This window comes from Centruroides vittatus, unplaced genomic scaffold (genome assembly GCF_030686945.1).
Source record: "Centruroides vittatus isolate TY-2023 unplaced genomic scaffold, ASM3068694v2 contig_1053, whole genome shotgun sequence".
NCBI classification, from domain to species: domain Eukaryota; kingdom Metazoa; phylum Arthropoda; class Arachnida; order Scorpiones; family Buthidae; genus Centruroides; species Centruroides vittatus.
The window spans coordinates 1-54911 of record NW_027120682.1 but is presented as its reverse complement, the minus strand read 5'-3'; the positions used below and the strand labels follow the sequence as shown (position 1 = coordinate 54911).

Genomic DNA, 54911 nt, shown 5'->3' with positions numbered 1-54911 from the left:
TTGGCTTGAATAAACTTCAGTTCCAAGGACGCCGAATCCTCAAATAAAAGGTCGGCGTTTCGATCAATTTTAACTTTGTGAAATTTTTTATAACTTACCATGTGTTCTACTGAAGTTTATTCAAGCCAATACGCTGTTACTTCTGTGGTGGAGTGAAACAGGAAGTAGAAAGACTCGAAAATTTTATATTTTTGTAAATAGTCTAAATTCAAAATTAATCAAAATTAGTTAAATATTTTTATTTTATAGTTTAATGCTAACACTTCAGAATCTACAAATGTTACACTGGGTAACAAAGAAATGAGTCTTCTTGTGGCAGATCCACAGGAATATTTTATAAAATACATTCCAATCAGTATATTTGATACCATTTCGACAGCCACAAATCGGTCATCACTTACACGAATGGGGAAGTCTCTCAATATGACCCCCCATTAAATACAAAAATTTTTTGGAGCATCTCTGGCAATGTCATACTTGAGCAATCCAAGAATAGAAATGTACTGGTCAGCAGGTACTAAAGTGTATTTGTGTTTAGTCACAAGAAGAAATTGCTTCAAAGCATATCATGCAATGTAATTTCTTGATATCTTTTTTAATGGTTTGGAGTAACTGGTGTTTAAAATCTTTCTAATAATTGTAATTTTGTAATTTTAAAATATTAGAACATTAAAAAAGTTTTTTTAATGTAAAATAGTTTTATATTATTGTATTGTATTAAGAGCATTTAAAAATATTTCAATGCGTACCCAGAGATCCAATGTGTCGTATATGACACATCCAATTTTGAAAAAACTAACTGCAATACTTTCTCAAACAGTTGATTTTTATACAGCAGAACATATCAATAAGTTATACTATAAAAAGAATTTTGAACAATAAAACTTTTTTCTGGTAGTGAAACTGAAGAGGTTATAAAGTTTTTTTATGATTTATATTTAGGTAGATGGAAGTGCAAAGAAGGAAAAGTGATAAAGCATCATAATGTGATTTACCTTGAAAATTGTATATTTACAAAATACACAATTACTAATTACTGTTCTAAGTTTTAGAATGCAACTGATTTAAAAAAATGAAAGTAACAATTTGTATTTTTTCATGTTTTTTGTCATACAATTGTTTAAAATTTAATTTTTGGTGATTTGGTTATGATGATGGAAATCTCAAAAATTATTGCAAAATAGCTTCAAATTCTTTTACATTTGATGATGATCTTTGTCAAAAGTGTGTGTGTTAATATGTTTACTCTTAATTTTAAGTTTTATGAAACTTTAAATTAGGAGTAAACATATTCATCTAAAACATAATCACTAAACATAATCATAATCAGTATTTTCCTTATTCTGCTTTTTAAATTTTGTAAACTTAGATAATATGTGTAATATATAATATAATTACAACTTTTTGTATAATCATTATTATTTTCAATATCAATCTACATTTTAAATAAAGTAAATTTGAATAACATAATTACATTTATGTTTATCGTTTCTAAATTATATTTTCTTTCATACTTTGTAGATAAATCAACAAAATTGAATAACAATTCAGAAAATTACAGTGATGAATAGTATCTATAACTTTAATTTGTACAAAAAAAACACAAAATATATATGAAAAAAATTTATTTTATTAACAATATATATATGTAATAATTCTTAATTGTTTGTACTTTAGTTCTTTACAAGGGGGTTACATAGAGTGAGGTTAGTGCAACAAAATAAGTTAATATAATAAATTAATACAAGATATTACAAAATGAAACACAAAGTGATATACACGAAACTGAAGTTAGTACAGTTTAACAAATTAATGTAATAGCCCTAGTACAAGATAATATAAAATAAAATATACAATAATAATTGTTTTCAGAAAAACAGGACACATTGATTATGTTTCCAGGATTTAAATCTTATCAAATGCTTTTTCCTACTTGCTTGAAATTTTATACAATGAAAGAATATATGTTCCCAAGTTTCACACAAATTTCCCAAGATTTATTATTAAACTACTATTTTTTGTCAAAATATAATTTTAACATATAATAGTAGTCATCCACCCAGCAAATAATCCTCACACATAAAAATTGTTTTAATATAATTAAAAATGTTTGGTCTTTGCTGGGGGAAAAAAAACAATCTTCTTGTGTGGTTTGTTCACAACCTTTGATAACTTTTGATTAAAAATGAGGATCTTGAGACAACCAGGAAAGAAAAACAGTCTCAACATAGCAATTTCTTAATGCCAATCAGTAATTGTATGTAGAATTATTCATCGTTAAATACATCTTATACAGTTTATTATATGATAATTTAGCATAACTTTTATCTAATTCCAAAAGTCTTATCCAAAATGAAACTATTAATTTTATTATTATTACTGATATTCTAGAAACACCAAATTCCAGACATATGCCATAAAATTCCAGCTTTTATATGTTAACATAAAAATTCTTCAAAGATATAAAACAAGAACAATTTCCAGTTTATCATAATAAGTAATTGCCCATACAGGAGCAGCATAAAGTAATACAGAAGAAATCATCAAACAAAATAACTTTACATAGATATAAGCAGAATTAATTCATCCCATTCTTTCTAATAGAAACCATAGAACTTTATGATTCATGGTATTGAAAGTCTACAAAAACAGCATAAAGTTTCCTTCTCTTTTTCTGCAATTTTAATTGTACCAATGCATTTAGTATAAATATTTTATCCCGACACGATTGGCCAGGTCAAAAACCTGCTTGCTCCTGACGCAAAATATTGTATTTAATAATCCAATCTTAACAATAAATAACAAAATAAATAAATAAATAATATTTTATAATTGGCTAGAATTAAATTTAATATTTTATCAAAAGATGTTTAAAATATAACTGTATTTTTAATTTTTCTTCTTGTTTATTTTCTAGTTTAAAAGAAAAAGTTTATTTTTAAATATGTATTTTTTAAAATTATTAAATGAATAAAATTTCTTTCATATAATATGTAGAATTATTTATTATTGTCTTCATCATATATATAAAATTATAAATAATTATTTTGCAGTTATGCATATATATGAATGTATGTATACAATTCTATTAATTTATAAAAAGATTTATTTAAAAAATATTCCAGAAAAAGGAAGATCATTTAATGTGACATCTGTGAAGGAGGAAGTTAGTAACAGTTTTAAAATGCTAACTTTAATAATTTTTAATAAAACGTTTTTTCCTTACTTTATAATAAATTATATAATCAACCATTTAAACGTAAATATATCAAGATTGCAAAACTGATAATGTATATCATTAAGGCACTCTGTTTACAAATGCCAAAATTATATAATTTTATAAATTTTGGCATTTTTTATGTAACTCATATATTATTATGTTATTACTTTATGTAACTCATGTTTTATGTAATTCATATAATGAAAAGACATTCACGTCACTAATCAACTATTGGAGTTGATATAAATACGTCCAAAGTTAAAAAAAAAAAAATGTGACAATTGTATAAAGTTTCTGTATATTATTAAATGTTTTTTGCTATATTATAAAATGAATGTTGTTGTTTATTGCGTATTAATATTTAAATACGAACAGAATTCTGGTAACTACTAACGAACAGAATTCTGGTTAAACTAATGATTATATTCGGGTTTTAAATTACGGTTCACTTATTATTGAATTGATAATTTGCAGTTATAAAACGACATTTTCCAAACTTTTAAAAAGCAGTTGGTTTTTCCATTATCTTCGTTTAATTGATTTAGAAGTAGCTAAAGTTTGTCGATTAGCAACAGACGAGAACAATTAGTCTATGTATTTAATATCTTTAAAAATTAATGCACAAGAAGAGATCCGAAATAATAAATACTGTATCCATAAAAATTAGAACAATAGAAACAACACATAGAAACAACACACACAAAAAGAACAATCTCGTGACTCTATCGTCTACACGTCCTCTCTCCATTCTTTCTTCCCTAAAAAAGTCCTCCTCTTCCGTTGAGCATGCGCGATCTCCTCTCTCTCTCCTTTTTTTTCCGAAAAACGCGGCCCATCCTTTCTTTACCCTGCGGCCCACCCAAGGATCACGCAATAGAACACGTGATCTTTGGACCACATATCTCCCCTTCTCCCATTAACTTTTACAACAGGAAGCTTTTATGCTATGAGGGCCTGTCCCTCCTTTACACCGTGAACCACCCAAGGGGTTGGTTACGAACCGGTTAGGCAACAGAACACGTGGTCTTCAGACCCCAGTATGTTTTATACAGCATAACCTTTTTTTTCCGAATCCATCAGTAGTGTGTAACCGTTTTTCCAATTTATGCCAGATTCATCTAGTAAGGCACTTGAAATTCCATACGATTGACGTGTGTTGTTAAATTTATATTGCCAAGTATCTTTGATGGGGTTTAGGACATTTCTTTGATACATATTTTGGTGTAAAAATTTTATATTTTCATCATCTGTATTTATAAGTCGTTAGTAACATCTTATTAATCTCTTTAAAAACCAAGGAAATATTTGAATTCTATTTGTTTCAGCTCTGATAGAGTAACCCCATTACTCTATCAGAGCAGACCCGGCACCGTTCTCTCGAGCTTGAATATTTTACGCAAATAATTAATGTGAAACTTTTCAAACTTATAAAAAAGATCAAGAGCCCACACCAGGCTGGCGTAAAAAAGCGAAGGAAGAATAATAGCGTTGAAAATTTTAATTTGAAGTTTTAAATCAGAAATTTTTAACGTTGAGCATAAATATATAGTATTATCAATGAGTGTATTAATTTTTGCAGTATGTACTTTCAAATGCTGTTGGTATAAACCATTCCAGTTAAAAGTTATTCCCAAGTATTTTATACTGCTGACAATTTCGAGAGGTCTGCGGTCTAAGTAGAAAGAAACCTGTTTCTTGATTAGCTAATTTAGGATTTTTTCTGAATATAATTATTTTTGTTTTGGAAGCATTAATCGATAAATATAACGATAATAAGTATTTATTTACTTTATCGATTTTATGTTGTAGTGTTATGCGAGTAGGTGCTAATAATACCAGATCATCTGTATACATGATATGGTGGAAGATACGGCCGTTGATATGTATTCCTTCATTGTCTTTATCAAATAAATTATTTATGTCATTTATGTAAAAATTGAAGAGATACGGAGATAGAGGTTCACCTTGAAGCCGTCCACGATTTGTAATTATTTCTGGATTATTTAAGTTGTCATTTACGATATAAAGTTTATAGGAAGAAAACAGATACATAATCGAGCCTGAGAAGCAGTTAAGAGCTAAAGAATTAAATCATTGTAATGATTTAATTCTTTAGCTACTTGCCACTGCAATATGCATAATTTTCATTTTTTAGTAGCTTTTAAAATGACAAGCATTGATGAAGCTACATTTGTGGATAAGATTTGGTTTTGGATTTTGGATAAGACTTTTGAAATTAGATGATAAAAGTTATGTTAAATTAGCATATAAAAGATGGTATGAAATGTATTTAACGAGAGATAATTCTATATACAATTAATCACATAATAATTCTACATACAATTAAGATGTAATTTTTACTATTAATGTTATTTTCATTACAATCTGCAAAGTGAGGAAATAAATTGGAATTATGTAACAGAGAACATAGTGATTGTCAAAGTTTATTAAATCCAAATAATAATTTTAAAAAATGTTAAAATAATTGTTAAATTCAAAAGACTTTATACTTTAAATAAATGATATTTATGTATGAAGTAATGTTACAAAGTTAATTTAGAAACCTACTTCTATAAGTAACACATATATATGTAATATATCAATGGCGTGGCTTCTTTATAATGTTTAAAAATCAATTTCTTTAAAAGAAGAACTTTCTTTCTTTAAAAAATAATTGATAAAACCTTCACAGTTAAGAACGAATAAGTTCAACCGTTGTTATGTTATCTGGACCGCATTTCATCAGAGACAAAAAATTACTACTGGTTGTAATCTTTGTTGTTGTTTATTTTACTATGTATTTCGGGTGCAAGGTTTTTCCTGTTATTCCTGTTATGGTACTTTACATTTTAATTTGTATTTAATCTATAGCAATGTCTAGATAAAATGTGAGTTAATTACACTTTATAAGATTTATTGTATTAAATTTGATTTTAAAAATATATATATGTTTAGAAGATAACCATAATACAAAATATGCTTTATCTATTTTTCAAAAATAACTAGTATTATATAATTGTATGGTCTGTAAAGTTAAACATTTAAACTAAAAGTTTGTCTTTAAATGTTATATAGTAATTGTAAAATTATTTAATGCTTTTACACTGCATTAAATCAAATTTGTAAATAATTATAGTAATTCTAAAAGTTTAACACTGTGTTGTGATAATGTAAAATTTGTCATTAAATATAAAGTGTTTTAAAAATTGTCAACATTAATGAATTATAGCTTCTTGACCAATCAATAAAACAAGAAGGAATGGAAAAATCTTTTTAAATGTATTTTTAAATATTTCATATTGTCTTAAGCACAATAAAAAATTATTAATTATTAATAAAACGATTTTATTTTTTCTTCTCATAATATAATTTCATTACATCAACGACAATTGCGAAATCGAAAAAGCAAGGGTGCCTGTAAAACTGATTTTGTGGTTAATGCGTTTTTAGTTTACGTGATAAAATTACTTGAATATTGCTTTTCTAAAAATATAACAGAAATAAGGTAGGTTGATACAGAAGCTATTTATTGCACGTGTACTGTATATAAACTTCAAAAAACTAAAATAAATTTTATCAAACGATGAGATCGGCCGATTAATTGTATGGTGTACATTATTTTATACCCCTAAGGAAAATACTGTAGATCTACGGTAAATTAAATTTCGTTTTCCCAAATCGGAAATGAACTATATAATCGAAAAATTATATCTATGATTGATTATTATTTATAATTTACACAATTCGAACTGTCATTTTTAACATATTTTTCAATTATACCAGCACTAAGCTGGCTTTATAATTGTATAATTGAACACAAGACTAGACAAGAAGCCTATCACATAACATATTTTTTGGGAGAAATTTTTTATGCTAGCGAAACTTGACTACTGTAAAAAACGAAAAGTAACGTATACACGTGAATTTTTTCGTATGTGTATGATGATACACATACGAAATCCCCCCTCCCGCACTTACTCAGGAAGGGACAAAGAGTAAATCGTAAACAAGGCAGTAACTTTACGCCCTGAGGCCCCGCAGAGGTGAACTTTGTAAGAAAAGAAAGAAAACATTACTCTGTTTTAAAGTCAGGAAATATTCACGATCATTTTAATTCTTTTTATAACGCTTTTTCTTGAAAATGAAATATTTAAATATTGCTTTTAAAAAAAGCTTTTCTAAAACTGTAAAACAAATTTAATTCTTGTAAATTTATAATTGAAAAACATTCAAAATAAGACAATGAATGCAGGGTGTGACTAGCTAACAGTATATTTCTAAATGTTTTACAAAATTTCCAATTTTTATTGCTATTTCTGTCCCTTATATTTTATTAAACGTATATGTAATAAAATCTGTTAATTAAATTAATTTGATAATAATATCCCATAAAAAATAATCAAGTAATCCTCCTCTATGAAAGGTTGACGCTCGTCTTCGGATAGAAGCTTCCACCTGCAACCCAACCATTTACTGATCTCCTAATTGTGCATGTCTGGCCGTTGCTTGCAGAAATTTCTTCGATGGATCTTACTCCAGACCATAAAAGCATTAATCGGTCTTTTGATATGGTTTGTAATAGGTTACGTCAACAGAATATACACTAAAAAGGGATTTTTCGATATTCCCCGCGGGGGAGAGGGACAGGATTAAGGCTTACTGTGAAGAACTCGGCTTTTATTATACTATTTTAGATGCGTTTTTGATTGCGTTTTAATAGGGTACGTCAACAGAATGTACACTAAGAAGGGATTTTTTAAAATTCTTCCCACGGGGGAAGTGTTATACATTTATAATAGATACATTTTGAGCCACAACAACGCGTGGCCGGGTCAGCTAGTTTAGTACATAATCACATTGCACTAATTTTATACATTGAGAAAATACCGACAGTATAAAAAATTTAGTCCCAGAAGCATTGAAAACGTTAATCCCTTTCGTCATGTGTTATCTCTGTGAAAAGGGTTTTTCGTCAATAGTCCAATAAATCGGTGTCATCTTTCCTAAACAGTAACAGGATGTAATTCTCAACATTCCTCTGCAATAGTAAATCTTTCAAGTATCGAGAGAGCTATTTAATTATTACAATAACAATACAATAATACTCAAACACCAAAACACGCTTACTGCTATTTTTAATTTCAAACGTTTTCAACCTAATCTTTATAGGTCATCCTCAGGAAAAATTTTTTATTACATTTTCACATTCGAATATAAAGCTTTCGAATGCTCGCGACATTCAAAACTTTTCGAATCTTTAAAAATTTTTTAACGTTTTAAATAATAACAGATTAAACCAACTACAATTACTAATTAACAAACATAAAATAAATAAATAAATAAATATTGTATCAAAAGTAGATTAAACTAGTTACAGCTGCCATGTCCTTTCTACGGGTTTTTTTAATCCCATTTCTTTTTCTATTACGTACTTCCATGCCGTTGGAAGATTATTTGCGTCTTTTGCATTTAAACATTTGTCTTCCACCTTACTCCTATATATTTCTACTTTTTCCATCTCTAACGCAATCGTCGGGGAATGGACTGCTTTTACTATTCTCGCTTCATCCCATTTTACGTTCGCTCCTTCCTCTTGACCCATGATCGCCAAAATGGTGTTATTGTGCTCTTTTTTTACATCATATTTGTGTTCTTTTATACGTGTTGCCAAATTACGTCTAGTTACCCCAATATAATCTTTTGTTATCTCTAATTGCTCATTCTCAAAGGGAATCTTATACACTCCCGCCTTATCCTGCATTCTCATTGCGTCCTTATCATTTCTAAGTAATCTGTATATGCTTGGTGCTCTTTTATAAATCATGTTTGTGTCTTTATATCTACATAACTCTTCTATCACCCCTTCCATTTTTCTGTCGTACGTGAACTTGCTGATCCGATCCCCTCTATGAAATCCTCTGTGTCTATGCTGTTTGTAACTCTTAAGCAATCCTTCCATTACGTTCGCTTTATAACCTAACTGCTTTGCCACCTTTTTAATTCTGTTAATCTCCTTAATTTGATCTCGTATGTCGGTGCAATATACGTACGCCCTTTTAATAAGCGCTTTAAACGCTGACATCTTTTTAATCTATTTAATTATTATTCTTTCCGAAATTCACCTTTCATTCATTTTTCGTCCTGGGTTATGATAATATCAACTTAGTTTTTATAATTTCCTCGTTTAAGATATTATAATGTACTCATCATTTAGAGATGATAATTTATTACTGCTTAACACTGCCTCGCTTAACACTGATTCGATATAACGTGGTCTGCTAAAACCTAAAAAAAGCTCAGAATTTACGCTGATTTAAATTATCGCAGCATTTCATTGATTTGTATATAATACGATCATTTACGAACACGAAGCAATCAGAAAAAGGTGGCAAAAGGTGCACTTTCTTTAAACTTTATCTCTCTTGTTCTCGTTAACTAAATTGTTAGAAATGCCACATAGAAATTTTCTAATTGATGACTTCACTCATATTAATATATTTCAGTTTTTTAAATTTTTTTTTGTGTAGTTTATCTTCTGGATGAAAACTAAATTCAGTTTTGAAATATTGAAGATGTGTGTTAAATTCGATATTCAATTTAACAAAATTGTAACACGTGTGTTTATGTTACGTAGTGTTGATGTACAGTCCACAGCTATGTCACACATGTCAGGTGTGTTGTGTAACTATAGACTTCAGAATGCGGGAGAGATCTTCCTGCCTAGAGAGGGAAAAATTGTGCTTTCCATCGTAATTGTTTTTATAATTGATGAGAACAAATTTTTTAAAATACAAAAGTTTGACGTATTTTCATTTAAAAAAATTAATTTAAAAAATTGTATATCTTGGAAATTCCTGTGGACAGCTAAAATTTCTTGTCCTAAAAAGAATTCCTTAGAAAAATAATGACAGCAAGTGATACACTAGTAATTCGAACAAAAGAGGTATTCACATAAACACCATTATCACCGACCCCTAAATATATAGAATATGCCTACAGCTAAGAACACTAAAAGAGATAGTAGGTTCATAGCAACTTTTAAAATGTCAAGCGTTAATGAAGTCACAAGCCTCACGGGAGCCCTACTGTACTGCTTCACCTAAATATCGGCATACATAAAGGCAATACTCAGAAACACACATACACACGTTACACATACCCCTTATTATTGAGAATCTTCTAATGCAATCGAACGTTTTCAATTTGATCAATTTTCTAGAACGTTTGCAATCGTTCTATAATCGAACAAATATGTAGTAACACATTTCGTTCATTCGTTTATTTTATTGAAATTTCGTATTTTTTTGATAGGATTAAAACAAAAAATTCAATTCGGTTTAACCATTTTTTTAAAGAAATTGTAGCAAATATCAATCAATCAATTCTTTATTGTACTAAGGAAAAAATCCTTGTTAAGGGGGGTTATTTAAACGTGAAATAGACTCATAATAAGTTATTGTACATCATATGTTAGTTCAGTTATTACACATAAATCGAATAAAAAAAGATAAGTTTATTTATACATATAATAAGTTATTGTTGACTATCATTCTCTGAGTCATGATTACTAACATCGTTGTTAAATATATCAGTAATTTGGGTAAAAAAATTATTTAGTTTATATATTTTATTCTTTGATAAGTCTCCAATTCTTGATTTATAATTTAAGTTTTGGTTGATGCCAAGTATTTCTATTATTTGGTATTTTTGACGATATTTTTTAATAACTGTACAGTCTTTCAGCAGATGAAGTATAGAAAAGTTGTTTGATTTGCACCAATAGCAGTTTTGATTGGAAAAGTTTATATATGTATTATTAACCAGTAAGAAATATTTATTAAGACGGGGTTGTAAGCATAATCGTTTAACCCGATGACGACAGAATTTATTTTTAATTAACATGCCTTGAGGCTTGGATTTTTTGTAAAATAATTTAAAATTGCCATATTTTTCGTAATTTTTGCGCTAGACACGCGCTCTCTTTTTATTTTGTCTACAAACACTTCAGTCTCTCCGATTATCGTATCTTTTTACATAATTGACAAGAAAAAGTTTTTTAAAAAGTCAAAAGTTCGACGTATTTTCATTTAAAAAAATTAATTTAAAAAATTGTATTGTTTAACATACTGATTACAAACTTGAAGTGTTTTTACGTCTATCAAAACAAACCACGTCATTCTAGCTGCAGTAGAAGGCCAGATGTTTACGTTCAAAGTTGTGATCTATGACAGGGGAGTTACACACGCTGTCATGGCGGCGGCCCCCCGCTGTGACAAGCGATACTTATTTTTTATTATTTCCAAATATGTAAGATTTAATAAATGTTCGCAATAGAATTACTTGGATTGGCTTTTGTTCAGGTTGTCTGACTGTACACCAACAAATCAGTTCATCTCTAGTCAAATATTCCCGGGAAACCACCTTCCTATATTAAGTCTATGGGAGACTTTCTTGCCGTTAATTGGCTTTAAATTTCTTGTTTATGCGCCTTTTACTCTCTAATTAGTCATTTCTATCATGATTGAATCTATATTAACAAATGAGCGTTCTCTCAGAACCGTCTATTCAGGATTTTCCCTCGAAGAACCAATGTCTTCCGTAGTCACGTGATCGGAGTCAGACCTAAACAAACGTTGAGAAATAGCTATTTTTTCATATTATTGTTGTAATTTTACTAGTTTTCATGTTATTTGACTTTATTTAGACCAGAAGATTACATATCAGAAGCTTCCAGTCGAAAAATTTACTCATTACTTCCGGATGTTGCCTATTCTCTGGAAAAAATTAATTCATCGCTAATTATATTTGAATATTGTAATATTCGTTTTAAAAATATTTATAGTGTTTAACATTTACTTCTCGAAGCAAAAATACGTTTAAAACTCGTTAATGGACTTAACATGACCTAGTTATCAAACCCCACCACTCCCTCGTTGAGTCAGGAAGTAATTATAAACTATTAAGAGATTAAGAGATAAGCGATTAAGAGAATTACTTCTGCAGCATTCAAATGAAGCATCTCTCATTGTGATGACGCTTCCAATGCCTCGTAAGAGTACCTGTTCAGCACCTTTGTATATGGCATGGTTAGAAATGTTAACCAGAGATATGCCACCTTTTTTACTGATTAGAGGAAACCAAAGAAGTGTGACCAACTTTTTACTCATAGAAATTTGTCATATTGATTTCATTTTTTTTTAATTTTATTAAAGAATTTTATTAAATTTTTTATTTATTTAATTTAATTTTATTATAGAAATTTAATTATTAGTTTAATTGATGTTTTAAATCTACATATTGATGAGAGCATCAAATTGAAGAGGGAAAATAACCTCTTGTCTTGGGACCTTCTTTTTGTAAAAAAAGACATGAAATTGAGAAAAAAAAAACTGAAGTTGTTACTGTGTAACAAAGTGTCTTCCAAATACCCATTAAAATATAGATATATATATATGTGTGTGTATATTGCTTATTTTCATAAATAAAATACTAGCTGACCCGGCAAACGTTGTTTTGCCATATAAATTATTTCTAGGTAATTTCTAGTGTAGACAAAAAATAACTAACTTATTGTAAGTGTGTAAGGATGTGGTATATGCGTGAAATAGGCATGGAGCGCTGTGAACGATGAGGGAATATAAAAATAACAAATGCCAAACATTATTATTTTTAAGTTATTATAATTTATTCCTTAAAATTATATATCATTAATTAATTACGACAGCAACACTAACAAACAATATCAATTTCTTAATGCTATAGCGTGAACAATATTTTTTGTTAGCCCATCTTTAGCTAACACAAACAAACTGGATGGTTTACCCACTCGAGAGCATGCCACGTATAATTGTCCGTGTGAAAAACATGGCGTGCTCAAATCTAAGCCACAAATAGACATCGTTTGGCCTTGGGATTTGTTGATAGTCATTGCAAATGCCAATCTAATCGGAAACTGAATACAAAAAAGATGATAATTGATCAGTTATCGAGCGGGATGAAAAATGATTAAATTACTAAAATGGCTATTAAAAAATAGGGGTTGGTGATAAAAGGGTAAAAATTTAGGGTTGTATGTATTTTTTAATGCCACATTATAGAAAAATAAAAACAAAAAATTTTGTCCAAAAATTAAAAAAAAGGTTAAGGGTCAACAACCCTTATCACTTAGGGGTATGAAAAATAGATAGTAGCCGATTCTCAGACCTACTGAATATGCATATAAAATTTGGTAAAAATCGGTAAAGCCGTTTCGGAGGAGTAAGGTAACTAACATTGTGACACGAGAATTTTATATATAAGATTTAAATTAATCTGAATTGTAGATATGATCACTATAAATTATAAACTTTTTGAAAGTCTTAATTATTTTATTACCAAAACCATTTTTATATTAAAATTGGAAATTACAACAATTAAAAACCCCGGCGTAAAAAATACGCCTAGGAGAGTTTTCAAGCTTACATTAACGCCATCTGGATTTCACAATACTAACTATCTACATACAAAAGTAATATTTTATATTTAATATACAGTATTACAAAAATAAAACATTTAACTTATTAAATATTACACAAAATAATTAGAATGTATTATCTATATTTTTTATTACGATAACTTTGATAAATTTTATAATAATAATAATAGTAAATATAATTTCATTATTTTAATATATTTAAATTTAATTAATGGTAAATATCTAAACAATCAGAAATGAATTTATTTACTGAAATAATGCTTTTAAATAATGGAAAACATTTAAATTATTTCAATTTCTTAGCTAGCTTCTACGTCATAGGATCGTCACAGGAAATAGAATGGCGTCACCTTATCTGTTGCAGGTGTGTCTACGGTCACGTGACCTGTGACGTGGCCTTCAGAAACACGTGTTTTTGTTTTCAATATTATATTTTGTAAATTACTTAACAGAATTGAATAAAAATGTATAGAATTACAAGAAGCGATGTATAACAAATATATAAGAGCATAAATTAGTATAAAAACTAAGAAAATTATTATAAAAACCACAAAAGTGACTTCTATACATCGCATACATACGATTAAAAAAAAAACTTGAATCAGAAATCATGAAAACTATAACAGAAATATGTAATGAACTCAATAAATTTGTGATATCACAAAAACTAGCAAAAAAATTAAAGAAACAGAGAGAAAAACGATCATTTACCTCAGTACTATCATGACCTTGAATAGACTAAGTGGTAAGTTTATTTAAAAAATCAAAAATGACAAATTTATTTAAAAATAAAATCCAAAAAAAATATTACTATGTAAAATAAGATCAGAAGAATATAATCGCGAAAACTGCATACTTCTAAGATGCATAGTTCAAATAAAAATGGTTGTTATTGCCTTCGTCGTCAGCCCGGCAGAAAATTCTGCCGGCTGAGTGTACCAACTTGAAAACGACCCGGCAGAAAATTCTGCCGGGTAACGTGAAACGGGTTAAGCTTGTCCTATTCTAATAAAATTTTTAATGAAAATCATTCGTTCACTGTATACGCGATAAAACATCAAGAAGTTGAAACTCGAGTTTTTTGACTTTTTCTGATACTTTTTGAAATATTTTGAAAATTTACTAATCAAGGTCTATAGTTTGCTATCACCGAGTTTAGAACAACAAATTGCGTTAAACCTTACTAAGGTATTTATTTTATATACGTAAATTTTTACTGTAGACGCGATACAACATCGAAACGTTTAAAGTCGAGTTTTTCGACTTTTTTTGATACTTCTTGTGATATTTCAAAATCCTACTAATCCAACACTATAGTTTTGATGTAGCCGAGTTCAAAAACACACCTGGTGTCAAACCTTACTGAAATATTAATCTTGTATATGTAAATTTTTTACGTAGATGCGATAAAACATCGAAAAGTTGAAACACAAGTTTTTCGAAATTTTTCGATACTTCTTGTGATATTTCGAGTCAATGCAAGTCGGAGCAAGTCAGTGCAAGTCGGTGCAAGTCGGTGCAAGTCCATGCAAGTCAGTGAAAGTCGATGCAATTCGATGAAAGTTTATGCAAGTCTATTTAAGTCGGTGCAAGTCAATGCAAGTCAATGCAAGTTTATGAAAGTCAATGCCCATCAGTGCAAGTCTATGCAAGTCATTGCAAGTCAATACAAGTCGATGAAAGTCGGTGCAAGTCAGTGCAAATCAATAAAAGTGTGTGCAAGTCAGTGCAAGTTTTCGCAAGTTGATGCAAGTCAATGCAAGTCGGTGCAAGTCAGTGCGAGTTTGTGCAAGTTCATGTAAATCAATGCAAATCGGTTCAAGTCTATGCAAGTCGGTGCAAGTCAGTGCAAGTCTATGCAAGTAATTGCAAGTCGGTACAAGTCGGTGCAAGTTGGTGCAAGTCTATGCAAGTAGATGCAAGTCAGCACAAGTCAGTGCAAGTCAGTGCAAGTCCATACAAATCGGTTCAAGTCGGTGCGAGTCAGTGCAAGTCGGTGCTACTTGGTGCGAGTCGTTGCAAGTCGGTGCAAGTTCATGCATATCAGTGCAAGTCGATGCAAGTCCATGCAAGTTGGTGCAAGTCAATGCAATCTGGTGCAAGTTTACGCAAGTCGATGCGAATCATTGCAAGTCAATGCAAGTTTGTGCAAGTCTATGCAAGTTGATGCAAGTCGGTAAAGTCTGTGCAAGTCTATGGAAGTTGATTCAAGTTGGGACAAGTCGGTGTAAGTCATTGTAAATATATACAAATCAGTGCAAGTCGACTTTCTCTGATACTTCTTGTAATATTTTAAAAACTTACTAATCCAGGTTTATAGTTTTGATATCACTGAGTTTAGAACAACAAATTGCGTTAAACCTCACCAAGGAATTCATTTTATATATGTAAATTTTTACTGTAGACGCGATACAACATCAAAAAGTTGAAAGTCGAGTTTTTCGACTTTTTCTGATACTTTTTGAAATATTTTGAAAACTTACTAATCCAGGTTTATAGTTTTAGTATCACCGAGTTTAGAACAACAAATTGCGTTAAACCTCACCAAGGTATTTATTTTATATATGTAAATTTTTACTGTAGACGCGATAGAACATCGAAAAGTTGAAAGTCGAGTTTTTTGACTTTTTCTGATACTTTTTAAAATATTTTGAAAACTTACTAATTCAGGTCTATAGTTTTGTATCACCGAGTTTAGAACAACAAATTGCGTTAAACCTCACAGAGGTATTTATTTTATATATGTAAATTTTTACTGTAGACGCGATAAAACATCGAGAAGTTGAAAGTCGAGTTTTTTGACTTTTTCTGATACTTTTTGAAATATTTTGAAAACTTACTAATCCAAATCTATAGTTTTGTATCACCGAGTTTAGAACAACAAATTGCGTTAAACCTTCACAGAGGTATTTATTTTATATATGTAAATTTTTACTGTAGACGCGATAGAACATCGAAAAGTTAAAAGTCAAGTTTTTCGACTTTTTCTGATACTTTTTAAAATATTTTAAAAACTTACTAATCCAGGTTTATAGTTTTGGTATCACCGAGTTTAGAACAACAAATTGCGTTAAACCTTACAGAGATATTTATTTTATATATGTAAATTTTTACTGTAGACGCGATAGAACATCGAGAAGTTGAAAGTCGAGTTTTTTGACTTTTTCTGATACTTTTTGAAATATTTTGAAAACTTACTAATCCAAGTTTACAGTTTTAGTATCTCCGAGTTTAGAACAACAAATTGCGTTAAACCTTATAAAGGTATTTATTTTATATATGTAAATTTTTACTGTAGACGCGATAGAACATCGAAAAGTTGAAAGTCGAATTTTTCGACATTTTCTGATTCTTTTTAAAATATTTTGATAACTTACTAATTCAGATCTATAGTTTTTGTATCACCGAGTTTAGAACAACAAATTGCGTTAAACCTCACCGAGGTATGTATTATATATATGTAAATTTTTACTGTAAACGCGATAAAACATCAGAAGTTGAAACTCGAGTTTTTTGACTTTTTCTAATACTTTTTGAAATATTTTAAAAACTTATTAATCAAAATCTAAAGTTTTGCTATCACCGAGTTTATAACAACAAATTGCATTAAACCTTACTAAGATATTTATTTCATATATGTAAATTTTTACTGTAGACGCGATAGAACATCGAACAGTTGAAAGTCAAGTTTTTCGAATCTTTCTGATACTTTTTCAAATATTTTGAAAACTTACTAATCCAAATCTATAGTTTTAGTATCACCGAGTTTAGAACAACAAATTGCGTTAAACCTCACCCAGGTATTTATTATATATATGTAAATTTTCACTGTAAACGCGATAAAACATCAGAAGTTGAAACTCGAGTTTTTTGACTTTTTCTGATACTTTTTGAAATATTTTAAAAACTTACTAATCAAAATCTAAAGTTTTGCTATCACCGAGTTTAGAACAACAAATTGCGTTAAACCTTACCAAGGTATTTATTTTATATATGTAAATTTTTACTGTAGACGCGATAGAACATCGAAAAGTTGAAAGTCGAGTTTTTCGACTTTTTCTGATACTTTTTGAAATATTTTGAAAATTTACTAATCAAGGTCTATAGTTTGCTATCACCGAGTTTAGAACAACAAATTGCGTTAAACCTTACCAAGGTATTTATTTTATATACGTAAATTTTTACTGTAGACGCGATACAACATCGAAACGTTTAAAGTCGAAGTTTTTCGACTTTTTTTGATACTTCTTGTGATATTTCAAAATCCTACTAATCCAACAATATAGTTTTGATGTAGCCGAGTTCAAAAACACACCTGGTGTCAAACCTTACTGAAATATTAATCTTGTATATGTAAATTTTTTACGTAGATGCGATAAAACATCGAAAAGTTGAAACACAAGTTTTCCGAAATTTTCGATACTTCTTGTGATATTTCGAGTGAATGCAAGTCGGAGCAAGTCAGTGCAAGTCGGTGCAAGTTGGTGCAAGTCCATGCAAGTAAGTGAAAGTCGATGCAATTCAATGAAAGTTTATGCAAGTCTATTTAAGTCGGTGCAAGTCAATGCAAGTCAATGCAAGTTTATGAAAGTCAATGCCCATCAGTGCAAGTCTATGCAAGTCATTGCAAGTCAATACAAGTCGGTGAAAGTCGGTGCAAGTCAGTGCAAATCAATAAAATTGTGTGCAAGTCAGTGCAAGTTTTCGCAAGTTGATGCAAGTCAATGCAAGTCGGTGCAAGTCAGTGCAAGTCTATGCAAGTAATCGCAAGTCGGTACAAGTCGGTGCAAGTCGGTGCAAGTCTATGCAAGTAGATGCAAGTCAGCACAAGTCAGTGCAAGTCGGTGCAAGTCCATACAAATCGGTTCAAGTCGGTGCGAGTCAGTGCAAGTCGGTGCTACTTGGTGCGAGTCGTTGCAAGTCGGTGCAAGTTCATGCATATCAGTGCAAGTGGATGCAAGTCCATGGAAGTTGGTGCAAGTCAATGCAATCTGGTGCAAGTTTACGCAAGTCGATGCGAATCATTTCAAGTCAATGCAAGTTTGTGCAAGTCTATGCAAGTTGATGCAAGTCGGTAAAGTCAGTGCAAGTCTATGCAAGCCGATTCAAGTTGGGACAAGTCGGTGTAAGTCATTGTAAATATATACAAATCAGTGCAAGTCGACTTTCTCTGATACTTCTTGTAATATTTTAAAAACTTACTAATCCAGGTTTATAGTTTTGATATCACTGAGTTTAGAACAACAAATTGCGTTAAACCTCACCAAGGAATTCATTTTATATATGTAAATTTTTACTGTAGACGCGATACAACATCAAAAAGTTGAAAGTCGAGTTTTTCAACTTTTTCTGATACTTTTTGTAATATTATGAAAACTTACTAATCCAGGTTTATAGTTTTGGTATCACCGAGTTTAGAACAACAAATCGCGTTAAACCTTATAAGAGTATTTATTTTATATATGTTAATTTTTACTGTAGACGCAATACAACATCAAAAAGTTGAAAGTCGAGTTTTTCGACTTTTTTTGATACTTCTTAAAATATTTTGAAAACTTACTAATCCAGGTTAATACTTTTGGTATCAAGGAGTTTAAAACAACAAATTGCGTTAAACCTCACAGAGGTATTAATTTTATATATGTAAATTCTTAATGTAGATGCGATAGAACATTGAGAAGTTGAAAGTCGAATTTTTCGATTTTTTCTGATATTTTTTGAAATATTTTGAAAACTTACTGATCCAGGTTTATAGTTTTAATATCGCCGAGTTTAAAACAAAAAATTGCGTTAAACCTTATAAAGGTATTCATTTTATATATGTAAATTTTTACTGTAGACGCTATAGAACTTTGTAAAAATAAAAGTCAAATTTTTCTACTTTTTCTGATACTTTTTGAAATATTTCGAAAACTTACTAATTAAAGTTTACAGTTTTAGTATCTTCGAGTTTAGAACAACAAATTGCGTTAAACCTTATATAGGTATTTATTTTATATATGTAAATTTTTACTGTAGACGCGATAGAACATCGAAAAGTTGAAAGTCAAGTTTTTCGACATTTTCTGATTCTTTTTGAAATATTTTGAGAACTTACTAATTCAGGTCTATAGTTTTTGTATCACCGAGTTTAGAACAACAAATTGCGTTAAACCTCACTGAGGTATTTATTATATATATGTAAATTTTTACTGTAAACGCGATAAGAACATCAAACAGTTGAAAGTCGAGTTTTTTGACTTTTTCTGATACTTTTTGAAATATTTTAAAAACTTACTAATCAAAATCTAAAGTTTTGCTATCAACGAGTTTAGAACAACAAATTGCGTTAAACCTTACCGAGATATTTATTTCATATATGTAAATTTTTACTGTAGACGCGATAGAACATCAAACAGTTGAAAGTCGAGTTTTTCGACTTTTTCTGATACTTTTTGAAATATTTTGAAAACTTACTAATTCAAATTTATAGTTTTAGTATCACCGAGTTTAGAACAAGAAATTGCGTTAAACCTCATTGAGGTATTCATTTTATATATGTAAATTTTTACTGTAGACGCGATAGAACATCGAAAAGTTGAAAGTAGAGTTTTTTGACTTTTTCTGATACTTTTTTAAATATTTTGAAAACTGACTAATCAAAGTCTATAGTTTTGCTATCAGCAAGTTTAGAACAACAAATTGCGTTTAAGCTTACCCAGGTATTTATTTTATATATGAAAATTTTTACTGTATACGCGATAAAACATCAAGAAGTTGAAACTGGAGTTTTTTGACTTTTTCTGATACTATTCGTAATATTTTGAAAATTTACTAATCAAGGTCTATAGTTTGCTATCACCGAGTTTAGAACAACAAATTGCGTTAAACCTTACGAAGGTATTTATTTTATATACGTAAATTTTTACTGTAGACGCGATACAACATCGAAACGTTTAAAGTCGAGTTTTTCGACTTTTTTTGATACTTCTTGTGATATTTCAAAATCCTATTAATCCAACACTATAGTTTTGATGTAGCCGAGTTCAAAAACACACCTGGTGTCAAACCTTACTGAAATATTAATCTTGTATATGTAAATTTTTTACGTAGATGCGATAAAACACCGAAAAGTTGAAACACAAGTTTTTCGAAATTTTTCGATACTTCTTGTGATATTTCGAGTCAATGCCAGTCGGAGCAAGTCAGTGCAAGTAGGTGCAAGTCGGTGCAAGTCCATGCAAGTCAGTGAAAGTCGTTGCAATTCAATGAAAGTTTATGCAAGTCTATTTAAGTCGGTGCAAGTCAATGCAAGTCAATGCAAGTTTATGAAAGTCAATGCCCATCAGTGCAAGTCTATGCAAATCATTGCAAGTCAATACAAGTCGGTGAAAGTCGGTGCAAGTCAGTGCAAATCAATAAAAGTGTGCAAGTCAGTGCAAGTTATCGCAAGTTGATGCAAGTCAATGCAAGTCGGTGCAAGTCAGTGCGAGTTTGTGCAAGTTCATGTAAATCAATGCAAATCGGTTCAAGTCTATGCAAGTCGGTGCAAGTCAGTGCAAGTTTATGCAAATAATTTAAAGTCGGTACAAGTCGGTGCAAGTTGGTGCAAGTATATGCAAGTAGATGCAAGTCAGCACAAGTCAGTGCAAGTTTGTGCAAGTCCATACAAATCGGTTCAAGTCAATGCGAGTCAGTGCAAGTCGGTGCTACTTAATGCGAGTCGTTGCAAGTCGGTGCAAGTTCATGCATATCAGTGCAAGTCGATGCAAGTCCATGCAAGTTGGTGCAAGTAAATGCAATCTCGTGCAAGTTTACGCAAGTCGATGCGAATCATTGCAAGTCAATGCAAGTTTGTGCAAGTCTATGCAAGTTGATGCAAGTCGGTAAAGTCTGTGCAAGTCTATGGAAGTTGATTCAAGTTGGGACAAGTCAATGTAAGTCATTGTAAATATATACAAATCAGTGCAAGTCGACTTTCTCTGATACTTCTTGTAATATTTTAAAAACTTACTAATCCAGGTTTATAGTTTTTGTATCACTGAGTTCAGAACAAGAAATTGCGTTAAACCTCACCAAGGTATTCATTTTATATATGTAAATTTTCACTGTAAATGCGATACAACATCAAAAAGTTAAAAGTCGAGTTCTTCGACTTTTTCTGATACTTTTTGAAATATTTTAGAAACTTACTAATCTAGGTTTATAGTTTTGGTATCACCGAGTTTAGAACAACAAATCGCGTTAAACCTCATAAGAGTATTTATTTTATATATGTAAATTTTTACTGTATACGCAATAGAACATCGAGAAGTTGAAAGTCGGGTTTTTTGACTTTTTCTGATACTTTTTAAAATATTTTGAAAACTTACTAATCTAAGTTTACAGTTTTAGTATCTTCGAATTTAGAACAACAAATTGCGTTAAACCTTTCCAAGGTATTTATTTTATATACGTAAATTTTTACTGTAGACGCGATAGAACATCGAAACGTCTAAAGTCGAGTTTTTCGACTTTTTTTGATACTTCTTGTGATATTTCAAAATCCTACTAATCCAACACTATAGTTTTGATGTAGCCGAGTTTAAAAACACACCTGGTGTAAAACCTTACTGAAATAATTATCTTGTATATGTAAATTTTTTACGTAGATTCAATAAAACATCGAAAAGTTGAAACACAAGTTTTCCGAAATTTTTCGATACTTTTTGTGATATTTCGAGTCAATGCAAGTCGAGGCAAGTCAGTGTAAGTCGGTGCAAGTCGGTGCAAGTCCATGCGAGTCGGTGAATGTCGATGCAATTCGGTGAAAGTTTATGCAAGTCTATTTAAGTCAATGCAAGTCAATGCAAGTCAATGCATATTTATGAAAGTCAATGCCCATCAGTGCAATTCTATGCAAGTCATTGCAAGTCAATACAAGTCAATGAAAGTCGATGCAACTAAGTGCAAATCTATAAAAGTGTGTGCAAGTCAGTGCAAGTTTTTGCAAGTTGATGCAAGTCAATGCAAGTCGGTGCAAGTCGGTGCGAGTTTGTGCAAGTTCATGTAAATCAATGCAAATCGGTTCAAGTCTATGCAAGTCGGTGCAAGTCAGTGCAAGTCTATGCAAGTAATTGCAAGTTGGTACAAGTCGGTGCAAGTCAGTGCAAGTCAGTGCAAGTCCATACAAATCGGTTCAAGTCGGTGCGAGTCAGTGCAAGTCGGTGCTACTTGGTGCGAGTCGTTGCAAGTCGGTGCAAGTTCATGCATATCAGTGCAAGTTGATGCAAGTCCATGCAAGTTGGTGCAAGTCAATGCAATCTGGTGCAAGTTTACGCAAGTCGATGCGAATCATTGCAAGTCAATGCAAGTTTGTGCAAGTCTATGCAAGTTGATGCAAGTCGATAAAGTCAGTGCAAGTCTATGGAAGCCGATTCAAGTTGGGACAAGTCGGTGTAAGTCATTGTAAATATATACAAATCAGTACAAGTCAACTTTCTCTGATACTTCTTGTAATATTTTGAAAACTTACTAATCCAGGTTTATAGTTTTGGTTTCATCGAGTTTAGAAAAACAAATTGCGTTGAACCTTACAAAAATATTTATTTTATATATGTACATTTTTACTGTAGACGCGATAGAACATCAGAAAGTTGAAACTCGAGTTTTTTGACTTTTTCTGATACTTTTTCAAATATTTCGAAAACTTACTAATCTATGTCTATAGTTTTAAAATCACCGAGTTTAGAACAACAAGTTGCGTTAAACCTCACAGAGGTATTTATTTTATATATGTAAATTTTTACTGTAGACGCGATAAAACATCGAAAAGTTTAAACACAAGTTTTTTGGTCTATTTTAATACTTTCTGTTATATTTCGAAAACTTACTAATCCAGCACTATAGTTTCGCTATAGTAGAGTTTAAAACAATACCCTGCGTCAAACCGTTCCAAGGTATTTATTCTGTACATGTAAATTTCTCACGAAGACACGATAAAACATTGAAAAGTTGAAACACATATTTTTCGACTTATTCTGATACTCATTGTAATATTTCGAAAACTTATTAATTTAGCACTATAGTTTTGATGTGGCCGAGTTTAAAAAAACACTGTGTCAAATTCTTCCAAAATATTAATTTTGTATATGTAAATTTTTTTCGTAGACGCGATGAAATATCGAAAAGTTAAAACAAAAGTTTTAGACTTTTTTTGATACTTCTTGTGATATTTTAATTCAATGCAAGTCGGTGCAAGTTGGTGCAAGTCAATTTAAGTCATTGCAAATCGGTGCAAGTCTATGCAAGTCGATGCAAGTCAGCACAAGTTAGTGCAATTCGGTGCAAGTCCATACGAATCGGTTTAAGTCGGTGCAAGTCAGTGCAAGTCAATGCTACTTTGTGCAAGTCGTTGCAAGTCGGTGCAAGTTCATGCATATCAGTGCAAGTCCATGCAAGTCCATGCAAGTTAGTGCAAGTCAATGCAATTCGGTGCAAGTCAATGCAAGTCCGTGCAAGTCTATGCAAGTTTATGCAAGTCGGTAAAGTCAGTGCAAGTCTATGGAAGCTGATTCAAGTTTGGACAAGTCGGTGCAAGTCATTGTAAGTCTATACGAATCAGTGCAAGTCAACTTTCTCTGATACTTTATTGTAATATTTTGAAAACTTTCTAATCCAGGTCAATAGTTTTGGTATTACTAAGTTCAGAACAACAAATTGCGTTAAACCTTACCAAGGAATTCATTTTATATATGTAAATTTTTACTGTAAGCGCGATAAAACATCGAAAAGTTAAAAGTCGAGTTGTTCGACTTTTTCTGATACTTTTTAAAATATATTGACAACTTACTAATCCAAGTCTACAGTTTTAGTATCTTCGAGTTTAAAACAACAAATTGCGTTAAACTTTATATAGGTATTTATTTTATATATGTAAATTTTTACTGTAGACGCGATAGTACATTGTAAAATTGAAAGTCGAATTTTTTGATTTTTTCTGATACTTTTTTAAATATTTTGAAAACTTACTAATCCATGTCTATAGTTTTGGTATCATCAAGTTTAAAACAACAAATTGCGTAAAACCTCACCAAGGAATTTATTTTATATATGTAAATTTTTACTGTAGACGCGAAACAACATCGATAAGTTAAAAGTCAAGTCTTTCGACTTTTTCTGATACGTTTTGAAACATTTTGAAAACTTATTAATTCAGGTTTATAGTTTCGGTATCACCGAGTTTAGAAAAACAAATTGCGTTCACCTTACAAAAATATTTATTTTATATATGTAAATTTTTACTGTAGACGCGATAGAACATCGAAAAGTTTAAAGTCAAGTTTTTCGACATTTTCTGATACTTTTTAAAATATATTGAAAACTTACTAATCCATGTTTATAGTTTTTGTGTCATCAAGTTTAAAACAACGAATCGCGTAAAACGTCACCAAAGAATTCATTTCATATATGTAAATTGTTACTGTAGACGCGATACTACATCGAAAAGTTGATAGTCGAGTTTTTTCGACTTTTTCTGACACTTTATTGTAATATTTTGAAAACTTTCTAATCCAAGTCAATAGTTTTGGTATCACTGGAGTTTAGAACAACAAATTACGTTAAACCTTTTAAAGGTATTTATTTTATATATGTAAATTACTACTGTAGACGCGACAGAACATCGAAAAGTTGAAAGTCGAGTTTTTCGACTTATTCTGATACTTTTTGAAATATTTTGAAAACTTTCTAAACCAAATCTATAGTTTTAGTATCACCGAGTATAGAACAACAAATTGCGTTAAACCTCACCGAGGTATTTATCTTATATATGTAAATTTTTACTGTAGACGCGATAAAACATTGAAAAGTTGAAAGTCGAGTTTTTCGACTTTTTCTGATACTTTTTGAAATATTTTAAAAACTGATTAATCAAGGTCTATAGTTTTGCTATCTCCAAGTTTAGAACAACAAATTGCGTTAAAGCTTACCAAGGTATTTATTTTATATACGTAAATTTTTACTGTAGACGCGATACAACATCGAAAAGTTGAAAGTCGAGTTTTTCGATTTTTTTTGATACTTCTTGTTATATTTCAAGTCAATGCAAGTCGGTGCAAGTCGATGCAGGTCAATGTAAGTCGGTGCAAGTCAGTGCAAGTTTGTGCAAGTCAGTTCAAGTTGGTTCAAGTCCATGCATATTGGTGCAAATCAATGCAAGTCTATGCAAGTTGGTGACAGTCGGTTCAAGTTTAGGCAAGTCATTGCAAGTCAGTAGAAGTTGATGCAAATCAATGTAAGTCGATGCAGGTTGGTGTAAGTGAATGCCAGTTGGTGCAAATCAATGCAAGTCAGTGCGAGTCGATGCTAGTCTGTGCAAGTTTGTGCAAGTCTATGCAAATCATTGCAAGTCGGTACAAGTTGGTGCAAGTCAATGCAAGTCAATGCAAGTCAATGCAAAAAAATGCAAGGATATGCAAATCGATGCAAGTCGATAAAATCGGTGCAAGTCAATGCAAATCTTTGCAAGTCGATGCAAGTCGGTACGAGTCGGTGCAAGTCAGATCAAGTTCATACGAATCATTGCAAGTCGGTGCAAGTCAGTGCAAGTCGACTTTCTTGTATATCTTTTGTAATATTTTGAAAACTTACTAATCCAGCATTATAATTTGAATGTTGCAGAGTTTAAAACAACAATCTGCGTTAAAACTTATAAAGGTATTTATTGTATATATGTAAACTTTTTACGTAGACGTCATAAAACATCGAAACGTTAAAACACATGTTTTTTGACTTTTACTAATACTTTCTGTTATATTTCTGAAACTTAATTATTAAGCACTATAGTTTTGATGTAGTTGATTATAAAACAACACCGTGTCAAACCTTATTAAGGTATTTATCTTGTATATGAAAATTTTATACGTAGACGCAATAGAACATTAAAAAGTTAGAACACAAATTTTTCCACGTTTTCTGATACTTATTGTAATATTTAAAAATCCTACTAATCCAACACTATAGTTTTGATGTAGCCGAGTTTAAAAACACACTTTGTGTCAAACCTTACTAAAATATTAATCTTGTATATGTAAATTTTTTACGTAGATTCAATAAAACATCGAAAAGTTGAAACACAAGTTTTTCGAAATTTTTCGATACTTTTTGTGATATTTCGAGTCAATGCAAGTCGGAGCAAGTCAGTGCAAGTCGGTGCAAGTCAGTGCTAGTCCATGCAAGTCAGTGAAAGTTGATGCAATTCAGTGAAAGTTTATGCAAGTCTATTTAAGTCAGTTCAAGTCAATGCAAGTCGGTGCAAGTTTATTAAAGTCAATGCCCATCAGTGCAAGTCTATGCAAGTCATTGCAAGTCAATACAAGTCAATGAAAGTTGGTGCGAGTCAGTGCAAATCAATAAAACTGTGTGCAAGTCAGTGCAAGTTTTTGTAGGTTGATGCAAGTCAATGCAAGTCGGTGCAAGTCGATGCAAGTTTGTGCAAGTTCATGTAAATCAATGCAAATCGGTTCAAGTTTATGCAAGTTGGTGCAAGTCAGTGCAAGTCTATGCAAGTAATTGCAAGTCGGTACAAGTTGGTGCAAGTCGATGCAAGTCTATGCAAGTAGATGTGAGTCAGCACAAGTCAGTGCAAGTCGGTGCAAGTCCATACTAATCGGTTCAAGTCGGTGCGAGTCAGTGCATATCGGTGCTACTTGGTGCGAGTCTTTGCAAGTCGGTGCAAGTTCATGCATATCAGTGCAAGTCGATGCAAGTCCATGCAAGTTGGTGCAAGTCAATGCAATCTGGTGCAAGTTTACGCAAGTTGATGCGAATCATTGCAAGTCAATGCAAGTTTGTGCAAGTCTATGCAAGTAGATGCAAGTCGGTAAAGTCTGTGCAAGTCTATGGAAGTTGATTCAAGTTGGGACAAGTCAGTGTAAGTCATTGTGAATATATACAAATTAGTGCAAGTCGACTTTCTCTGATACTTTTTGTAATATTTTAAAAACTTACTAATCCAGGTTTATAGTTTTTGTATCACTGAGTTTAGAACAACAAATTGCGTTAAACCTCACAAAGGAATTTATTTTATATATGTAAATTTTTACTGTAGACGCGATACAACATCAAAAAGTTGAAAGTCGAGTTTTTCGACTTTTTCTGATACTTTTTGAAATATTTTGAAAACTTACTAATCCAGGTTTATAGTTTTAATATCACCGAGTTTAGAACAACAAATTGCGTTAAACCTTATATGAGTATTTATTTTATGTATGTAAATTTTTACTGTAAACGCGATAGAACATCGAGAAGTTGAAAGTTAAGTTTTTTGACTTTTTCTGATACTTTTTGAAATATTTTGAAAACTTACTAATCCAAGTTTACAGTTTTAGTATCTCCGAGTTTAGAACAACAAATTGCGTTAAACCTTATATAGGTATTTATTTTATATATGTAAATTTTTACTGTAGACGCGATAGAACATCGAAAAGTTGAAAGTCAAGTTTTTCGACATTTTCTGATTTTTTTTGAAATATTTTGAAAACTTACTAATTCAGGTCTATAGTTTCTGTATCACCAAGTTTAGAACAACAAATTGCGTTAAACCTCACCGAGGTATTTATTATATATATGTAAATTTTTGACTGTATACGCGATAGAACATCGAAAAGTTAAAAGTCAAGTTTTTCGATATTTTCTGATATTTTTTGAAATATTTTGAAAACAAACTAATCCAGGTTGATAGTTTTAATATCACCGAGTTTAAAACAACAAATTGCGTTAAACCTTATAAAGGTATACATTTTATATATGTAAATTTTTACTGTAGACGCGATAGAACATTGTAAAAATGACAGTCGAATTTTTTAACTTTTTCTGATACTTTTTAAAATATTTTGAAAACTTACTAATCCAGGTTTATAGTTTTGGTATCACCGAGTTTAAAACAACAAATTGCGTTAAACCTTATCAAGGTCTTTATTATATATATGTACATTTTTACTGTAGACGCGATAGAATATCGAAAACTCAAAACTCGAGTTTTTTGACATTTTCTGATACTACTTGTAATATTTTGAAAACTTACTAATCTAGGTCAATAGTTTTGTAATCACCGAGTTTAGAACAACAAATTGCGTTAAACCTTACCGAGGTATTTATTTCATATATGTAAATTTTTACTGTAGACGCGATAGAACATCGAAAAGTTTAAACACATGTTTCTCGGTCTATTCTAATACTTTCTGTTATATTTCGAAAACTTACTAATCCAGCACTATAGTTTCGCTATAGCCGAGGTTAAAAAAACACCCTAAGTCAAACCATATCGAGGTATTTATCCTGTACATGTAAATTTTTTACGAAGACACGATAGAACATCGAAAAGTTGAAACACAAATTATTCGATTTATTCTGATACTTAATGTGATTTTTCGAAAACTTACTTATCCAGCTCTATAGTTTTGATGTAGACGAGTTTAAAAAAACACCGTGTCAAACCTTACCGAAATATTAATCTTGTATATGTAAATTTTTTCGTAGACGCGATAAAATATCAAAAAGTTGAAACACAAGTTTCTCGACTTTTTTTGATACTTCTTGTGATATTTCGAGTCAATGCAAGTCGGTGCAAGTCGATGCAGGTCAATGTAAGTCAATGCAAGTCAGTGCAAGTTTGTGCAAGTCAGTTCAAGTTGGTTCAAGTCCATGCATATTGGTGCAGATCGGTGCAAGTCAATGCGAGTGGATGCTAGTCTGTGCAAGTTAGTGCAAGTCTATGCAGATCATTGCAAGTTGGTACAAGTTAATGCAAGTCAATGCAAGTCAGTGCAAATCAATAAAAGTCTGTGCAAGTCAGTGCAAGTTTCTGCAAGTTGATGCAAGTCAATGCAACTCGGTTCAAGTCGACTTTCTTCTATACTTTTTGTAATATTTTGAAAACTTACTAATTTAGCATTATAATTTGAATGTTGCAAAGTTTAAAACAACAACCTGCGTTAAAACTTATAAAGGTATTTATTGTATATATGTAAACTTTTTACGTAGACGTCATAAAACATCGAAACGTTGAAACACATGTTTTTTGACTTTTACTAATACTTTCTGTTATATTTATAAAACTTACTTATTAAGCACTATAGTTTTGATGTAGTTGATTTTAAAACAACACCGTGTCAAACCTTATTAAGGTATTTATCTTGTATATGAAAATTTTACACGTAGACGCAATATAACATTAAAAAGTTAAAACACAAGTTTTTCCACTTTTTCTGATACTTATTGTAATATTTCAAAATCCAATCAATCCAACACTATAGTTTTGATGTAGCCGAGTTCAGAAACACACCTGGTGTCAAACCTTACTGAAATATTAATCTTGTATATGTAAATTTTTTACGTAGATTCAATAAAACATCGAAAAGTTGAAACACAAGTTTTTCGAAATTTTTCGATACTTCTTGTGATATTTCGAGTCAATGCAAGTCGGAGCAAGTCAGTGCACATTGGTGCAAGTTGGTGCAAATCTACTCAAGTCAGTGAAAGTCGATGCAATTCGGTGAAAGTTAATGCAAGTCTATTTAAGTCGGTGCAAGTCAATGCAAGTCAATGCTAGTATATGAAAGTCAATGCTTATCAGAGCAAGTCTATGCAAGTCATTGCAAATTAATAAAAGTGTGTGCAAGTCAGTGCAAATCAATAAAAGTGTGTGGAAGTCAGTGCAAGTTTTTGCAAGTTTATGCAAGTCAATGCATATCAGTGCAAGTCGGTGCGAGTTTGTGCAAGTTAATGTAAATCAATGCAAATCGGTTCAAGTCTATGCAAGTCGGTGCAAGTCAGTGCAAGTCTATGCAAGTAATTGCAAGTCGGTAAAAGTCAGTGCAAGTCGGTGCAAGTCTATGCAAGTAGATGCCAGTCAGCACAAGTCAGTGCAAGTCAATGCAAGTCCATACTAATCAGTTCAAGTCGGTGCGAGTCAGTGCAAATCGGTGCTACTTAGTGCAAGTCGTTGCAAGTCGATGCAAGTTCATGCATATCTATGCAAGTCGATGCAAGTCCATGCAAGTTGGTGCAAGTAAATGCAATCTGGTGCAAGTTTACGCAAGTCGATGCAAATCATTGCAAGTCAATGCAAGTTTGTGCAAGTCTATGCAAGTTGATGCAAGTCGGTAAAGTCTGTGCAAGTCTATGGAAGTTGATTCAAGTTCGGACAAGTCGGTGTAAGTCATTGTAAATATATACAAATCAGTGCAAGTCGACATTCTCTGATACTTTTTGTAATATTTTAAAAACTTACTAATCCAGGTATATAGTTTTGATATCACTGAGTTTAAAACAACAAATTGCGTTAAACCTCACCCAGGTATGTATTATATATATGTAAATTTTCACTGTAAACGCGATAAAACATCAAAAAGTTCAAAGTCGAGTTTTTCGACTTTTTCTGATACTTTTCAAAATATTTCAAAAACTTACTAATCCAGGTTTATAGTTTTGGTATCACCGAGTTTAGAACGACAAATTGCGTTAAACCTTACAAAAATATTTATTTTATATATGTAAATTTTTACTGTAAACGCGATAGAACATCGAGAAGTTGAAAGTCCAGTTTTTTGACTTTTTCTGATACTTTTTGAAATATTTTGAAAACTTACTAATCCAAGTTTACAGTTTTAGTATCTCCGAGTTTAGAACAACAAATTGCGTTAAACTTTATAAAGGTATTTATTTTATATATGTAAATTTTTACTGTAGACGCGATATAACATCGAAAAGTTGAAAGTGGAATTTTTCGACATTTTCTGATTCTTTTTAAAATATTATGATAACTTACTAATTCAGATCTATAGTTTTTGTATCACCGAGTTTAGAACAACAAATTGCGTTAAACCTCACCGAGGTATGTATTATATATATGTAAATTTTTACTGTAAACGCGATAAAACATCAGAAGTTGAAACTCGAGTTTTTTGACTTTTTCTAATACTTTTTGAAATATTTTAAAAACTTATTAATCAAAATCTAAAGTTTTGCTATCACCGAGTTTATAACAACAAATTGCATTAAACCTTACTAAGATATTTATTTCATATATGTAAATTTTTACTGTAGACGCGATAGAACATCGAACAGTTGAAAGTCAAGTTTTTCGAATCTTTCTGATACTTTTTCAAATATTTTGAAAACTTACTAATCCAAATCTATAGTTTTAGTATCACCGAGTTTAGAACAACAAATTGCGTTAAACCTCACCCAGGTATGTATTATATATATGTAAATTTTCACTGTAAACGCGATAAAACATCAGAAGTTGAAACTCGAGTTTTTTGACTTTTTCTAATACTTTTTGAAATATTTTAAAAACTTATTAATCAAAATCTAAAGTTTTGCTATCACCGAGTTTATAACAACAAATTGCATTAAACCTTACCAAGGTATTTATTTTATATATGTAAATTTTTACTGTAGACGCGATAGAACATTGAAAAGTTGAAAGTCGAGTTTTTCGACTTTTTCTGATACTTTTTAAAACATTTTTAAAATTTACTAATCAAGGTCTATAGTTTGCTATCACCGAGTTTAGAACAACAAATTGCGTTAAACCTTTCCAAGGTATTTATTTTATATACGTAAATTTTTACTGTAGACGCGATACAACATCGAAACGTTTAAAGTCGAAGTTTTTCGACTTTTTTTGATACTTCTTGTGATATTTCAAAATCCTACTAATCCAACAATATAGTTTTGATGTAGCCGAGTTCAAAAACACACCTGGTGTCAAACCTTACTGAAATATTAATCTTGTATATGTAAATTTTTTACGTAGATGCGATAAAACATCGAAAAGTTGAAACACAAGTTTTCCGAAATTTTCGATACTTCTTGTGATATTTCGAGTGAATGCAAGTCGGAGCAAGTCAGTGCAAGTCGGTGCAAGTTGGTGCAAGTCCATGCAAGTAAGTGAAAGTCGATGCAATTCAATGAAAGTTTATGCAAGTCTATTTAAGTCGGTGCAAGTCAATGCAAGTCAATGCAAGTTTATGAAAGTCAATGCCCATCAGTGCAAGTCTATGCAAGTCATTGCAAGTCAATACAAGTCGGTGAAAGTCGGTGCAAGTCAGTGCAAATCAATAAAATTGTGTGCAAGTCAGTGCAAGTTTTCGCAAGTTGATGCAAGTCAATGCAAGTCGGTGCAAGTCAGTGCAAGTCTATGCAAGTAATCGCAAGTCGGTACAAGTCGGTGCAAGTCGGTGCAAGTCTATGCAAGTAGATGCAAGTCAGCACAAGTCAGTGCAAGTCGGTGCAAGTCCATACAAATCGGTTCAAGTCGGTGCGAGTCAGTGCAAGTCGGTGCTACTTGGTGCGAGTCGTTGCAAGTCGGTGCAAGTTCATGCATATCAGTGCAAGTGGATGCAAGTCCATGGAAGTTGGTGCAAGTCAATGCAATCTGGTGCAAGTTTACGCAAGTCGATGCGAATCATTTCAAGTCAATGCAAGTTTGTGCAAGTCTATGCAAGTTGATGCAAGTCGGTAAAGTCAGTGCAAGTCTATGGAAGCTGATTCAAGTTGGGACAAGTCGGTGTAAGTCATTGTAAATATATACAAATCAGTGCAAGTCGACTTTCTCTGATACTTCTTGTAATATTTTAAAAACTTACTAATCCAGGTTTATAGTTTTGATATCACTGAGTTTAGAACAACAAATTGCGTTAAACCTCACCAAGGAATTTATTTTATATATGTAAATTTTTACTGTAGACGCGATACAACATCAAAAAGTTGAAAGTCGAGTTTTTCAACTTTTTCTGATACTTTTTGTAATATTTTGAAAACTTACTAATCCAGGTTTATAGTTTTGGTATCACCGAGTTTAGAACAACAAATCGCGTTAAACCTTATAAGAGTATTTATTTTATATATGTAAATTTTTACTGTAGACGCAATACAACATCAAAAAGTTGAAAGTCGAGTTTTTCGACTTTTTTTGATACTTCTTAAAATATTTTGAAAACTTACTAATCCAGGTTAATACTTTTGGTATCAAGGAGTTTAAAACAACAAATTGCGTTAAACCTCACAGAGGTATTAATTTTATATATGTAAATTCTTAATGTAGATGCGATAGAACATTGAGAAGTTGAAAGTCGAATTTTTCGATTTTTTCTGATATTTTTTGAAATATTTTGAAAACTTACTGATCCAGGTTTATAGTTTTAATATCGCCAAGTTTAAAACAAAAAATTGCGTTAAACCTTATAAAGGTATTCATTTTATATATGTAAATTTTTACTGTAGACGCTATAGAACTTTGTAAAAATAAAAGTCAAATTTTTCTACTTTTTCTGATACTTTTTGAAATATTTCGAAAACTTACTAATCAAAGTTTACAGTTTTAGTATCACGAGTTTAGAACAACAAATTGCGTTAAACCTTATAGAGGTATTTATTTTATATATGTAAATTTTTACTGTAGACGCGATAGAACATCGAAAAGTTGAAAGTCGAGTTTTTCGACTTTTTCTGATACTTTTTGAAATATTTTGAAAACTTACTAATCAAGGTCTATAGTTTTGCTATCACCGAGTTTAGAACAACAAATTGCGTTAAACCTTACCAAGGTATTTATTTTATATATGTAAATTTTTACTGTAGACGCGATAGAACATCGAAAAGTTGAAAGTCGAGTTTTTCGACTTTTTCTGATACTTTTTGAAATATTTTGAAAACTTACTAATCAAAGTCTATAGTTTTGTATCACCGAGTTTAGAACAACAAATTGCGTTAAACCTCATAGAGGTATTTATTTTATATATGTAAATTTTTACTGTAGACGCGATAGAACATCGAAAAGTTGAAACTCGAGTTTTTTGACTTTTTCTGATACTTTTTTAAATATTTTGAAAACTTACTAATCAAAGTCTATAGTTTGCTATCAGCCGAGTTTAGAACAACAAATTGCGTTAAACCTTACGAGGTATTTATTTTATATATGTAAATTTTTACTGTAGACGCGATAGAACATCGAAACGTTGAAAGTCGAGTTTTTCGACTTTTTTTGATACTTCTTGTGATATTTCAAAATCCTACTTAATCCAACACTATAGTTTTGATGTAGCCGAGTTCAAAAACACACCTGGTGTCAAACCTTACTGAAATATTAATCTTGTATATGTAAATTTTTTACGTAGATGCGATAAAACACCGAAAAGTTGAAACACAAGTTTTTCGAAATTTTTCGATACTTCTTGTGATATTTCGAGTCAATGCCAGTCGGAGCAAGTCAGTGCAAGTAGGTGCAAGTCGGTGCAAGTCCATGCAAGTCAGTGAAAGTCGTTGCAATTCAATGAAAGTTTATGCAAGTCTATTTAAGTCGGTGCAAGTCAATGCAAGTCAATGCAAGTTTATGAAAGTCAATGCCCATCAGTGCAAGTCTATGCAAATCATTGCAAGTCAATACAAGTCAGTGAAAGTCGGTGCAAGTCAGTGCAAATCAATAAAAGTGTGCAAGTCAGTGCAAGTTATGCAAGTTGATGCAAGTCAATGCAAGTCGGTGCAAGTTTGTGCAAGTCAGTTCAAGTTGGTTCAAGTCCATGCATATTGGTGCAAATCGGTGCAAGTCAATGCGAGTGGATGCTAGTCTGTGCAAGTTAGTGCAAGTCTATGCAGATCATTGCAAGTTGGTACAAGTTAATGCAAGTCAATGCAAGTCAGTGCAAATCAATAAAAGTCTGTGCAAGTCAGTGCAAGTTTCTGCAAGTTGATGCAAGTCAATGCAACTCGGTTCAAGTCGACTTTCTTCTATACTTTTTGTAATATTTTGAAAACTTACTAATCTAGCATTATAATTTGAATGTTGCAAAGTTTAAAACAACAACCTGCGTTAAAACTTATAAAGGTATTTATTGTATATATGTAAACTTTTTACGTAGACGTCATAAAACATCGAAACGTTGAAACACATGTTTTTTGACTTTTACTAATACTTTCTGTTATATTTATAAAACTTACTTATTAAGCACTATAGTTTTGATGTAGTTGATTTTAAAACAACACCGTGTCAAACCTTATTAAGGTATTTATCTTGTATATGAAAATTTTACACGTAGACGCAATATAACATTAAAAAGTTAAAACACAAGTTTTTCCACTTTTTCTGATACTTATTGTAATATTTCAAAATCCAACTAATCCAACACTATAGTTTTGATGTAGCCGAGTTCAAAAACACACCTGGTGTCAAACCTTACTGAAATATTAATCTTGTATATGTAAATTTTTTACGTAGATTCAATAAAACATCGAAAAGTTGAAACACAAGTTTTTCGAAATTTTTCGATACTTCTTGTGATATTTCGAGTCAATGCAAGTCGGAGCAAGTCAGTGCACATTGGTGCAAGTTGGTGCAAATCTACTCAAGTCAGTGAAAGTCGATGCAATTCGGTGAAAGTTAATGCAAGTCTATTTAAGTCGGTGCAAGTCAATGCAAGTCAATGCTAGTATATGAAAGTCAATGCTTATCAGAGCAAGTCTATGCAAGTCATTGCAAATTAATAAAAGTGTGTGCAAGTCAGTGCAAATCAATAAAAGTGTGTGCAAGTCAGTGCAAGTTTTTGCAAGTTTATGCAAGTCAATGCAAGTCGGTGCAAGTCGGTGCGAGTTTGTGCAAGTTCATGTAAATCAATGCAAATCGGTTCAAGTCTATGCAAGTCGGTGCAAGTCAGTGCAAGTCTATGCAAGTAATTGCAAGTCGGTAAAAGTCAGTGCAAGTCGGTGCAAGTCTATGCAAGTAGATGCCAGTCAGCACAAGTCAGTGCAAGTCAATGCAAGTCCATACAAATCAGTTCAAGTCGGTGCGAGTCAGTGCAAATCGGTGCTACTTAGTGCAAGTCGTTGCAAGTCGATGCAAGTTCATGCATATCTAGTGCAAGTCGATGCAAGTCCATGCAAGTTGGTGCAAGTAAATGCAATCTGGTGCAAGTTTACGCAAGTCGATGCAAATCATTGCAAGTCAATGCAAGTTTGTGCAAGTCTATGCAAGTTGATGCAAGTCGGTAAAGTCTGTGCAAGTCTATGGAAGTTGATTCAAGTTGGGACAAGTCGGTGTAAGTCATTGTAAATATATACAAATCAGTGCAAGTCGACATTCTCTGATACTTTTTGTAATATTTTAAAAACTTACTAATCCAGGTTATAGTTTTGTATCACTGAGTTTAAAACAACAAATTGCGTTAAACCTCACCCAGGTATGTATTATATATATGTAAATTTTCACTGTAAACGCGATAAAACATCAAAAAGTTCAAAGTCGAGTTTTTCGACTTTTTCTGATACTTTTCAAAATATTTCAAAAACTTACTAATCCAGGTTTATAGTTTTGGTATCACCGAGTTTAGAACGACAAATTGCGTTAAACCTTACAAAAATATTTATTTTATATATGTAAATTTTTACTGTAAACGCGATAGAACATCGAGAAGTTGAAAGTCGAGTTTTTTGACTTTTTCTGATACTTTTTGAAATATTTTGAAAACTTACTAATCCAAGTTTACAGTTTTAGTATCTCCGAGTTTAGAACAACAAATTGCGTTAAACCTTATAAAGGTATTTATTTTATATATGTAAATTTTTACTGTAGACGCGATATAACATCGAAAAGTTGAAAGTGGAATTTTTCGACATTTTCTGATTCTTTTTAAAATATTATGATAACTTACTAATTCAGATCTATAGTTTTTGTATCACCGAGTTTAGAACAACAAATTGCGTTAAACCTCACCGAGGTATGTATTATATATATGTAAATTTTTACTGTAAACGCGATAAAACATCAGAAGTTGAAACTCGAGTTTTTTGACTTTTTCTAATACTTTTTGAAATATTTTAAAAACTTATTAATCAAAATCTAAAGTTTTGCTATCACCGAGTTTATAACAACAAATTGCATTAAACCTTACTAAGATATTTATTTCATATATGTAAATTTTTACTGTAGACGCGATAGAACATCGAACAGTTGAAAGTCAAGTTTTTCGAATCTTTCTGATACTTTTTCAAATATTTTGAAAACTTACTAATCCAAATCTATAGTTTTAGTATCACCGAGTTTAGAACAACAAATTGCGTTAAACCTCACCCAGGTATGTATTATATATATGTAAATTTTCACTGTAAACGCGATAAAACATCAGAAGTTGAAACTCGAGTTTTTTGACTTTTTCTAATACTTTTTGAAATATTTTAAAAACTTATTAATCAAAATCTAAAGTTTTGCTATCACCGAGTTTATAACAACAAATTGCATTAAACCTTACCAAGGTATTTATTTTATATATGTAAATTTTTACTGTAGACGCGATAGAACATCGAAAAGTTGAAAGTCGAGTTTTTCGACTTTTTCTGATACTTTTTAAAATATTTTGAAAATTTACTAATCAAGGTCTATAGTTTGCTATCACCGAGTTTAGAACAACAAATTGCGTTAAACCTTTCCAAGGTATTTATTTTATATACGTAAATTTTTACTGTAGACGCGATACAACATCGAAACGTTTAAAGTCGAGTTTTTCGACTTTTTTTGATACTTCTTGTGATATTTCAAAATCCTACTAATCCAACAATATAGTTTTGATGTAGCCGAGTTCAAAAACACACCTGGTGTCAAACCTTACTGAAATATTAATCTTGTATATGTAAATTTTTTACGTAGATGCGATAAAACATCGAAAAGTTGAAACACAAGTTTTCCGAAATTTTCGATACTTCTTGTGATATTTCGAGTGAATGCAAGTCGGAGCAAGTCAGTGCAAGTCGGTGCAAGTTGGTGCAAGTCCATGCAAGTAAGTGAAAGTCGATGCAATTCAATGAAAGTTTATGCAAGTCTATTTAAGTCGGTGCAAGTCAATGCAAGTCAATGCAAGTTTATGAAAGTCAATGCCCATCAGTGCAAGTCTATGCAAGTCATTGCAAGTCAATACAAGTCGGTGAAAGTCGGTGCAAGTCAGTGCAAATCAATAAAATTGTGTGCAAGTCAGTGCAAGTTTTCGCAAGTTGATGCAAGTCAATGCAAGTCGGTGCAAGTCAGTGCAAGTCTATGCAAGTAATCGCAAGTCGGTACAAGTCGGTGCAAGTCGGTGCAAGTCTATGCAAGTAGATGCAAGTCAGCACAAGTCAGTGCAAGTCGGTGCAAGTCCATACAAATCGGTTCAAGTCGGTGCGAGTCAGTGCAAGTCGGTGCTACTTGGTGCGAGTCGTTGCAAGTCGGTGCAAGTTCATGCATATCAGTGCAAGTGGATGCAAGTCCATGGAAGTTGGTGCAAGTCAATGCAATCTGGTGCAAGTTTACGCAAGTCGATGCGAATCATTTCAAGTCAATGCAAGTTTGTGCAAGTCTATGCAAGTTGATGCAAGTCGGTAAAGTCAGTGCAAGTCTATGCAAGCCGATTCAAGTTGGGACAAGTCGGTGTAAGTCATTGTAAATATATACAAATCAGTGCAAGTCGACTTTCTCTGATACTTCTTGTAATATTTTAAAAACTTACTAATCCAGGTTTATAGTTTTGATATCACTGAGTTTAGAACAACAAATTGCGTTAAACCTCACCAAGGAATTTATTTTATATATGTAAATTTTTACTGTAGACGCGATACAACATCAAAAAGTTGAAAGTCGAGTTTTTCAACTTTTTCTGATACTTTTTGTAATATTATGAAAACTTACTAATCCAGGTTTATAGTTTTGGTATCACCGAGTTTAGAACAACAAATCGCGTTAAACCTTATAAGAGTATTTATTTTATATATGTTAATTTTTACTGTAGACGCAATACAACATCAAAAAGTTGAAAGTCGAGTTTTTCGACTTTTTTTGATACTTCTTAAAATATTTTGAAAACTTACTAATCCAGGTTAATACTTTTGGTATCAAGGAGTTTAAAACAACAAATTGCGTTAAACCTCACAGAGGTATTAATTTTATATATGTAAATTCTTAATGTAGATGCGATAGAACATTGAGAAGTTGAAAGTCGAATTTTTCGATTTTTTCTGATATTTTTTGAAATATTTTGAAAACTTACTGATCCAGGTTTATAGTTTTAATATCGCCAAGTTTAAAACAAAAAATTGCGTTAAACCTTATAAAGGTATTCATTTTATATATGTAAATTTTTACTGTAGACGCTATAGAACTTTGTAAAAATAAAAGTCAAATTTTTCTACTTTTTCTGATACTTTTTGAAATATTTCGAAAACTTACTAATTAAAGTTTACAGTTTTAGTATCTTCGAGTTTAGAACAACAAATTGCGTTAAACCTTATAGAGGTATTTATTTTATATATGTAAATTTTTACTGTAGACGCGATAGAACATCGAACAGTTGAAAGTCGAGTTTTTCGACTTTTTCTGATACTTTTTGAAATATTTTAAAAACTTACTAATCAAAATCTAAAGTTTTGCTATCAACGAGTTTAGAACAACAAATTGCGTTAAACCTTACCGAGATATTTATTTCATATATGTAAATTTTTACTGTAGACGCGATAGAACATCAAACAGTTGAAAGTCGAGTTTTTCGACTTTTTCTGATACTTTTTGAAATATTTTGAAAACTTACTAATTCAAATTTATAGTTTTAGTATCACCAAGTTTAGAACAAGAAATTGCGTTAAACCTCATTAAGGTATTCATTTTATATATGTAAATTTTTACTGTAGACGCGATAGAACATCGAAAAGTTGAAAGTAGAGTTTTTTGACTTTTTCTGATACTTTTTTAAATATTTTGAAAACTGACTAATCAAAGTCTATAGTTTTGCTATCAGCAAGTTTAGAACAACAAATTGCGTTAAAGCTTACCCAGGTATTTATTTTATATATGTAAATTTTTACTGTAGACGCGATACAACATCGAAACGTTTAAAGTCGAGTTTTTCGACTTTTTTTGATACTTCTTGTGATATTTCAAAATCCTATTAATCCAACACTATAGTTTTGATGTAGCCGAGTTCAAAAACACACCTGGTGTCAAACCTTACTGAAATATTAATCTTGTATATGTAAATTTTTTACGTAGATGCGATAAAACACCGAAAAGTTGAAACACAAGTTTTTCGAAATTTTTCGATACTTCTTGTGATATTTCGAGTCAATGCCAGTCGGAGCAAGTCAGTGCAAGTAGGTGCAAGTCGGTGCAAGTCCATGCAAGTCAGTGAAAGTCGTTGCAATTCAATGAAAGTTTATGCAAGTCTATTTAAGTCGGTGCAAGTCAATGCAAGTCAATGCAAGTTTATGAAAGTCAATGCCCATCAGTGCAAGTCTATGCAAATCATTGCAAGTCAATACAAGTCGGTGAAAGTCGGTGCAAGTCAGTGCAAATCAATAAAAGTGTGCAAGTCAGTGCAAGTTTTCGCAAGTTGATGCAAGTCAATGCAAGTCGGTGCAAGTCAGTGCGAGTTTGTGCAAGTTCATGTAAATCAATGCAAATCGGTTCAAGTCTATGCAAGTCGGTGCAAGTCAGTGCAAGTTTATGCAAATAATTTCAAGTCGGTACAAGTCGGTGCAAGTTGGTGCAAGTATATGCAAGTAGATGCAAGTCAGCACAAGTCAGTGCAAGTTTGTGCAAGTCCATACAAATCGGTTCAAGTCGATGCGAGTCAGTGCAAGTCGGTGCTACTTAATGCGAGTCGTTGCAAGTCGGTGCAAGTTCATGCATATCAGTGCAAGTCGATGCAAGTCCATGCAAGTTGGTGCAAGTAAATGCAATCTCGTGCAAGTTTACGCAAGTCGATGCGAATCATTGCAAGTCAATGCAAGTTTGTGCAAGTCTATGCAAGTTGATGCAAGTCGGTAAAGTCTGTGCAAGTCTATGGAAGTTGATTCAAGTTGGGACAAGTCAATGTAAGTCATTGTAAATATATACAAATCAGTGCAAGTCGACTTTCTCTGATACTTCTTGTAATATTTTAAAAACTTACTAATCCAGGTTTATAGTTTTTGTATCACTGAGTTCAGAACAAGAAATTGCGTTAAACCTCACCAAGGTATTCATTTTATATATGTAAATTTTCACTGTAAATGCGATACAACATCAAAAAGTTAAAAGTCGAGTTTTTCGACTTTTTCTGATACTTTTTGAAATATTTTAGAAACTTACTAATCTAGGTTTATAGTTTTGGTATCACCGAGTTTAGAACAACAAATCGCGTTAAACCTCATAAGAGTATTTATTTTATATATGTAAATTTTTACTGTATACGCAATAGAACATCGAGAAGTTGAAAGTCGGGTTTTTTGACTTTTTCTGATACTTTTTGAAATATTTTGAAAACTTACTAATCTAAGTTTACAGTTTTAGTATCTTCGAATTTAGAACAACAAATTGCGTTAAACCTTTCCAAGGTATTTATTTTATATACGTAAATTTTTACTGTAGACGCGATAGAACATCGAAACGTCTAAAGTCGAGTTTTTCGACTTTTTTTGATACTACTTGTGATATTTCAAAATCCTACTAATCCAACACTATAGTTTTGATGTAGCCGAGTTTAAAAACACACCTGGTGTAAAACCTTACTGAAATAATTATCTTGTATATGTAAATTTTTTACGTAGATTCAATAAAACATCGAAAAGTTGAAACACAAGTTTACCGAAATTTTTCGATACTTTTTGTGATATTTCGAGTCAATGCAAGTCGAGGCAAGTCAGTGTAAGTCGGTGCAAGTCGGTGCAAGTCCATGCGAGTCGGTGAATGTCGATGCAATTCGGTGAAAGTTTATGCAAGTCTATTTAAGTCAATGCAAGTCAATGCAAGTCAATGCATATTTATGAAAGTCAATGCCCATCAGTGCAATTCTATGCAAGTCATTGCAAGTCAATACAAGTCAATGAAAGTCGATGCAACTAAGTGCAAATCTATAAAAGTGTGTGCAAGTCAGTGCAAGTTTTTGCAAGTTGATGCAAGTCAATGCAAGTCGGTGCAAGTCGGTGCGAGTTTGTGCAAGTTCATGTAAATCAATGCAAATCAGTTCAAGTCTATGCAAGTCGGTGCAAGTCAGTGCAAGTCTATGCAAGTAATTGCAAGTTGGTACAAGTCGGTGCAAGTCAGTGCAAGTCAGTGCAAGTCCATACAAATCGGTTCAAGTCGGTGCGAGTCAGTGCAAGTCGGTGCTACTTGGTGCGAGTCGTTGCAAGTCGGTGCAAGTTCATGCATATCAGTGCAAGTTGATGGAAGTCCATGCAAGTTGGTGCAAGTCAATGCAATCTGGTGCAAGTTTACGCAAGTCGATGCGAATCATTGCAAGTCAATGCAAGTTTGTGCAAGTCTATGCAAGTTGATGCAAGTCGATAAAGTCAGTGCAAGTCTATGGAAGCCGATTCAAGTTGGGACAAGTCGGTGTAAGTCATTGTAAATATATACAAATCAGTACAAGTCAACTTTCTCTGATACTTCTTGTAATATTTTAAAAACTCACTAATCCAGGTTTATAGTTTTGGTATCACCGAGTTTAGAACAACAAATTGCGTTAAACCTCACCAAGGAATTCATTTTATATATGTAAATTTTTACTGTAGACGCGATAAAACATCAAAAAGTTAAAAGTCGAATTTTTTGACTTTTTTTGATACTTTTTAAAATATTTTGAAAACTTACTAATCCAGGTTAAAACTTTTGGTATCAAGGAGTTTAAAACAACAAATTGCGTTAAACCTCACAGAGGTATTTATTTTATATATGTAAATTCTTACTGTAGATGCGATAGAACATCGAGAAGTTGAAAGTCGAGTTTTTCGATATTTTCTGATATTTTTTGAAATATTTTGAAAACTTACTGATCCAGGTTCATAGTTTTAATATCACCGAGTTTAAAACTAAATATTGCGTTAAACCTTATAAAGGTATTCATTTTATATATGTAAATTTTTACTGTAGACGCGATAGAACATTGTAAAAATGAAAGTCAAATTTTTTGACTTTTTCTGATACTTTTTAAAATATTTTAAAATCTTACTAATTTAGGTTTATAGTTTTGGTATCACCGAGTTTAGAACAACAAATTGCGTTAAACCTCACAGAGGTATTTATTTTATATATGTAAATTTTTACTGTAGACGCGATAGAACATCGAAAAGTTGAAAGTCCAGTTTTTTGACTTTTTCTGATACTTTTTGAAATATTTTGAAAACTTACTAATTCAAGTTTACAGTTTTAGTACCTCTGAGTTTAGAACAACAAATTGCGTTAAACCTTATATAGGTATTTATTTTATATATGTAAATTTATACTGTAGACGCGATAGAACATCGAAAAGTTGAAAGTCGAGTTTTTCGAAATTTTCTGATTCTTTTCAAAATATTTTGAGAACTTACTAATTCAGGTCTATAGTTCTTGTATCACCGAGTTTAGAACAACAAATTGCGTTAAACGTCATCGAGGTATTTATTATATATATGTAAATTTTTACTGTATACGCGATAAAACATCAGAAGTTAAAACTCGAGTTTTTTGACTTTTTCTGATACTTTTTGAAATATTTAAAAACTTACTAACCGAAATCTAAAGTTATGCTATCAACGAGTTTAGAACAACAAATTGCGTTAAACCTTACCGAGATATTTATTTCATATATGTAAATTTTCACTGTAGACGCGATAGAACATCGAACAGTTGAAAGTCAAGTTTTTCGACTTTTTCTGATACTTTTTGAAATATTTTGAAAACTTACTAATCTAAATCTATAGTTTTAGTATCACCGAGTTTAGAACAACAAATTGCGTTAAAGCTTACCAAGGTATTTATTTTATATATGAAAATTTTTACTGTATACGCGATAGAACATCAGAGAAGTTGAAACTCGAGTTTTTTGACTTTTTCTGATACTTTTTGAAATATTTTGAAAATTTACTAATCAAGGTCTATAGTTTGCTATCATCGAGTTTAGAACAACAAATTGCGTTAAACCTTACAAAGGTATTTATTTTATATACGTGAAATTTTAACTGTAGACGCGATACAACATCGAAACGTTTAAAGTCGAGTTTTTCGACTTTTTTTGATACTTCTTGTGATATTTCAAAATCCTACTAATCCAACACTATAGTTTTGATGTAGCCGAGTTCAAATACACACCTGGTGTCAAACCTTACTGAAATATTAATCTTGTATATGTAAATTTTTTACGTAGATTCGATAAAACATCGAAAAGTTGAAACACAAGTTTTTTGAAATTTTTCGATACTTCTTGTGATATTTCGAGTCAATGCAAGTCGGAGCAAGTCAGTGCAAGTCGGTGCAAGTCGGTGCAAGTCCATGCAAGTCAGTGAAAGTCGATGCAATTCGATGAAAGTTTATGCAAGTCTATTTAAGTCGGTGCAAGTCGATGCAAGTCAATGCAAGTTTATGAAAGTCAATGCCCATCAGTGCAAGTCTATGCAAGTCATTGCAAGTCAATACAAGTCGGTGAAAGTCGGTGCAAGTCAGTGCAAATCAATAAAAGTGTGCAAGTCAGTGCAAGTTTTCGCAAGTTGATGCAAGTCAATGCAAGTCGGTGCAAGTCAGTGCGAGTTTGTGCAAGTTCATGTAAATCAATGCAAATCGGTTCAAGTCTATGCAAGTCGGTGCAAGTCAGTGCAAGTCTATGCAAGTAATTGCAAGTCGGTACAAGTCGGTGCAAGTTGGTGCAAGTATATGCAAGTAGATGCAAGTCAGCACAAGTCAGTGCAAGTCGGTGCAAGTCCATACAAATCGGTTCAAGTCGGTGCGAGTCAGTGCAAGTCGGTGCTACTTGGTGCGAGTCGTTTCAAGTCGGTGCAAGTTCATGCATATCAGTGCAAGTCGATGCAAGTCCATGCAAGTTGGTGCAAGTCAATGCAATCTCGTGCAAGTTTACGCAAGTCGATGCGAATCATTGCAAGTCGATGCAAGTTTGTGCAAGTCTATGCAAGTTGATGCAAGTCGGTAAAGTCTGTGCAAGTCTATGGAAGTTGATTCAAGTTGGGACAAGTCGGTGTAAGTCATTGTAAATATATACAAATCAGTGCAAGTCGACTTTCTCTGATACTTCTTGTAATATTTTATAAACTTACTAATCCAGGTTTATAGTTTTGGTATCACTGAGTTTAGAAAAACAAATTGCGTTAAACCTCACCAAGGAATTCATTTTATATATGTAAATTTTTACTGTAGACGCGATACAACATCAAAAAGTTGAAAGTCGAGTTTTTTGACTTTTTCTGATACTTTTTGAAATATTTTGAGAAACTTACTAATCCAGGTTTATAGTTTTGTATCACCGAGTTTAGAACAACAAATTGCGTTAAACCTCACCGAGGTATTTATTTATATATGTAAATTTTTACTGTATACGCGATAGAACATCGAGAAGTTAAAACTCGAGTTTTTTGACTTTTTCTGATACTTTTTAAAATATTTTGAAAACTTACTAATCAAGATCTAAAGTTTTGCTATCACCGAGTTTAGAACAACAAATTGCGTTAAACCTTACCGAGGTATTTATTTTATTATGTAAATTTTTACTGTAGACGCGATAGAACATCGAAAAGTTGAAAGTCGAGTTTTTCGACTTTTTCTGATACTTAATGTGATTTTTCGAAAACTTACTTATCCAGCTCTATAGTTTTGATGTAGACGAGTTAAAAAAAACACCGTGTCAAACCTTACCGAAATATTAATCTTGTATATGTAAATTTTTTCGTAGACGCGATAAAATATTGAAAAGTATGAAACACAAGTTTCTCGACTTTTTTTGATACTTCTTGTGATATTTCGAGTCAATGCAAGTCGGTGCAAGTCGATGCAGGTCAATGTAAGTCAATGCAAGTCAGTGCAAGTTTGTGCAAGTCAGTTCAAGTTGGTTCAAGTCCATGCATATTGGTGCAGATCGGTGCAAGTCAATGCGAGTGGATGCTAGTCTGTGCAAGTTTGTGCAAGTCTATGCAGATCATTGCAAGTTGGTACAAGTTGGTGCAAGTCAATGCAAGTCAGTGCAAATCAATAAAAGTCTGTGCAAGTCAGTGCAAGTTTCTGCAAGTTGATGCAAGTCAATGCAACTCGGTTCAAGTCGACTTTCTTCTATACTTTTTGTAATATTTTAAAAACTTACTAATCCAGGTTTATAGTTTTGGTATCACCGAGTTTAGAACAACAAATTGCGTTAAACCTCACCAAGGAATTCATTTTATATATGTAAATTTTTACTGTAGACGCGATAAAACATCAAAAAGTTAAAAGTCAAATTTTTTGACTTTTTTTGATACTTTTTAAAATATTTTGAATACTTACTAATCCAGGTTAAAACTTTTGGTATCAAGGAGTTTAAAACAACGAATTGCGTTAAACCTCACAGAGGTATTTATTTTATATATGTAAATTCTTACTGTAGATGCGATAGAACATCGAGAAGTTGAAAGTCGAGTTTTTCGATATTTTCTGATATTTTTTGAAATATTTTGAAAACTTACTGATCCAGGTTCATAGTTTTAATATCACCGAGTTTAAAACTAAATATTGCGTTAAACCTTATAAAGGTATTCATTTTATATATGTAAATTTTTACTGTAGACGCGATAGAACATTGTAAAAATGAAAGTAAAATTTTTTGACTTTTTCTGATACTTTTTAAAATATTTTAAAATCTTACTAATTTAGGTTTATAGTTTTGGTATCACCGAGTTTAGAACAACAAATTGCGTTAAACCTCACAGAGGTATTTATTTTATATATGTAAATTTTTACTGTAGACGCGATAGAACATCGAAAAGTTGAAAGTCCAGTTTTTTGACTTTTTCTGATACTTTTTGAAATATTTTGAAAACTTACTAATTCAAGTTTACAGTTTTAGTACCTCTGAGTTTAGAACAACAAATTGCGTTAAACCTTATATAGGTATTTATTTTATATATGTAAATTTATACTGTAGACGCGATAGAACATCGAAAAGTTGAAAGTCGAGTTTTTCGAAATTTTCTGATTCTTTTCAAAATATTTTGAGAACTTACTAATTCAGGTCTATAGTTCTTGTATCATTGAGTTTAGAACAACAAATTGCGTTAAACGTCATCGAGGTATTTATTATATATATGTAAATTTTTACTGTATACGCGATAAAACATCAGAAGTTAAAACTCGAGTTTTTTGACTTTTTCTGATACTTTTTGAAATATTTAAAAACTTACTAATCGAAATCTAAAGTTATGCTATCAACGAGTTTAGAACAACAAATTGCGTTAAACCTTACCGAGATATTTATTTCATATATGTAAATTTTCACTGTAGACGCGATAGAACATCGAACAGTTGAAAGTCAAGTTTTTCGACTTTTTCTGATACTTTTTGAAATATTTTGAAAACTTACTAATCTAAATCTATAGTTTTAGTATCACCGAGTTTAGAACAACAAATTGCGTTAAAGCTTACCAAGGTATTTATTTTATATATGAAAATTTTTACTGTATACGCGATAGAACATAAGAGAAGTTGAAACTCGAGTTTTTTGACTTTTTCTGATACTTTTTTAAATATTTTGAAAACTGACTAATCAAAGTCTATAGTTTTGCTATCAGCAAGTTTAGAACAACAAATTGCGTGCATAACCCGTTTACCCTCACGGAATGCCGAACCATTCAGGAGTTGGTACCCTCAGGCCAATTCCAAGGTCATGGGGTTCAATTCACATATATTATTTAAAAAATTCGTATAAAATCAACCGTTTGTATTAAAAATATGAAAACAGATAATTCTAATATGGAAGTATGTGTACTTTTATTTGGTGTATTATTTATTTGCTAATATTTTGTATTATTTTTATAAAAAATTCGTATATTCTTGTTTACGTTAATGATCTGTAAATTAATTGCAATTTTATCTAATCTAATTAAATTTTAAGATTGGTTAATGTACTATTTGATAGTATACTATTAATTTTATGTTATATTAAAGTATTAGTTTATTACATTTATCGTAAATTATGTTAATTTTAATTTTAGTAAATTTTTTCAACGGTTTTATTTATCCAACTATCGAATCGACAGTGCTGCCATTATAAGCACGTTTTTACTTGTAGAAGATTCTACATGGTATGTTCTTTCATATGTATTTAGTTTGTTATAATATATAATTTGTGTATTTAATTAATTGGTAGATATTAATTATATATAAATTCTAGCAATATTACAACTTTTTTAAAAAGTTTTGCTTATATTAAATTAATTTGTATATTTTAATTAATATATTTTCATTTTAGAGTATTATTAATTCATTTTAGAGTATTAGTTTTATAGTTATATTTCTTTGTTTGAATTTTTCTTTGTCCTTTTAAAGCGGATATTTAAACGGTGACGTCAGACTAGGGTGACGTAGCGGAAGTGTGGTGTCACGTGACTGGGGTACTGTCTTATTTCGTTTATAAAGCTTTTATATTCTTTTATAAATGTTTCATATGATTTATTTTTTAACAAGCGAATAAGTTATGATATGTTTGTATTAAAGTATATCAAAAACATTTTTATTTAAATTATTTTCGATCCAAATGTTGTTTTTAATATAGAAACTTTGATTATTTAAACATGGAATTGGCTCTATAATTATGACTATGACTTATTGTTATTTTGTAAGAATGTTAGCAAATTTCTTAATAAAAATGTATTTTATTTACGATTTTTCGAAAAATACGTTAAAATAATTCAAAATATTTGCGATAGATGGCGGCACATTATAAATATCTCTAGTCGTTTCTATTTTATAAGATTATTTATTTTAAACGAAAGATGGCGCTGTAAATTTTTTATGAAGAAAGTTGAACTCAAAATATTATTTTTGTGGAACATATAGATATTTTAATCATTAAAATACTTTAGTAGCTTAATAAAAAAAGTAAAATTTATTTGATTAATGTAATGTTAAACACAGATTGTACACTTAGATACTTTAATTTTTATCTATATAGATTTTATCCAGTTATATCTGTGTATGCAAGAATGGAATTATGCATCCAAAATATTTTAATAAATTCTATTCAGAGTAAATGTAAAACTAATCATAAAGAAGTATCTTGTTTTCATCTTAAATATTGTCCTCAGTATGAAGGAAACCAAGCTCCTGAATTAGTTCTTAAGTAAAATTGGATCTCTTTTTAAAAAATTTATCTTTATTTTATAAAATAAAAATTAATCAATCTTTATTAACAAAAAAGGATTATCTCTGTTACAGGGGTTGTATAATTTTATTTTATTCAAATTCTTTGATAATAGAACATTCAATAATGTAACTGTCAAGAATTTTTATACAATAGATTTCAAATTAGTTTATTATTAACATAATTAATAATTATTAACAATAATTGATAATTATCACATTATATCCAAACAACTTAACAGTATTATCATAAGTTGACTCTGCTGAGTTAACTTTCTAACATTTCTGTCGCTTTGATAAAATAGTTATATAAATTGTAGAGATCTTTTTTATTCAAATTATTTAAAATATTCCTATCGGGCTAACTTTTGGATATATACGATTAAAGATTAAAAATAAATTTGGCACTGAGGTAAGCGTTAGCCTTTTCTTCCAGTTTAATCTAAAATTATGTTGTTCCATTGTGGCAATTTTAAGGTAAAAGCCACATTCAAATGTCCATTTCTCAAAGTTGCAATAAAATAATAAGCATTCTTACTAGATACACATTCTGTTAGGAATGTTAATTTCAGCCAACAGACTTTGAAAATCAATACAATACATTTCCCATGTTTTCACGGCATCTAAATGGTTGCTAGTTGCTGTGATGCAGTGCGGAGCTTTATATCACTACATTTAACTGTTTTACACAGGCTGAATATGATGTAGCGTATGTCGACCTTTTAAGATTACATTAACCATTGCAAAAATCAGATGGGTTATTGTAACATTTATAGTGTCACATTACTATTTTTACAATTTAACTGTTGAAACAAATGCAGTGTGAAAAGACAAGATTTTACAGCCTAGGACAATATTCCCTATTGGACACTTTGCTCCCTTCTTATTTGAGTTATGTATACATACACCAATTTTTCAAAAGACAATTAAAAATAAAAAATAAAACATATAAAGCTGATTTCTGGAAACTCTCCTGAAACTTCATCATCACAGCAGTTTAAAGAGAACTGTATAGAAAGGATATTTCTAATGACAAAATGGGTCGTGAAAGAGCTATTTGAAATTTCTAATCTTGTTCGTCTCTTAAGTTATGCTTGACTTTAGAGAAATTAAAATCTTCTCCAGTACCTCTATGGAAGATATCCAATACATCAAGACAGGTAGTCTCAAAATGAGTAGTGGCATCGTAAGATTCAGAGATAAATATCTGACTTTCTCTGCCATCATCTTTTGGTCTATAAACATCACTCACCCATATAAATTTTTGTCTGATTGGTCCCAATACATCAAGTCCACGCTTAATCTCATTCTCTGGATTATTGGTTTCCACTGTAGTACTAACCATAGCTACAAACCAACCTTTAGCTGCAACTTGATGAGTGTAAGATACTAATGAAACATAGATATCTGATTTTTGGCCTGCTTGTTTCTGTGGAATGATGATTTGACAAGATAATGCATCCTTAGTATTTGGAATAGGATGGTTCATCAAACAAATACAACAAAACTTGTCCTACTTTTTCTGAATGATCAGGAACATAGGATGGGTTACAATATACTTGTTTGCATTTTGCAATCTTTTTTCCAGAACATACACCAACTACTTTACCATCCTCCAGGACAATTTCATCAATAGGTTCATCCAACATGTACATACCACCATAAATAGCACTCAATTGTGCAAATCCTTGTGGCAGTTTTCCCAAACCATAAAGTGGATACAAATATGGGCTTTTTCCATATCGTGCCAGAGAGTCACTGTACAGCTTAATTTTTAAAATTGTCTCAACACAAGGTCTATTTAAATACTCATCATCTCGATACAAAGCTAAGGCATGAGCAGTAAAGTCAGCTGTATCCTTATCCAATCCAAACTTCTCATACATTTGAGCAGTATTAGTTTTATTGGGGTCAATATCTTTCCATGTTTTTGGATCTTCCATGCTAAATTCTTGTATAAAAATCAAGAAGTTCCTGAAATGTCTTTTTTTAAACATACCCATGAGATTTGATACTAAAGCTTCTTTTTCATCTGCAGGAACTTTAAAAATTTTTCCACCTTTATAAACATAACTTCCTTCAACAGATTTAAATTCCAGGTAACGTGTTACACCAGTGTGAATGAGCAATTTAACTAACCGACCATTAGCCATGAGAAACTATGGAATAAGGTCAATATTCCAATCTCTTGAGCGTCCATATTCATTCAACTGCGCTGATGGCAAATTGAATTTTGCAAATAAATCTTCAAGTGGAGTAATAGAAGCACTTTCACCTCTATAATACTTGTTTCTATCAATGTGTAAAACTTTTTTCTCCACTTACTGATAGTAGTCCACTAAGGATGCATTCCTTAAGACCAGTACCTAAAACAATAGCGTCGTATTCTTCATCCATGATTTTATTAACGAAAAGATTTTAAAGCTTGGATCCGAAATACAACTAATTTTTTTCAGACTTTTATCAGTGAACCAGCCACACTGCCAGCTCGAATGGCTGTTCAAGCCAGTACAAAATGCGACCTTAATCTAAAATTATTTAAATTATTATAATTATTAATTTTAATAAGAGATGGTGCCTAACACTTACCTCAAGTGCCAAATTTATTTCTAATCTTTAATCGTATATATCCAAAAATTATTAGAGTTTGGACTATAGAATCAAATGGTGAATCAAAACTTCATATGGAATTAGAAGGTCATAATGGAAACATCAATGCATTATGCAGGAATACTAAGGGAAATAAATTATTTTCAGCAGAGTGTTGTAATTATTAGATTATAGAATGCTTATTTGTCCCATGATAATATAGGTAAGAATACTTAAAAATTCATTATATATTTTGATTGTCTTTTTATATAAAGTAATAAAATTTAAATGAATTATTTTTCTGTAATAATTATTTCTAAATAGTATTTTTTTAATTTTTTAAAAAATTTAACTTTTTGTTTTTTTATAACAAAGTACTAATTAGAACATAGAATGAAATTTCCATTAAGTGATTAGTAAAATCTACAGCATTATAACATTCCATCCAGAGTTCGGAACAATATTAATGGCATATTATCACATGAGGAGATTAAAAATCTTATAGGAACTAGGATATCTTAAAGGCGGTACTAGAATCATATCATTTTAAAAAGTGTAAAAAGAATATGACAGTTAAATTTAAACAAAGTTGATATGATATTGTCATGGATTTAGGGATCTTTACCAATATATAAGTTTTGTTCTCGCAAAAAAGTATTAGGGTCCCGAAATGGATAATACTTCCGTGTGTTGCACATGATTACCAATGTAAATATCAAGTACAAATTTCTTCTCATACAGCAGAATTGTAACTATAATCTAATCAATTTGTTAAAATTTTTGTAATTAAGTTATATAAGATGTTATTTAAAAGATTCAGCTTTTATTAATGTATATATGTGTCAATGTTAAACTAAATAGTTAAGATGTATTATACGGAACTAATATGTTGTTGTATGATTGTGATTGGCTAATAATTGAAACACCCCATGTAACAGGTTTAATCCTATTACAATACACATTACTTACTTACTATATTCTATTTGTAAACTTAAAGACAATTATAATACTATCCCCCTGTAACAAGGTTCTCCTTATTACAAATAAAGTTTGATTGATTGATAATTTTTAAATAATATTAAAACAGAAAGTATAAAAATTAATAATAAGAACAGAATTGGTTACAGTTTTAGTTGCAGTTATACTTTCACTATTTTTTGAATGATCTTATGGAAAAAAAGGTTTAAATAATTTTATTATTAGGACAATTACATCCCATTATTTCTATATATTTTCAGGTATCAAACTCATCAAACCAAAAATCACATTTAAATATGTAAGTACTATGCAATAAATTTTTCATTAATTTTGATTTAATTGCATACAGTATTTTATTAAATATTACACTTGAGATACGTGATTAATATTTATATATATTATTATCAGAAAAGTTTTGTATATAGAGCCATAATTTATTTTAAAAGTGTAACATTTTAACATTTTTAACACTTTACTTGTTAGGCACAATGAACAAAGAGCAGGGGATCAAGTTTCCTTTATATACATATGAACCGTTGGAAGAGGAGATTCATAGACTATTGAAACCTTTAAATTCAGGTAAACTTTTTAAAAAAAAACAGTTCTTTTGACATTGATGAATATCCATGAATTACACACAAATGCATCACAGAATTAGCAAATTTACATCAATTTTGTAAAGTTGATGTAAATTTCTTATATTTCCCATTCCCTCTTCCCCATTTTTTCAGTGATGAGCTTAGCCAATAATTTTCATTCTACCTTCAGAACAGTCAGCCTGATACATTGTGGAATGGAGATGTATTTAATGAAGATCCATTTAGGAATTAAATTGTGCTGATGGGAACTTAATAGATATTGCAGCTGGGTATGCTTGATGAGTCACTTCATCTTTAAAAGTGAGAACCATTTTGCAGTTTTTGTAGTAAATAAAAATATGCTTTTTAACAACACCAAACTTAGATTAAAAATAAACCAAATGGCACATTTGGAACCTGTTAATATACTTTTATCAAAAATTGTAAATTGAATGGTATATGCTCAACCTGAAGACATTTTGAAATATCAAATTGTAATTTAAAAATCTTTGCAAGTAAACAACTTCAACATTGAAATACAGTTTGGTTTATTCTATGTTCAGCATTGTTAAAGAGCATATTTTAGTTAGTTCAAATGATAAGCAAATAGAAAGTAGAGTGAAATAAAATTGTAGTCATTGTTAGAGAGGCTTCCAATGTAGCGATCATATTGACATACCAACAAACAAATACATGGTGTCAATAAAACAAAGAAAATAGAGACTGGAACCTATCAATTTTAAAAAATTGTCTGGCATTTTTACATTTTTTAAAAAATCTAAAAACATTACTTTCTTACAGCATGTCTAATTTTTTAATAAAAATAAAAATATTTATAATGTAATATAAATAGTTGTTATTAATTTTTAACGTTGTTAAAAACATGAAATTAAATTTTGCAGTTTCCAAGAATACTTCTTTATTAAACCATTTTCAAACTTTTATTTCATTTTAAATCTTTTATTCAAT

At 30.9% G+C, this 54911-nt stretch overlaps 3 protein-coding genes, 1 long non-coding RNA gene and 1 pseudogene across 4 annotated transcripts; 4 read left to right on the top strand and 1 right to left on the bottom strand.

Moving 5' to 3' along the window:
* Positions 1-21139: 21139 nt before the first annotated feature.
* On the top strand, positions 21140-21469 carry LOC136971775 (uncharacterized). Its single transcript, XM_067266274.1, has one exon. It carries the CDS (start codon positions 21140-21142, stop codon positions 21467-21469), a length of 330 nt encoding a protein of 109 aa, XP_067122375.1.
* Positions 21470-22509: 1040 nt separating this feature from the next.
* LOC136971766 (platelet binding protein GspB-like) lies at positions 22510-35286 on the top strand. The gene is made up of 4 exons (XM_067266261.1): positions 22510-22695; positions 22747-23110; positions 32797-33075; positions 34838-35286. Exons 1-4 carry the CDS (start codon positions 22510-22512, stop codon positions 35284-35286), a joined length of 1278 nt encoding a protein of 425 aa, XP_067122362.1.
* Positions 35287-41072: 5786 nt separating this feature from the next.
* On the top strand, positions 41073-41402 carry LOC136971756 (uncharacterized). Its single transcript, XM_067266254.1, has one exon. The coding sequence runs from the start codon at positions 41073-41075 to the stop codon at positions 41400-41402; it is 330 nt and encodes a 109-aa protein (XP_067122355.1).
* A 7312-nt stretch (positions 41403-48714) lies between these two features.
* Positions 48715-54282, top strand: LOC136971741 (uncharacterized). Its single transcript, XR_010880208.1, has 5 exons — positions 48715-48740; positions 48985-49049; positions 53625-53662; positions 53848-53943; positions 54133-54282. It is a non-coding gene; the product is annotated as an uncharacterized lncRNA (long non-coding RNA).
* On the bottom strand, positions 50177-52279 carry LOC136971745 (rab GDP dissociation inhibitor beta pseudogene; annotated as a pseudogene).
* Positions 54283-54911: the final 629 nt, after the last annotated feature.

What these genes read in the sequence shown, in the direction of transcription:
- LOC136971775 (XM_067266274.1), top strand. Translation starts at nt 21,140, where the DNA reads ATGCAAGTCGGTGCAAGTCAGTGCGAGTTTGTGCAAGTTCATGTAAAT.
- LOC136971766 (XM_067266261.1), top strand. Translation starts at nt 22,510, where the DNA reads ATGCAAGTCAATGCAAGTCAATGCATATTTATGAAAGTCAATGCCCAT. An exon ending in GTCAATGCAAGTCGGTGCAA is followed by an intron (nt 22,696 to 22,746) that starts GTCGGTGCGAGT and finishes AATCGGTTCAAG; the next exon opens with TCTATGCAAGTCGGTGCAAG. An exon ending in TCAAGTTGGGACAAGTCGGT is followed by an intron (nt 23,111 to 32,796) that starts GTAAGTCATTGT and finishes ATTGTGTGCAAG; the next exon opens with TCAGTGCAAGTTTTCGCAAG.
- LOC136971756 (XM_067266254.1), top strand. Translation starts at nt 41,073, where the DNA reads ATGCAAGTCGGTGCAAGTCAGTGCGAGTTTGTGCAAGTTCATGTAAAT.